This window comes from Brassica napus, chromosome C5, assembly GCF_020379485.1.
Source record: "Brassica napus cultivar Da-Ae chromosome C5, Da-Ae, whole genome shotgun sequence".
NCBI classification, from domain to species: Eukaryota; Viridiplantae; Streptophyta; class Magnoliopsida; order Brassicales; family Brassicaceae; genus Brassica; species Brassica napus.
Genome location: NC_063448.1, coordinates 13759715 through 13831063, shown reverse-complemented (window position 1 = coordinate 13831063; position 71349 = coordinate 13759715). Strand labels below are relative to the sequence as shown.

Here is a 71349-nt window from a genome sequence, read left to right as displayed (position 1 = left end):
GTTCATATATGTCCGGCCGAGTGTGGCCTTCGAACTTTTTATGGGCCTGTTTTGGCCGTTTTTATTTTTATCGGGACTGGCCGTTGGTGGCTTTGAACCCCTACCGCTATGCGGTTTATATAATGGATGTTTGTTTGAGTTACTTTTTTCGAGTGGGTTTGAAGTAAACATGAGTTGTCTTCTCATATTTAACTTCGTTGAGGCGTTCAATCTGTTAGTTTGTTCGTGAGTTTTTCGTAAAAATTATTTATTCTTACGAACTTTCGGAAACGTCAAGATATGAACGGAGAGACATGTTTTAGGATCTCGTATCGTTTAGATATCATGTCTTGAGATGTCTGAGACCAATGCGATGGGTTTAGGGCAAGACCTAGGTTTACTCTCGCTTTAAAGGTTTGTGCGTTGACTAGCCGGCTATCGATTTTCCTGTTGCGATTTCTACCTGATTCGTACCGATTTAAAGTCCGCAATAGGTTCTCGGCTTATATGACTTGTATGGCATGAATCGAGCATCTTTCCAGAGACAATTTTTAAGCCAACTGGAAGTGCTAGACCAAAATTTCGGATTTTTTTTTGTAGCGCGCTCTCGTCCTTGTGTTGGACGTTCGAAGATCAAAAGAGTGATCAAGTTGCGTTTGTTGAAGATGGCTTATGTGTTCGTCGGGGCCAATCGACGAACAGAGTGTAAGGTTTTTGTGGTCGCGTTCGGATAATTTGTTCGTATCGTCTCGACTTTTAACTTGGCGACGTCTCGCAGTTATTTCGAAGACTATACGTATATTTTCAGTGCTGAAGAGAGATTGTTTTGCGATTTTGGGCCGTACGAGGCTGCTGACAAGAGTATTAATGTTTGTAGATTTTCTAAGCGTGTTCTGAGACTTTCGCGTTAATTGAAGCGCAAGTGTCTTAAAAAGGAGCGACGCATATTGTAGTAAAAAATTTTGAAATCTTTAAAAACTCGATTACAATAACGCATCTTTTCCTATGTGGGAGTATACGAGTATACGCACCCACTCCCCCCCCCCTTTTTAGAGAGGGGGATAGCTGAACTCGTCTTTCGACGAGCTGCCTACATACCTCTTTCGAGGAACAAGCCATCTCGTAGTTCTATTTTATGTCGCGAGCGTTTTTACTCGGCGATTGTCACGGTGCTGACCTCCTTGATCGTGATGACCGTGGCCAGGTCAGCGTTCTCTTCCGGATGTTCCGATTGAGTCGTAGTGTCGGCTTCGGACTCGTGCTGAGTTTCGACACCCGAAGCGTTTGCGTCAGCAGACGATGCTAAATCATCTTTTCTTGAAATGTTTTTGGTCGAAGATTTATCTATCTTCGTGCGTTTGCGATTTGTCGTTGCAGAGGTCGTCATCTGCCTTAACTTGTGCTCCGCGGGGAAGCATAGTCGCGACTGTTTCTGACATCCCCAGATAGCTGCGACTCCGTTTCGGGTCGGGAATTTGACACCCAGGTGGTACGTTGACGGAACCGCTTGCATGGCGTTGAGCCATGGGGTTCCCATGATCATGTTGTAGATGGCAGGATGATCAACCACTGCGAATTCGATGATTTTCGTGATCTCCTTGGCCATGACTAGCAGCTGGATTGACCCGAGGGTCATCGATACTTCGCCTGAAAAACCTGTGAGCGGTTTCGGCGTTGGAGTTACTTCTCCGAGTTCGATGCTCATCCGATTGAGAGTGTCGCGGAAGATTACATTGACCGTGCTTCCCGTGTCAATGAGTACTCTTCCGACTTCTAGATCTCGTATGACGAGATCTATGACGAGCAGATCGCAGTGAGGTTGATCCATCCCGCCGGCTTCCTCCTTCGTGAAGGTGATTGAGCAATTCTGATTATCTCGGGTAGGAGACCATTTAGGCCAGTTTGCGCTTGACTCCGCCTTCCGCTGGTAAGCCTTGATGGCAGAAACCGTATCGCTGCAGAATTGCGATCCTTCAATGATCATGTTGACTCTGCGACGATTGTTATCGTTCCCCTTGTCGTCTGGCCTTCTGCCGCGTTTATCCCCAGATTGGTTTCTTTGAAGAGATCTCTCCGCGGGAGGATTTCTATCCGGCTTCCGGGGGCGATCGGTCTCGAGGATGAGATCTTTCACGTTGGTCACTTTCGGGAGCTCTCCAGCTAGTAGCTTCACGGCCAGCCTTGCTCCCAAGACTTTGCAGTTAGTCGTGGAGTGTCCTCGGGACTGGTGGAACTCGCAGAAGGTGTTTTCATCATATCCTTGATTGTGAGTCCACGTATTACCCGTGGTTCGGCCCTGGTCCGAGCCGATTGCGTAATTGTGCGCTCCTTGGAGATCTTCCCCTTCGTGATGGACATACTTGTTGTTACGAGTTCTTCGTCGTTTTTGGATCTACATCTTTCAAGGATGGTCTTGCCGACTTATGTTTTTGCGATAAGACTTTCGTTTCTTCCTCGATCATGACGTAGTCCGTTGCCTTGTGGAGGGTGTCTTGGATCGTCCGCGGTTTGTCGAGGGCTATCCATTTTCTGAATTTTGACTTGTACCAGAGCGCCTTTCTGAGAGCATCAATGGCCACCTTGTCGCTTATCCCGCTGACCCTGGACATTACCAACTTGAATCGGCTGATGAACACGCGGAGGGGTTCGTCTTCCCTCTGGGACAGACTCTAGAGATCGACATCGAAAGTTTCTCTATCTATGAACATTGAGTATTGCTTGAGAAATTCCGATGCGAGCTGTCGTAAACTTCCGATAGAGTTTCGCTTAAGGCGTGCAAACCATTCGAGGGCTGCTCCTTCAAGATTCTCGACGAATAGGCGGCAGTAGCCGGCGTCTTTTTCGCCGTCCTTCAGCCTCGCTCTTCCCATCGTGATGTGGAAAGCCTGAAGGTGCACCTTCGGATCGGTCGTACCATCATACCTCGGTACTTTGAGTTTTCCCGGATCGGATACCCTCATATCTGAGATGCGAGTGGTGAAGGGGGTCTTCCGAGCCCCTTCCAGCAGCATGTCGATCTCGGGTGCAGCGATGGTAGCGTGATGGATTTGGGATTTCACGGCTCTTACTTCTGCTGCAGTCTTGGTAATATATTCGCGAAGATCGCGGATATCCGACGTCTCATCAGCAGATTTCTGAGCCTGTCGGCGTTTACTGCGAGTGAGCTCGGTTTGCTTTTCAGCCAGTTCTTCTTGTTCGTTCCAATAGAGGATTTCCTCCTCTTCTGTCATTGGTTTGTTGAACGGAGAGCTTTCCTGAGCGAATCGGCTTCTGGTCCTCCTTGGATGTCTGTCGACGTCCTCATCAGTATCGTTGGAGACATCGCTAGGATCCAGGTCGACGTGCTCGACTCCGTTGTCCTCCGAAGCCTTCACGGGAGATTTCTCGCTAGGGTTTTGACCCGAAGGTCGTTCCTGCGCGGCTCCAGGCCTGTCGAGTGGGGTTGCGAAGTCGAGTCTTTTCCCGCAGACTTTAGTGGTTCCGCGGGGGCGGATTGTTCGAGTCCTTTCCGTTAAAGTTTCAACTTGTTTGGTCAAGGTGCACACGAGCTTATCCTGTTCTTCCGACCTTTTTTCGTAGGTGGCGAACATCTTTTTAAACTCCTCGAGCGCCGCGGCGTTGGCTAGTGCGTTGGCCGCGGACACGTCCGCTGCGGGAGTGTGGAGATCAGTGCCACTGCTTCCGTTAACAGGAGTCTGCACGTTATCCACGTCGTCAGTTGACATGTCTGGTTGAGCGTGATGTGGTTGAGAGTTAGATTGATCCGTACCCCCCCCTTCCTTTTAGCGCCAAACTGTGGGAACCGAAATTCGCACTGTCGATTTCCGTTTAAATAGGGAAACTAGGAAAGCCCTAATTTCCCAGAGGTCCCAGATATCTGCTAATACCACACGCCAAGCAATCAGAACACAAGAATAACAACGATAAAGTATAAGAAATCGAAAAGAGAGCAAACTAGATCTTATTCCGAATTCACGTTTGAGTGTTACAAAAAGGTAAGAGCCTGGGCTACGAGAGCTGTCGGCGAGATTCCTAGTTCTAAAACCCTAAGACGGCAATAACCTAGTTGAGTCGCCGCTCGAATAACAAAAATGAAAATATGCCTAATTGCTCTAAGTGCTAAATTTGCTCTGAGAAAAGTCTTCCCATGCCTCTCGCCTAGGACTCCTTATATACTGGCTCCTAGGCCGGTTTTTCCTCTTCTTCCCTTAAGCCGCCATAGCATAAAAATGGAGATATTCCATTTTATCCGCGAAAACTTGACATTTATCTTTCCTTGCGAACCAAGCGTAAACCGTCATGCGGCTTACGGGTTGTTGGTTAAGAAATCATAAGTTGGACCTCGAGTCATATCTTAGGTCCCTTTGGACCGTCTTCTGACTCGAAGCGTTTATTACGGCTTCTTTCGATAAAGAACGAACTTTCCGTGATTTTTACCGTAAAGTTTGATCGATGACTTAGAATGGCGGGAAACATGAAATGGGTTCGCTACGGTCTTCGGGAGATAGCATCGAAGGGTAGACGAGAATGCATGGACTAATGTCGTATTGACGTTTTGGCTTGGGCTCGGTCGCTATGTAGCGACCGAGCGGGACGGACGCTCGGTCGCTACGTAGCGACCGGACAGCGTGCATGTGCGGTAGTAGCGTAATGACCGAGCTTGGTTCGTCTGTGTTCCGATCGTCATTCTCGTACCTATCCGTAACCGGTCTGGGCATGTTTCCGATGGCTTATGTTTAATCTAAATAGAATTCGAACGAAGCTTTATCTCGGGAACATACGTTGTGACGTTCTCTTGACCGAGCATAATTTGTTGCGAAAAGACATACTTATATTTTGCGGGGATTTGGACGTTAACTTCGTCGCAACCGTTTTCGACCCCAACACTGTGTTTGTCAAAGGACGAGCAATCTCGGACAACGTCCTCATCACACATGAAGTACTTCACTTTCTGAAATCTTCCAATGCAGAAAAACGATGCTCCATGGCCGTTAAGACCGACATGAGCAAAGCTTACGACCGCTTAGAGTGGGAATTCATCCAGCTTGTAATGCAAAGATTAGGTTTTCACCCTAGGTGGATCTCTTTGATTATGCAGTGCGTCTCATCTGTTACATACTCTTTCCTCATCAACAGCTTGCCTAGAGGAAGAGTTAAACCGACTAGAGGAATCCGTCAAGGAGACCCTCTCTCACCATACAATTTTATAATGTGTGGGGAAGTTCTATCCGGTCTCTGTAACAGAGCACATGAGAATGGCACGATGGCTGGTATCCGCATGGCCCAAGGGAGTCCTTGGGTCAATCATCTTTTGTTCGCGGATGACACAATGTTCTTCTTGAAAGGAAATAAAGACAGTTGTTCCGCTCTAAAGACCATTCTCAGGCGATATGGAGAGGCTTCGGGCCAGGCCATCAACACTGCTAAATCGTCCATATCATTCTCTAGGAAAGCTCCGGCGAGTCTCAAAACTGCAATAAAAAACAGCCTCCAGATTGAGAAAGAGGAAGGAGTTGGAAAATATTTGGGCCTGCCGGAACACTTTGGTAGGAAAAAGAAAGATCTCTTCTTTTCAATAGTTGATCGTATCAAGCAAAAGGCAAGAGGATGGTCCAACAGATTCTTGTCTACAGCTGGGAAAATGGTGATGCTCAAGAGTGCCTTGTCAGCTATTCCAACATTTGCCATGATCTGTTTCAAGCTCCCCAAATCGCTTTCTAAACGCATCAGCTGTTACCCGGTTTTGGTGGGATAAGAAAGAAGGCTCAAGGAACATGTCTTGGGTAGCTTGGTCAAAAATGACAAAACCAAAGAAGCTGGGAGGTCTAGGATTTCGCGACTTCCAGTGCTTTAATGATGCTTTCCTCGCCAAGCTAAGTTGGAGAATCTTGCATAATCCAGAGTGCCTCCTGAGCCGTGTACTTATTGGAAAATATTGCGGTGATGCACCTTTCTTGCAAGTTACGGAACGGTCATCAGCTTCCCATGGATGGAAGGGAGTTCTAATTGGGAGAGACCTGTTGAAGAAAAAGCTGGGATGGATAGTGGGGAATGGGGAAGCCATTAACTTATGGTCTGATCCTTGGCTCAGTTCCTCTACTCCTCAACGACCTATAGGACCGGCAACAGAAAACACCCTCAACCTCAAAGTCTCTGACCTCTTAATCACAAACACTAGAGAATGGGATAGAGAGAAAATCAGGCTCATCCTCCCACATGAAGAAGAAACCATTCTAAGCATCAAGCCAAGCTTATCCGGAGCCTCAGATAAACTAGCATGGGTGGGATCACCCTCAGGCAAATACACTACAAAGTCTGGTTATTATGCTGCGATGGAGATTAGAGAGGAGGGCGTTGAGGAGGTCTTACCAGAGGCTCAAATTGACTGGAAAAAGCTATTTGGAGTCTCTCCATTGCCCCTAAGATAAAGATCTTCCTATGGAAAATCTTCAGACGAGCACTTCCGGTTGGAGAAAATCTCGTTGTCAGGCACATTACAGTGGAGCCTAACTGCAAACGGTGGAACAGCAACCTTGAATCTATATTTGGAACGCTGCACCTTTTGTCAACGCAGTTGAGATGAGTGGATTAATAGATTTGAAGGATGTGTGGCTAAGCCTATGCTCCAACACTTGTTTACCTCCTGCAGGAATTGGTCATGGCCCTTTGGCCCCATGGATTCTTTGGCAAATTTGGATCTCCAGGAACAATTTAATCTTCAATCAGAAATAGAGTTCCCCTGAGGAAACCTTGCTCCTACTCCATATAAAGTGACCATATAATACCGAGGAATACTGCACATTAGCGATGTAATTAATTATAATTTGTCAACAATAAATATTTAATTCAATCATATATATAATACTGAGGAGTTACTGCACACTAGCGATGTAATTATAAAAAATTTGTTGTCAACAATAAATATTTAATTCAATTATATAGAGTTTTCTGCGAAAATACCTTGAATGTGACTTTTTCGCAATTTAATCCGCAAAGTCAAAAACCCACAAGTCAATCCACCAAATGTTAACTATTTAACAGAAAATTAAACTCTGTCGTTTTGCTATTAACTTTTAATTAAAAGATTTGTAACCCAAAAGAATCGAACCTTACACCTGAAAATCAACTAGTTATCTACTTAACCATTTCTACCGCCTAATATATTTCTATGTTAATGATGTCAAACAATTTATGAAAACAACTTAGAGATCCTCGCAAGCTCAACCTCGTCTTCTTGGTTGTAAACACATAACTGTATGACCTAAATGAGATGCACTCGTCCAAGTGCCCACAAATGAATTCTGACTTTTATTACAGAGTTTGAACATTAATCAGCCAATTTGAACAATCAAACACAGATTCTACTCCAAATTAAAAAGAAAAACGAAATCAATTAAGAATAATAGGAAATTCAGATTAGCGAGACATATCTTTTGGTGTTCTTCGCCAATGACGAAACATAAATAAGCAAAGGAAAAGATGAACCAAAGCTTCAGTATGAATAAATCAAAATTAAAAGAAGAAGGCGAGACGGAGAGAAGTAGAAATCAATTTGCTCAAGTTTCCATGTTGGAGGAAGAAGAAACCAAATTATTTAGGGTCAATTTGTTTATATATAATCTCATTTGTTAAGATTACAATTAAATTAGGCGGCTAAATGGTTGAATTGCTTGTCAATTTGCTTCATGGTGTAAGGTTCGATCCTTTGAGGTTACGATTTTTTTACTAACGTCTTATATTGTGGGTTGACTAGCACTTCGTGGATTGACTTGTGGATTTTTTAGTTTGCAGTTTAAATTGCAAAAAAAAAAAATCACATTGAGGGTTTATTCGCAGAAAACCCAATTATATATACACAGTATATATATATACCCACTGCACATAGGCAAATTGAGTCTGAAAGGCAGGACAAGTGCAGTTTCCTGCACATGCAGTTCTCCCGCAATACATTCACCATTTACGTTTTTCTATTTGCAAAAGCAGTTTAAGCGGGAGATCTGCATGCAGTTCAATATTTTGTGAAAAAAAACGGGAGATCTGCATGCAGATCTCATCCGCTAATATTTGATGGTGTTGATCTGCTTTTTTTTTTCTTTTTCATAATAAATAATTTTGTTACAAACACTTAACTTTAAAATATATTTATCTGATTTTATAAATAATGTACAATGATCAGCTCAAACTATATAGTTTACACTAATATTGTTTGTGTTGTTTTAAAATTATAAGCATGACGTTCAATCGCCGACAAAACACAACATTTTCAAAAGAATAAGATATAAATCGTCCTAGGTAAATATCAACAAGGGTAGTAGTAAATACTTTTGTTATGTTTTAAAATAGTTAATAAATAGGCAAATGATTGAAATTTTGTAAATTTATTGAGATAAGACAATTTTAAATGGAATCTTTACCGAGAACGTGTATTTATTGAGTTGTACGATCAAATAATTTTCATGACTAATTACCGTTTCAAATATCTTACACCCACTGGTAGAAAGTTTTCCGGTGTAACCTATCGGTTCTCTCAAGAAAATCTTGATCACCTAAAAAGAAAATAAAAGAAGTATAAGTATCTAATAAAATATTTACGGGCATTTCGGCCGATCCTATAACATCTAAGATATTTGTTTAGATATATAGATGTAATTTTTATTGTTTTAATATATGATCTATAGTTTTGAACTGATTTTGTCATTCATAAGTTATAATAAATTATTTGATCGGTTTGATCTGCTTTTCTCTTGCATGATCCGTTTGATCAGCATTTGTCCCGTTTAATCTGCACTTATCCTGCTTGATCTGCATTATCTGTTTGATCTGTTTCGGTTGAACCGCTTCTACCATTCCCGCTTGATCTGCTTGAGAGTGTGTCGGTATCAGTTGATAAAAAAAAGGTGGGTCGGTATCAATACACGTTTATCAGATATTCTGGAAGAAGTTCTATATCTGTCAATCCCCATTACACATACTTTATACTTAAGTGCTATTAGAAAATCAGGAAAAGAATAACGATAATGCGTTTAACTCATAGATTTGAAGAATTTATTTAAGCCTTTTGGTCCCATATATATGTATGACAAACAGTATAAAAATAAATATTTAGAAAGATTAATACTAGCAAACTGTAATTTTTTTACAAACTGTAATTTGTTTTTAACTGAAACAAAAATCTATTGTTTTGATAGAGTGATTCTAGAAACGATATCAAATATTAAAGTTATTAATTTACAAACACTTTTCATATTATATATTTTGAAGTATATTTTTATAGAAAACAAAAAATAATTGATTTTACAGAGTATGAGAGTATATATATATTGATTAAATTTTATAGTTACAGATTTTATATTTATTTATTTTATTATTTGGTGTATAAAAATATGTACTGTGATGTATATATTATTAAGTGTAAAATGACAAAAAAACATCAAATATTTTGAAGTATTCAATTTTTTTTAAATAGATTTCACTATTCAAAAAGACAAAATGTACAATGTATGTTTGCGTGAATATAAATTATATATATATATATATATATCAATTGTTAATTTATATTTATATCATGATTATATATTAACATAATATTTTTCAAAAAAATATTATTTTATTAAATTATATCATATTTTACGGTGATCGAATTTGGAATTCATGAAATTTATTAGTTTATTTTATTTATTAATTTATAATGTTTTTAATTTATAAAGTTTCTACTTCTTATAACACTTGAATAGAGTTTCTGCTTCATCAATCAGAAATTTCACCAATAACAGAAAAAACAAAATAAAAATTATCCAAAGTCTCTCTTTTTTTCTATCTCTCTCTATAAAAGGTGATTGTCTTAGGCCTCTATCTTAAATGTTATATTTTAGCTCCCCCCCACCCCCATTTTAATATATTTTATGCTGTTATGGAATTTAAACTTTCTATGTATTATTAAAATTAGTATTTATATTTTTATCAGAATTGTTTTTGCTCATATCATTTTATTTCTAATATTGTAGTAATACATTTCTAACACCACCTTTTAGCCTATCTAAATTAACATATATTTGATTAAATAGTTACAAAATCATCATAGATAGTTTTAAATATTTGTAAGTTTTCTTAATTTTTTGTTTAGTAGACTATGTAATTTATATTCTCTTAAGAAATATTTTTTCTTCATATGAATTTATAAACATTAATATATAATTTTGTAGGGGTTTTTGTAATACATGTTTACTACTTCTTCCGTTTCATTTTAATTGTTATTTTAGATTTGACCATACAGATTAAGAAAACATTTAATTTTATATATTTACTAAATAGAAAATCATTACCAATCCACCTAATCACATTTCAACCAACAGAAAAATAAATTAGAGTATAAAATCAATAAATTTTGCATCAAAATTATAAAATGATACTTATTTTGAAACAAAATTTTTACTTTATAACGACTGCTAAAGTGAAAGGGAATGAATAAATCATCGAAACTTTTTTTTTTTTAGCTTCCGGCCTTCCAATACCTAGACACGACATTGTCTTTTTACCTTTTCTCTAAAGAACTAATTTTGTTTTTTTTTATTCACAAATAACCCCTTCATTAATTCTGTTTTTACTTTATTTTTCCTTCTTTTACTTTATCAGGAACATTTTTAGTAAGGTTAGTCACTAATCTGAATTTTCATCTATATAATCACATACTCAGTTAATTTGGGTATAGGCCCAAAAGAGCCCGTATCATCCAAGCCGGCCTCATCGAATTGTGTAACACTCGGATTACCGCCACGTGCAACGATGTTGCACATGATAAGGATGAATGGTCATCACATGCTAAAGCGTAAATAGCTTGGTTGGCTGTGCGACCGGGAGAAAAAGAGACCGGACGAATTTGAAGCCCACGTGCTTCCTGGTCCATTCTCTATCGCCGTTTTATGGCCTACCATTACCATCTTTTTTTTCTTTACCTTTTAAAACTACTAATAGATTTTGACCCACGCTTAGAAACACGATATTTATTTCTTAAAAAAAATTATAAGAAACCAAATTTTATAATTATAAAATTATGTGTTTAAAATTTGTAATTTATAATACATTTATTATTGTGTTGACATGACATATTTCTATACGATATAATCGCTCATTCTGGTGATCCGTATATAAACCATCACTATTTAAGAATCCGATAAATTTTGGGTTAAATCCAAAACCTGTTAATAACCTATCACCTGACACTGATTGACTCGTGAAAACTAAGATATATCCAATAATATATAAAAAGCATTAAACTAAATAAACTATTTAATTTATAATTTTTATTTTAAAATTTTATTACTATAAATCATTAAAAATACAAAAAACCAAAATATATTGATAGGTTTTCATTATTGATAATTTATTATAAATTTATCTTTTTAATTTTAATTGAAAGGATTGCACCAAGAAACAATAAAATTTTGTTTATTGAGATAAATCATTACTATTTTGGTCATTAGATTTATGAGACACAAATAGAGAAGATGATATGTCAGTATAATATATTTATATGAATTAGTATAATAGAGTTATGTATGTATAAAAATTTGGTATAACAAAAATATAATATAGATGGTAAAAGTGATATATGTATAGTTAGAGAGCATTAAATTGTTAGTATAGTTAGAGAAATAATAGAAAATATAAGGTAGGACCAAAAATTTAATCGGTTAATTAATGAATAGGTCCAACAATAAAAGTAGATTTTTTAGGATTCGTTCCCTTTTAATAGTATTGATTATTAATTAATCACATGTATGCATTTTTACATTTGGATGACATAACACAATTATTTCACTAATCAATAATCGATAATCCACGGTCTGATTAACTGCAGTCTTGATATTTTATATTTTCAAACGTAAAGAGATGTGTTGTAAAAAGTTTAAGAGACCCAACCGTTGTTAAGTTTTATATTAGTGGATCTTGGTTTACTTTTTAAGGTTATAAAATTTATTTTTGTTCTTTAAATTAATTTGAAAACAAAAAGTGAACTTTTAAATGTATAATGTTATATTATGATACCAACGTTGTGGTCGTTAAATGTCATTAATTTTAAAAAGGCACATTTGGGGAAGCAGATTGGTCAAATCCTTGGTGGTTTTCAAACATGATTTCGATTTTTTTCGGTTCTCTGTTAGTATAGTACATTATTTCTATCTATTTTGCTTATTTTATTTTAATTAAAAAATGTTCATTAAATTGCAGGGTATACTTAAAATTAAGAAAAATTGTTTTGTATAACATTTTTTAAATTTTTGTCAAAAAAGTAAAATTTATTAAAAAGTAAAAATACATTTACATCATTGGATTAACTAATCTAGATTTAGGGTTTAGAGTTAAGAAACGAGGATTCGAGGATATGTTTTAAAATTTTTAAAATCAAAATTTTTAAAATAAAAAGGAGGTATTTTGGTATTTTTTTATTGATAACTATTTTTATAACAAAAAATTAAAATAACTATCTGAGAGAATTTTTCTAAAATTAACCATAAATAAATATGAAATTGGTGATACACCTCCGAAAAATGAGAAAAATAAATAAATCTGAAATTGGTGACACACCTCAAAAAAAGAATGAAAATATAGTCCGACATAATAAATCTGCATTTCTTATATATGGAAAACAAAATGGGACCATGTGATTAAATAAAATGGGGAAATAAGGAAGGGAGATTAATAAGTGGCTTTGGCGGGATGTCATTGTTTCTTAATTAATCCTTATCTTTTACTTAAAACCCCAAATACTACACACACTGTTGTGTTTTGTGAGACTGTAATCAAATCATCTCCATCTGATATTTCACCAACACTTGTCAATTAATCAACCCTAAAACCTAATCTCCTCCTCCTCCTCCTCCTCTTTTCCCCTAAATCTCTAGATCCGTAATGCAGCTTAATCCCACATATCCTTATTACCATATCCCAATTTCAAATTCACACACTTTTTAATATTATTATTATTCTCAGTGGGAAAAGCTGGAGAAGAAGAGACATCGTGGTTGAAGAGATTCTCCATTGGTGGGCGTTATTGCATGCTTCCGACATAAGTACTCCCCTTCAGATCCGGACATAAGGTGACTCATCTATCTTCTCATTAATGCACAACTAACCATTCTTTTTCTTATTAGTTTCGTTTCCAAATCTGGTCATAAGAGTCATGTTCTGGTCAGTGTTCTTAGCATTTTTCTCGCAGTTGAATCGGATCTCTTTGCTCTCAGTTTTTGAGTTTCAAGTTGACTAAAGTTTGGGGCTTTGCTTTGGATCTGAGGATTTAGCTTAGCAATTGGCACTTTTAGATTTTGTTTTTGTTTCCTTTCTTGGAATTGAGGAAATACCCTCCTCAATAGTTTCAGAACGCTTGATTTTAATATATCCCTTTGTTGGAAAGATTCAATTTAGCTTCTGGTTGAACAGCTGATGTGACTTGGATCTAAGCTTGTACTAGATGATGGTCTCATTGTTCTGTTTCTAATCTCTTTGATCATTTTGTCTCTGCTATGCTTGTTCTTCGATGTAATTACAATGGCTGTAACCGGATGAACACGGAATATTAAGAAAATTGAGTTCCTTGCTTATGTGTGTTTCAGGTGAGGAGGCTGTTTTGATATTTTCTCTAGTAATGTCGAGACTTGCGAAATGGAAGCTGGAGAAAGCCAAAGTCAAAGTGGTCTTTCGCTTGCAGTTTCACGCTACTCATGTAAGTCAGAATAACACACTCAGATACATGTTGATGGTGTGCGTCATTTGGAGGATAACACAATCAGATAAATTGGTTTGTTTTATTTTTATTAAAAGGTTCCACAAGCAGGATGGGACAAGCTGTTCATATCTTTCATCCCTGCTGACTCTCTAAAAGCTACAGCAAAGACAACAAAAGCACTTGTCAGAAATGGGACTTGCAAGTGGGGTGATCCCATTTACGAAACTACAAGGCTGCTTCAGGATACAAGGACCAAGCAATTCGATGAAAAACTCTATAAGATTGTTGTGGCCATGGTACTTTCTTTTTTTTCCATTTTTTCTTGTCTGATTTTTCTGACTCGTAGTTTCGGATTTAATTTTTGATTCCCTTCTTATGAGTTCAGGGTACTTCTAGATCTAGTATACTCGGAGAAGCTATGATCAACCTTGCTGAATATGCTGATGCCTTAAAACCGTTTGCTGTAGCATTGCCCTTGCAAGGCTGTGATTCAGGAGCTATCTTACATGTATGGAACATTTAGTATCTTTTCTCTATTGATTCAGGAGCTATCTTACCTCTTAACCTTAGAGATTGATTGATCAACTTTCTGTTGTTATTTTTCAGGTCACTGTACAGCTGTTAACTTCAAAAACAGGTTTTAGAGAGTTTGAACAGCAGAGAGAACTCAGGGAAAGGGGACCGTCCACCACCCCTGACCATAGCAGTCCTGACGAATCCTCTCGTTCCAGAACTTCCCCTTCTGATGAGTCTCTTAGTCATGTTGATAAGGTCACAATATGCTGCTAAATAATATATTTATATGTCTGTAGTATTATTCTCACCAATTTATAGGATATTTTTATCACACAACTAGTTTTGGGTGTGAGGATGTTGAAACAACTTATATTGTCAATACTTTTCTGCAGACAAATATAAGAGGGAGTTTCAGAGAGAAGTTCCGAGATGATTCTTTAGTGGAAGAAGCTGTGAGGCCAAATGACCCTGATTCATCACTGGGATTCGATGTCTCTTCAAATACATCAGGAAGCCTAAATGCAGACAAACATGACATATCCAGCACAAATGAAATTGACAGCCTCAAAAGTATGGTATCTGGAGATCTGAGCGGACTTGCTCAGAGTTCTCAGACAGAGAAACACGCTCGCGAGTGGCACAATGGCTGGGGTTCAGAGTATCTTAATAAAAACAGCGATTTGGGCAATGCCATAGAAGAGAACATTAAGCTTAAAGGCTTCGTGGAGGATATGGATTCGTCCATTAATGAGATTAAGACTGAAGTGAACTCGTTGCAGTGCCATGCAGATGATATAGGTTCCAAAGCTCAAGAGTTTTCTCAAATACTTATCTCAGAGATCAGTTCTGGGGATCGGTTGGTCAGAGAAGTATCTTTGTTGAAGTCAGAATGCTCAAAATTAAAAGAAGAGATGGAGAGGTTACGCAACGTCAAAACACATGTTGGATATAACAGCAAAGACCAAGACAATGTTTCCCACAACCTACAGCTAAGATGGCTGCAGGGTCTTTCAGTTGTAGAGGATAACGTCAGAGAAATTCAAAACAAAGTTTGCTATAGCTACCATGACAGGGACTTACGCTTGTTCCTCTCAGACTTTGACTCTCTGCTCGGAGTTCTACTGGATTTTAAAAGGCAGATTAGCACAGTACCATCTGAGAAAACCACCACCTTAGCGGAGAAAAATGAGAGAGGCATATCAGGTTCTCAGTTGGACACTGAGATTTATCAACCAGAGCTTGATCCCCTTCAGTATCTGGGTATGCCTGATCTTACATCTCGTGAACCCAATTCAGCAGATTCTGCAAATGCCATGAGAGACAAAATACTCGAGCTTGTGCGAGGGCTGGACGAGTCTAAAGCTGAACGTGATAGCCTTACCAAGAAAATGGATCAGATGGAGTGCTATTACGAATCTCTGGTCCAGGAGCTCGAGGAAACTCAAAGGCAGTTGCTAGTAGAGTTACAGAATCTAAGGACTGAGCACTCCACATGCATCTATAGCATCACTGGCGCTAATGCTGAGATGGAGACGTTGCGCCAAGATGTGAATGAGCAAGCACTCAGATTTTCTGAGGAGAAGAAAACTTTGGTTTCTCTGAATGAAGAACTTGATAAACGAGCTGTGGCTGCAGAGGCAGCACTTAAAAGGGCGCGGTTAAATTATTCTATTGCTGTCAACCATTTGCAGAAGGATCTTGAATTGCTTTCCTCTCAGGTTGTATCTATGTTTGAGACCAATGAAAACCTCATCAAGCAAGCTTTTCCAGACCCTGGTGATTCAAAGCCTGTGAAACAGGACACTCGTGATGTAAAACTCACACAGTTTCAAAATGAGAAGAAGGGGATGAAGGAACGGCCCTTAAAGGGTGATATTCTTCTGGAAAATTTGCAGAGATCTCTTCAAGTGCAAGAAAGCCTATATCAAAAGGTTGAAGAAGAACTTTATGAGATGCACTCAAGGAACTTATATCTGGAAGTATTCTCAAAAATTCTACAGGAGACTTACCTTCAAGCAAGTGTCGACATTAGACTCATGAAAGGGAAAATTGATGAACTTGGATGGCAGCTTGAGCTTTCAACAGAGGCCAAGGAAATGTTGAAGCAGAGGCTGGATATTACGTTGGACGAGGTCTTCTCTCTGAATGAGGAGAAAACCACATGCATTGCCAAATGGAATGCTGTAGCTTTTCAGAATCAAAGTTTAGAGGCAAATCTGCAGAATGTTACTCGTGAAAACTTCATCCTACTGCAAAAGATTGATGAACTGGAATCTGTAGTGTTGGAGTCCAAGAATTGGAAAAACAGTTATGAAACATGCATTTGTGAGAAAAAAGAGCTCACAGAGCTTGTGGAGAAAGAAGCGCTTGAAAAAGTTAATCTTCAGAAACGGTTTGCTACTGTGCAGGCTGAGTTTGATGATCTTCAGAAGGACGTTGGCAGTCTGAAGGACAAGCTGATGAAAACATTAGGTTGCTACAGTGAAAAGCTCATTTCCTTGCCTCTGTGGGAAGGGGGAGTGGATATTGATTTGGAGTCCCCTGATTTAGCAGAGCAGCTTGAAAAATTCTTGCGTAAGATATGTGAAAAAATTCTTGTACTTACGAAAGAAAATAAAGATCTGGTGCAGGAGAAATCCAAGACAGAGTCTTATTTGAGGGCTGTAGAGTCTGACATTACTGAGCTCAAGCAGACGCATGAGAATAGTACACAATGTTTGGTTGCTAAACTTGAATGTTCCACTGCCCTCCTCGAGAAACTTCAGATGCAAACTGAGTCTATCGTGGACAGAATGAAGGTCATTACCGAAGCTGAACAAACCTATGAGAGCTGTCACACCGACTTTGTTTCTCGCCTTGATTATTTTGAGAATGAAGTGCGTCTACTCGTGGCTAAGAATGAGGCGCTTGGCCAAGAGATCTCAGAACTAAGCTCTGTAACTGTTGAACATGGAAGAACCAAGCTGCTTGTGGAAGAACTAGCTGAAGAGAAAAAAGGTCTTCTGGTTTCTCTTCTGGATAAATCTCAGGAAACCTTGGGTCTTGTGCGTGAGCTTGAGAATGTAAGGACAACGTTTGAGCAAGAGTTGAGACTTGAAAAAAGCTCAAGGCAGGAACTAGAAACAAAAATGCAAGATCTTACTTCTAAATTTCTGAGCTTTGATGAGCAAAGCTCTGAGTTAGTCCATCTGAAGCAAAAGGTTTCGGATTTGGAGTTGGAGAAGGCAAATCACACTCATCTTTTGTCAGGATATGAGACATCTCTGAGAAGCTTGAATCGTGATTCATCGTATATTTCCGATCTAGAATCTCAGTTACATGCAATGATGGAATTTTCAGTAGCAGCAGATATCCAGATCCTTTTCACAAGATCTGAGTGGGAGAGTTATGCTGAGGAGAAGCACAAGGAACATTTTGAGGTACTGACTGCACTCAATGGCTCTCGTAATGTAGAAGCTCAGTATATGGATAATAATATAAAGCTATTGACAGATCTCGACTCTGTAAAATCAGAATTGAAAATTGAGAGAAGTTTGAGAGACAAATTAGAGAGCAGAATCGAAGAACTTGCGTCTGAGTTAGATGAAAAGCACCTGCTATTGGATAACTTGGATTTGCAGAAGAAACTTTTGGAGAAGATGGTAGCTGAAATGGAATCTGAAAAGTCCTCTCAGAGTTTGGAGTATGATAGAAACGCTCATCAAGAGTCTTCTTTTATTGAAGAACTGTTTCAGTGTCTAATAGCTGGAGATGTTCACCATGTTGTTACAAAAAACCAGTGTGAGACCTACGTCAATGACCTTGCAGAACAACTTAGCTGCTGCTCTAAGAGCCATCTTGAGTTTCAAAAGAAGCAAGCTGATATGGAGTCTGCCCTCAACCATTGTCTAGTGAACGAGAAGCGGTATAGGGAAGAAAACAATCAACTACTGATTAGTCTCGAAGTCTTGAAGTCTGAGCTAGAGGCTTCCATGGCTACAAGCAGAGCTCTTACTGATAGAAATGATGAAATGTCAGTTGAGATTGAAGAGTACACAAATAGGGATGAGAATGCAGAAAGAAGTTACTCTGAGAGAAGCCTATGTGCTAATGAGGTTGAACAATTGAAATCTTTGTTGGTTGAGCATGAAGAAGAAATAGAAAAACTGATGGTGTTAAAGGCTGAGGCGGAAATAACAGTCGAGGTACTGAAAGATAATCTAGCTGAGCTGTGTGGAAAAGGTGCCAGAGAGCTTGAGAAACTGCAAAATAGGTGTAGTGATCTCACTCAGAAGCTCTCTGAGCAGATTCTGAAAACAGAAGAGTTCAAAAGCTTGTCCATCCATCTGAAAGAGCTCAAGGACAACGCTGAAGCTGAATGCACTCACGCCCGTGAAAAGACGGACTACCAAGCCCCTCTAACTCCACAGCAGGAGTCGTTGAGAATCATTTTCATCAAAGAACAGTACGAAACCAAGCTGCAGGAGCTTCAGCATCAACTGACCATGTCCAAGAAGCATAGCGAAGGAATTCTGATGAAATTACAAGACTCCATTGATGAGAATGAAGCAAGGAAGAAGGCAGAATCCAGCCATTTAAAGAGAACCAAAGAGCTGGAAGATAAAATATTGGAACTGGAGGCTGACATGCAATCTGTTATAAATGATAGACGTGAGAAGACAACAGCTTATGACATGATGAAGGCTGAGCTGGATTGTTCGTTGCTTAGCCTCGAGTGCTGCAAGGAAGAAAAACAGAGGCTTGAAGATTTTCTGCAAGAGGAGAGACTGAAAATGTCTAAAGAGCTAGAATCAATGAGAGAATTAGTACAACGTTCCAGCTCTCGTAAACATATACCGATGGAAGATGGTGTAACGGAGTTGGCTGACAAAGATATAATTGCAAGCCCCAGACCGAAATTTCAGGTAAACGTCTGTTAGGTCTCCCGTTTGGTTTAGCATTTATCAGCAAGTTATTTCATTCTTGTCATAGACCTCATGTGAAAAATAGTTTTGCTCCTAGCTTTCATGTTAACAATCTGGTGCACCTTCTTTATGAAAAGCTATGCATAACTAATTGACGTGATTAATCAAATTAGAAATGACTAGGTTACTACAATGTTTTCTGTAAATATCATTAAAGTTGGATTGAAGCGTTTTATTCTGTCCATCAGGGTGCTTATAATGTTTATATACCTTTTAACTATGTTTATTGTTCATCAGGGTGCTATTCAATCGAGGGGTGTAAAGGAAAACGGAGACCAATCACCTTCCAGAGAAGCAATGGCACTGGACAACACTGAAGAAAGCCTAGCTTTGATCAATGATAACTTTAGGGCAGAGACTTTAAGGTCTAGCTTGGATCACTTAAAAAATGAGGTAATGTTGCATTGTTGTTTAAAATGTCTTAGGGGGTGGAGTCAAAATAAATGAAGAGATAAATAGCACTAGCTTAGTATTAGGATTTGATGGCAATCTTGAATCAGAAATGTATACTAGGAAGCCATTTTTTTTATGTTAGAGCCTGCTGAATCCTTTTTGGTCTTCTTTACAGCTAGAACGGATGAAGAATGAGAATCTACTTGAATCTCAAGATGATAATGATTCAGACACCAGATTCCCGGGTTTGGAACAAGAGCTGATGCAGTTGCGTCAGGTGCGGAAGCTTACCATTTACAGTACAGATTGTAATATATTGAAGCATGTGTGTCCACAAGTCTTATGATCGTCTTTTCTACAGGCAAAAGAAGAACTTCAAAGTATATTCCCTCTATCTCACGAGAATCACAGCTGCGGGAACGCATTGGAAAGGGTTCTTGCTCTGGAAATAGAACTTGCTGAAGCATTACGTGGAAAGCAAAAACAGTCAACCATCCATTTTCAGAGGTACATGGTCCTGCAGGAACTAGAAAGAACTATACTAAACACTGAACTTACACCCCTTTTTTTTTGCCTGAAATTGCAGCTCTTTCTTGAAGCAACACACAGATGACGAAGCAATCCTCCAGAGTTTCAGAGACATAAACGATCTAATCGAGGAAATGCTGGCGACCAAAGGGCGATATGCATCTATGGAGACAGAGCTCAAGGAGATGCATGACCGTTACTCTCAGCTAAGCCTCAAGTTTGCAGAGGTTGAAGGAGAGAGACAAAAGCTGATGATGACTCTGAAGAACGTAAGAGCGTCCAAGAAAGGAACGGGATTAAACCGTTCATCTTCAGCAACTCTTGGTGAACATTAATGCACAGATGATGATACTATGTATGTATATATGTCCCCAAGGATGTTGAATAATAAGTCCAAGTTCTAACAGTGGTCTCCCAAGTTATAGATAGCTTAATATAAAATGTTCTTTAATTCAAAGATATGGTGTTCTCAAAGTGATGTCTTCTCTGTATTGTACAGAAACCCAACTTGTTCAACTCAGAGAATCAAACTGTAATTTTCAATTACTAGAAAACTCCTGTTATGTTTTGTCTTTCAAACTGTTTGTTCTGCACGTATTGTATATATATAAAAAAGCAATCATCCTTCAAGAATTGTAGTACATTTTCTTGAGCCATTTTTGATAAACAATGAAGAAAAGATGAAAAATAAATTATCAACCACACAAATGTAAACAAGTTCTGTAATGAAGATCCTTTGTTTTTTTTTTTTCCATGTCTATGCCAATAAGGGAACTTCTCAGCTGAGCATCAATCACCCAGTGCTATATATTATCATGAAGGATAAAATCTCTATATGATCCAATTTACTTGCAGCTACAAAATGGTGCATGCGCAACGATTCTTCATGGGAGGATCATTCTGCAGTTTTTCTGTGTAACAGATGAAAGTAAACATATAATGAGATGATATGTCCCAAAGGATCTCTGATGAAAGTTTGGAATCTGAATACCATATTAATAAGCGACTAGAGAATCAAATGAAACCTACTATTAGATGATGATAAAGAAAAAAAGTAAATGAAACAATTACCACTCTTTTTGTCTAAAGTAGGAGGGCGAAGAACAACATGCATAGTGATGATCATTCCTGGAAGTTCACCAACGGGAAGCCTTGATTCAGCAAGTGTCCTGTTGTTGTCCAGTATCTTCCCCGCATTGATGAGCTTCAAATCATTTACAGTCTTTGGAATGTTTTCTAAGTCTGGTCAAAACAGAGATAAATAACACTTGAAAATTGCAGTTCTAACACAACCTTAAGTAGTAGAGTATCATTCCAAACAAGGCCATGGTTACCAAACATCTAAACCATGAAAACAATAAACCAACCTTTTATCTGTTAAATTCTCAAACTTTACAAAGCTCTCAGTACCTAAACTTAGGCAAATAAAAGCGTTCGGTATACATTAAATCATTACAGGAACAAGAATCAAAGAAGATGAACTTCTTAGCAAATCAAATTTCAATGATGGAAAGGCAGAAACAAGAATCAAAGAATATGAAGTTTTTTTTTAAGAAACATATGTTACCTTTAGGCCATTGAGAGATGATCTTCTCTTTGAGAGAAGAAACAGTCATAGATTGATTGTACTTGGAGGGACCTATGTCAGTGCCATCAGCGAGTCTAAACTTGAGCTCTATCCAATCTTCACCTGCCATTTCTCTATTTCCCCCACCAAAACCCCCAAATACAAAAAAAAGATTCAAAAGTCTTCACCTTTTCTCTCTCTGGGGAATATCATCGAACACAAGACATGCTTTTTCGCCAATCCAACCAAAATACCAAAACCCAAATCAAGTTTTGTTGAAAACTTCAAAACCCAGTTGCTGAAACAGACGCGCCAAGAGGGATTGCCTGCAAAAAGAAACAGACTTTAATCCTCTTTTTGACGGTTTCTGAAGAAGAACAGATTCAATTATAATTGAAAGGTTTTCGATTAAGAAAAAAATGAAAGAGAAAGAAGATGAAGATGAAGATGAAGATGAAGATGAAGAAGAAAAGAAGAGAGACGCTTTGGGTTGCAAGGCTGTGTCTTTGAGCAGCACAGATTTTAATTTGTCAAGTGAGATTCTTCTTTATTTTGACTTTTCTACCCTTCTCTTAATCTCTCACAATTATGCTGACTTTTTCTTTTAATTATCAAGAAATTTTGTCTAATTAACCTTAGATTGTTTGATGGTGATATATATTGACGATATGAGAATATAGTTTTTTATATGTATAATGCAAATATGATTAGGTCTAAACTCTGGCCATGTTGTACTATATCAAAAATGTACTAGTGGATTTCTCAATTATTTGATTTATGTTAAGTGGGTATTGATACTCTTCTTGACATTCTTTTAAAAAAGAAAGATATTGGGCTTATTTGTGGGTTCCCTCCATGTCATCTCTCAATTATTTTATAGCATTTTGTTCCTTTAAATACTTTGGGCATATATGCCAAATTTTATATGTGATTTGTAACAAGGGGTAGTCCTGGCATTTAGGAATGGTTAGAAAATGGCAGCCACCAACAATATAAGCCTAACTACTTAACTAATTTAAAGATGGGAGTATTTAATAACCTAATGCTAACTCATAAATACGACAATGGTTCACGAAAGACCTAAAAAATTTTTTGTCACAAATATAGATTCTAAAAATAAAAATGACCAAAATAGACTTAAATTTTTAATCAAAAAAGTAAATATACACTTATACCCCTAGGGTTAATTAATCTAGACATTAGAGTTTAGAGTTAAGGGGTGGAGTTTAAGGTTTAGGGTTTAGAATTTAGGGTTTAGGGTTTAGAGCTGGAGAGTGGGATTCTGGGGATAGGATTTCAAATTAAAAAAAATTTAAAATTTTCGAAATAAAAAATGTTATTTTTGTCATTTTAGTTTTTTGGATCTATTTTTGTGACAAAAACTAAAAAGGTCCATTTGAGAGGATTGTCGGTAGTTTATTGTTATTCTTTTCTTTATGTGGAGTTTAAACATTCAAGATATCTCTTCTACATAAGCTGAGTTGTGATTCTTCTGAAAATTGTAATCATTTACGTTTAGCACTATAGACAAGGAACTCTAGTGATCTAGATATGAAATTAAGTGGTATTCTTAATGAATTTTGATGAAATGCTTCTAAACATTTGGTCCGGGAAATGTTACCCAAGTATAACTATGTTTTTCAAGTAGTGAAGCCAAATGTAATTATGTAAACCAACCTGCAAATGATAAAATTTGGTATAATCGGTTTGTTCAAATAATGCGAGAATACAAAACCGATGCAACATAATTTGATTCCGGTTAGATTCGGTTAAATTTTCAAATGTTCGCCAACCAAATACTATAAGTTATGAAGGAAAATTCGTTCGTGCATTCCACGAAACACCAATACATCTCTTGAATGAAATAAATAACAGCCTAGTGATGTTTAGATAATACTAGGGCCGGGATGTGATGTTTTTTTTCAAAATATACTTTCTTTTGCAACCATTTTTTTGGTTTGTTCACTATGACTTCGATGGTTTTTCAATTGGATCATCCTTTTGAAGTGATATCGAGATTAAGGGTGGGCATTTCGGTTTAACTACAGGTTTGGTTTGGATTTGGTTTGGTTTGGGCTATTTGGATCTAAGAAAACTTGAACCAAAATCAACCCAAATTAATATGGTTTGGTTTATGTTCAGTTTGGTTAGGTTTTAATTTCTGTTTGGTTTGTGTTCGGTTCGGTTTTAGTTTGGTTTGGTTTGTTTTTGGTTGGGTTTAATTTGGTTTTATTTGTATTTTTCAGTTCAACTGAGTTGATTTTTTTAGTTTTGTTCTAGTTCAATTAAAAAAATATGATTTATAAAAACATAAATAAATCACCATTTGATACTATATCATTATTTACTTCATATTTCTCACTCAGTCATTGTTTACCAATATGGATCATTTATTTTGGAGAATATCCCCGAAATGGAGGATCATTATTTTGCTTGGATTCTCTGGTATATATGGAAATGTAGAAACAACAAAGTTTTTAGCAATTTGGATATGGACCCGATAGATACTCTCAGATTGGCAGAAACTGAATCGTTACTTTGGGCGGAAGCACAAAACTCTCAGACTCAGGGTATTTACCGCACCCAAGTTCATGTACCTTTGACAATCCTGAGTATACCAGGTAGATGGTGTTTTACGGACGGATCTTGGAAAAATGAGGATAGATATTCAGGGGAAGGATGATATAGTACTCTGGAAGGTTACGATGGACTAATGGGAGAAAGGAATACGAGAACGAGTCAGTCGCCACTACACTCAGAGATAGAGGCTCTCATATGGGCAATGGAATGCATGAAGAATCTTAGACAGTTTTGTGTTACTTTTGAAACATATTGTGCTCAATTGGTGAAGATGGTTTCGGAACCAGAAGAGTGGCCAGCCTTTGCAAGCTATTTGGAAGACATAAATTTTTTGAAGAGAAGTTTCAACAGCTCAGAGATCATTCATATACCACGGACACATAACTCAAAGGCGGACAGTCTCGCACGCAGTGCAAGGAAACAACTGTCGTTTGTCGTTCATATGGATGCAGAGCTACCGGGGTGGTTCGCAGAGTCTACATGAGTCTGCTTTGTTGCTGACAAAAAGAAAATTATTATCTTCAAACCTAGTATAAATAACATAAAATAACCTTTCCGTTTTGATGTTAATGTATGAAATTCATATTTTTCTATTTTATTTTTAGTTGTGTTTATTCTATTCATTTAAAAGTAAAATGTATAAAATTATGGTTAACTATTTTAAATCTTAATATTATTAATATATTTAATTAATCTAATTAAAAAATACTTCGGTTTTTCGGTTTGGTTCGGTTTAAAACCAAACCGAACCATTTATATTGATAAAATCTTGAACCAAATGGGTTAGACATATACCTTGGGTTCGGTTTGGATCGGTTTGGGTTCGTTTGGGTCGGGTTTGTTTGGTTTGGTTTTTTTTCTCACTTAGTATCATTGATTCTTAGGCATCAAGTACTATCCGGCTTATGTTTGTTGATTTTTCCTGTTTTTAGTTTTATCTTTTTGGTCTAATTTTTAGTTTTATCTTACTCTTGTTCTTTCGATAATTGTTGCATTATTACTGGTTTTGTGTATGTATTGTAAATTTTGTTTAGGTCAACTTTTCATTTGGTTTGTTGAAATTTTGTGGGACAATATTACAGTATTTGGTATATATATATATATTTCGTCCATTCCTCATTTTGGTTTGATACCAAAATTAAAAAAAATTCTCTTGAATATTAATTTATGGGGATAAAAGTTCTTTCGCGTTAGATAAAGATAAAGAAAGTGCTTCCTTTTCGTCCTTAAATTTACAAAAAAAAAGTGGCTTGATGGTTGAAGCTTTTGCTTGAAGCTCTACAATGGTAATGATTTTTGTGGAAACTAAGATTTACATATGTTAAACTCTGTTGGTAGGCCAGTTTTGCTGACATATATACTCTAGTATGCCAGTTTTGCTGTCATATATACTCTTGTGGGGGATAAGGTTTTGCTAAATTTTGTTCTCAGTCTAGGAGTTCTATAGCAGGTTATAAATTTTGGAGTCATATGGTTTTATGCAAGTCACTGTTCTTATTTTATGGTGAGTTAAGGAAGTTGAACTCATGCTTCGTTTTCATTACAGTCATGTACTACATCTACACAAGCAATGCGGCAGGTCGAGAGAGCTAACTTAGATTCCTTTTGAGAATAGGCAGAAACACATTTGGCCTTGGTCCTGCATTTATACGGGTTACGTAAGTTTGTATTTGTTTAGAAGTTTACATAATCTTCTATCTTATTTGGTCTCTGTTCAATGAGATTAACACTAATTAACATTAAGCTTCTTCACAAGATTACAAACACTTTTGTTTTCTAATAAAACTTGAAACACTGAATTTCTTACCTAAAGAGAGGGTAACGACGATTCTGATAGTTGGAGTTGATTCTAAACAGTTCTGGTATATATTCAGAGACTATATACGCAGTGTCTTTCCACCAAGAAGCTTCAACCTGTCACATGAAGCCTTTTCTTAGCTCGTGTAGCCGTCTGTCCAGCTCATAAGGACACTCCTTGAAATTCGTTTCACACTAACAGTTCTATCAGAGAAGACAACATGTTCAGAGACTATAAAAGCGGTGTCTTTCCACAAAGAAGCTTCAGCCCTCTATTACACGAAGCCTTTTCCTAGCGTCTTCCAATGCAGTATGCAGCTCTTTTCAGTATCAACAAACGGATCTGAAAATTATATCCTACAGAAGTTAGAATAAAGATCTGGATAGAAAAGTTTTAAGAGTTACCTGAGATTAAATTATCTCCCGAAGAGTGAAAATAACAATTTGGATATAAGAAATTGAAATTTCTAAGAAAATTAAAGCATGACTTTGTTTCTAAAATCCGAAGACAATGAGTCTACACGACGGCTTTAGTTTTAAACTAAGAATGATCAAACACATGTAAAAAATAAACTTAATCAACAAACCGATTCAGAATTATATCTCTAATAGGCTATTCTTTCAGCACCCCCGTGGTTATGTTTTCACCTTCAATCACCTTCAATCATCCCCGTGGTTATGTTTTCATGTTTAGAGATTTGATATCTTCAATAGGTGTCATCTTCTCATCATGAGTATCTACTTTGAAAGAAAGAAGCACAATTAGACATGTCCCTTTGTAAAATATTTGCCTAAAAGAGTAATTAATTTACCCTGTCCGAGAGCCTATCAACCTCCCTCGTGCCTGATTGAATTGCAGCAATTGCCTTATCTATCTCTCGTCACACTCTCTGTCACTTGTTCCATGGCTTCCATCTCACTATTTCCGTCACTTGCTCCATCTCAACGCCGCTTGTTCATTGTTATGCGCCTTTGCTGCGTTGTTCTCCACCGCTTACCTCCGCCGAGTGCTGCGTTTCTCTCTGTCGCTTACTCTGCCGCTTTGCCACTCACGTACTCCGCGTCTCAATTCTTCATCTTTCTTGGTTCCAGATTTTGCTTGACATTCCTGTCCCAGAACCGTAACCACCTCAGCGGTGGAGGAACATCTACCCAACCTCAAATCAAAAAGAAGAATTTTCGAGTTAGCCATTTCTCAGAAAATAAGTTTACTTTGTTGGTTCAACAGATCGAGAAGATGGTTTTGAGAGGAAGAAAGCTAACCTTTTTATACCTGTAGATCACCGCCTCGCAGAGGATAACTTCACATTAAAGTATAGATCGTGGCTAATGGAGTTAAGTAGATGTTTAGTGCGATGAATATGTAAGTGATTTAATTTCAATTGATGGAAAAGGAGTTCAAAGGACGCAATCGAAACCCTACAAAAGAAATCGTCACGCCGACTACAACATCTCAAGCTTTCGGACAGCAGAGAAGAAAGAACACTATGAACCCGAGGCGTAGGTCAGTAACTCTTGGGCTTAGTTAATATGAGAGAACACAGAGCCCACACACATAACACGGCCCACTTCCATGTTGTTTCTGTTAACGCGCAGCGTTTCATTTAGAGGACACGTATCAGCATAGGAATCTTCAACTTATCTAGCTGGCATCTTACGTGGCGGAACTAAGAGGGAGCAAAACACTATTATATATAAATAGATAGATATGCATTCAGGAAAGGAAAGAAAAAAGGACTTTCTCATTCACATCAAATTAAAGTAATACGAAAATTAATCACAAAAGAGATTCGTTGAAATCAAGAACCAACTTTCATTATAAGAAAAAAGGAAGATATAAAGAGAGGGTGAAGTGTCAAATGAGAATCAGAAAATGGTTTTATGGCTTTATGAGCATATGAATATGATACGTTCTTGATTCCAACGCATTAACGATATTTTCAGTCTTTCTTTTAACCTGTTTTCTTCTTCTTCTTCTGCCTCCAACATCCATAGTGTTAGGTCCTTAGGTCCACCATTATTGGAAAAACCAAAAAGAGATTCTTAACCGAACCGGCACTTCCGGTTAAGCAAAATGATCAATAGCTGAAACAATTCTTTTTTACTTCCAGGAACTGCTATAGTGTTTACATGCACAGACGAAAGAGAAAAAGACAAAAATATCACTAAATCAAGTTTTTGTTCCCAAACTATCACTCAAGGTCAAAAGTCACAAAAATAGCACTTAATGTTTTATCAAAAGTCACAAACTTAGGGTTTAGAGTTAAAGGATGGGATTTAAGATTTAGGGTTTAGGGTTTAGGGTTTAAAGTTGAAAAATGAGGTTTTGGGGATAAGATTTCAAATTTTGAAAAATAAAAAAATTAAAATTTTCAAAGGATAAACTTAGAAATGTGCTATTTTGGTCATTTTAGTTTTTGAGTGCTATTTTTGTGATATAAACTTAGAATTATGCTATTTTGGAGATTTGCCCCATATGAAATCAATAAAACAGTGGCCATATCTATATATTGTTACACAACTTTTTATTGCTCAAGCTTACATGCCACAGCCAAAGCTAGAAGTATACAGAATCTGTATATCATAATTGAAGAATTATACTTTTATAAAAATATCTTTTGGGAATAACACATCATAAACCTTCAAACTTTGGCTCTACACAGATTTTCTCAGTGTCAATGCTTTTTCATATATCTATAACTTGGCAGCTAACAAGCTCAGCAGCACCCAAGTCCTTACTCGCAATAACTTTCCAAATAACAGTATCTGACTTGTTAACTGCATCACCCTTCTCCTTAAAAGAACCTGAACCCAAAACACACTTGGAGCTAGAGCTAGAGCCTGATACGTCAGGCACATCAGCTCTCAACACCGTAACGTTACGATTATGATCTCTAGTAATGAAATGAAGCTTCCCATGAAACCCAGCAAGCAAATAAGGAGACTCCGAATCCGTCATGTCATAAACAGGCACTTCCCCTATAACAACTTTCCAAGCATCTTCCTTCTGATCATAAACCTTAATCTTCCCATTCTCCATGGAACTAGAAGGATCAAAAGCATACAACTCCCCATCCACCACAACGCTCAGCTTCGTCCCCGCCTGCCTCGCGGGCCAGCCTTCACCCATCCCAGACGGCATCTCCCCCCAAAGCTCCGTCTCAGGATCATAAACCTCACCTCCAACGTCCACAAAGAAAGGCCACGAGTATAAGCTCTGAGGCACGCACAACCTGCCGTTGTAGCAAGTCATCCCCGTGGCGATGGGCTTCAGCAAGTCAGCCAAGAAGGCGTTGGGCAGCACTTGGGCCTTAGTGAAAGGCATGCTAGGGACTTGAGACCAAACGTCGGTGGTTGGATCGTAAACCTCGGCTGTCTGAAGAGGAGATAAGCCTCCACGTCCACGGTCAACGCCTCCAACGACGTAGAGCTTCTTATCCAACACTCCTGTTTTGGAGTAAGCACGGTTGGCCAGCATAGAGCTCACTTCGCTCCACGAGTTAACAATGGGATCGAATCTCCAGACGCAGCTCACGGTTTTGGACTTGGAGAGCCCTCCGAGAACGTAGAGACACCCGTCGACAGAGCCAATAGCGCATCCGCAGAAGGGCATCTGCTCGGAAGCGTCTCTTCTACAGAGCAAGCTTCTTACTATCTCACCGACTTTGAGGTTCCATAAGCTCCTTCTAGACTCCTCTTCGCAGACGATAACAGGCATTGGAGGCAGTCTCTGCCATCGGGTGGAGACAGGATCCAAAGCATACCATAGAAGCTTATCATCTTGGCCTTTGGTCAGCACGTAGAGCCACTCCTCGGTTATACCAAGCTCTTTCCTCAGAGCATAGACCTCGGAGGTGGATACGGCTGATCGCCACCTCCGTGAGACTAACCGAACGCTCGAGTAGCAGATTCTCGGGAGCCTAGCGAGAATCTGTATAGATAGCTCATCAGGGAGGTTAGGAATCAATCTGCAGTTGTATTCTTCTTCATCGTTTAAAGAAGATAACTTTCGTCTTTTGCGAGATGAGTTTGAGGGTTCCTCGTCTCGGCTTGTTGCTTTCCTCTTGGAACAGCTCAAGCTCATTACAGAACCCATCAGAGCAATTAATCAATAGTCTCTGCAGCAAAATCAGGACTTTTCACGATTAAAAGTAACAAACTTTACAATCAAGAACACAAACCCACAAGTCCTAATTACATACTTAGTGAGAGGATTCAGAGAGGATCAAGGAGACAAAATGAATTCACCGATAAGAACCTTTAGGATCATCGTTCGAATCTAAACTTCAGAGACTTAGTAACAAAGCTGGGAGATGAGAATCTCTTACCGAAGTCGAGAGAGAGATCGAGGAGTTAAGATAGAACCTTTAGATCTATCCGAACCACACGCATGTTTTCGGAATTGTCTTTTTTCGGATTGAAGATTGTGTTTTTAATTTTTATTTTGGGTTAGTTGAATCATTCGACGCACGGTTTTTTTAAAAAAAATTTAATTTGTTCTGGGGACTGTGTGTCATTTAATGATGACCGTTGGATTGATGAGATGATGTGTAAGTGGATCGGATTTTTAGGTAATCCGGTCTGCTTCTTCTAGAAAGTCAACTAAACTTCTTCTTCCAGAGTCAACAAAAATCAACATTAGTTTTGTTGATTATCGATCAGTGAAATTAAAAATTCTTTTGTGGTGAACGAAATAACAAGCTGTTGAAGAAATGGTAGACTCTTGAATATTCTCTCTTCTTTGGTTTTTAAATTTGCATATGATATGGTTTCTTTATTTATTTGCGTTAGAATATCTTCAAAAGACACTCTATAACTTCAAATACAAAGTTTTTGGCTCTCCAAAAAGGAACTTCAAAACTTCAAATTTGAAGTTTCATATTTTTCTTTTTTGCATTTTGGTCTCTACAATTACAAATCACATTTATAATTTTTAAATATTTTTTAGTTTATCGTATTAATTCTTAAAATTTTATATCTTATTAAAATTTTAATTTTTTTATAAATCTAAGTTTTACACATAAAATTAAATAAATAAAATAAAAATAAAACTTTAAAATAAGATTATAAAAATTTACATGAAGACATAACTATTACAAAAATTTAAATATTACAACTACACTAATAGTCAGGTAAATTTGATCGGAACCTCCAAATCTCAAAATATTGTAAACAAATTTTGTGTAACCGAAGATGGTTGTTGTTGTTTTGATGTATTTTCCGTACAATTCTTTCTTATTCAGATCGGATTCACGAGTATTAATATCATCGATAGAAGTTAAGTCTTTTAGCAATTTTTTTTTCTCTTTTACTTTCTTGTTCAGATCTAATGTATTTACAAGTCTAAGATCACTCGATCTCAACAATTTTTAGTTTGTAATCTACAAATTAAAAATAAAGAGAAATATTTTTTACTTCGAAATGCATTAGTTGATCATATATATATTACAAAAATAATTTTATTGAATAATATGATATTTTGCTTGAAGTTTAATATTAATTATGTTGTTTCTATTTAAAATTTCTACTTCAATATAACATTTTATTAATTAATATTGTTGTAATATTTTTATATATGTGCTTAGTTATCTACAAAAATTTTATGAATTTAAATTATTTATGACAAATATAAGGATCATGATATAAAATACAAATAGTTTTCAAGTTAAGTTTGAAGTTTTTCTTTAGGAGAAAAACACTTTGAAACTTCAAATATAGAGTTTTGGAAACTTCATAATAGAGTGTATTTTTTGACATCTCTTAGAAACAAAATTTATGAACTGCGTTGGTGTTTGGTTTGCTATCAAACCTCCTCTTCCCGCCAAACTCGCTTTAACTGATTAGTCTACTGGAATTTTTATTTGATTTCAACTATCATTCATGTGTATGTATGTAACTTGTAGTATAACTTAGAAAAGTTCTTTTGTTGTTTTTACGACATTGTTCTTCTTTTTGTAACTTCATTTCCTTGTAGCGTTATCCATTTGATGTAGTAAATAATTAATCATAAGCAATGGATAGTGTGTCTTCTTTTGAGCGAGCTGTGACTCTACTGGTAAAGCACTGGCTAGTCATGAGATTTTTCGCTTTCTGGCATTTTTTTTTTTTGTTTTGCTTGGGACATCCGATTAAACGTGTTCTGGCACTGCTTGTTCGGGACTAAGTAGAGCCATACTTCCTGCACTCACAAGGAACACAAATCTCTGTAGCAAAGTTGAGGAGGGATCGATAAAAGATCAAAAAGCTTTGAATATTCTTCTGTTTTCAACTAATATGAGAACATTGTCTGATCTGTTCATAGAACAGAAGGAAAAAAAAAATTGTTTCATTCACTAGGACAAAAATCATTGAGTCAAACTCCTAGTTGGTGTCAAGATAATAGCTAAGAATAGTCATTAACTCCTCTCAAACACTAAAAGAATGACATATAATATGAGACATACAATGCATTATAGATTATTCTATTCCATATTAGAAAAATCAAAATATTTAATAGCATTGTGACATATCTATATAGAACTTCAGTCATGAACATATATATGCAATAGAGCAGTGGATAGTCAAGTAAAATCTAATCCACAAAATAGTTTGATAAATGGCTGCATCATTATAATAAGGATATTGATGCCAGAAGAATCAATTACAGTAAGACATCACGGTCCAAAAGATCCAAAAGCTTGAATATTTATCTTTCTGAAAATACCAAAGAGTATCAATCCTTCACGACAATTAATAACATTGTTTCAATGATGCACGTGAGAACAAACATGAAACCAGTGTCTTGTTAAATCATACAACGTAACAAAAAACGCTTAAGGTTTAATTAAATAAAAGGACAAAAACTGGAAGGAACAAAGAAGGCACTCTTGTGTGTTCAAAAGGAAACTTTGAAAGGGCCACATTTTGCATGGATGATGAATCTTACAGTTAAGTCTTAGTCTTCGCTATGATTTTAGGAACACTTAGTACAATGTACTCAGTACCACATGAAATTATTCAAATCCACACCTTACACTCTCCCATCATCTACACAAGCGCAAGTCTAGTTTTTCACCACTTACTTGCAGTCTGTTATGTTTTTCATCTTTCTAATGTTCTTTTGTGGGTAAGGTAAAAGTGTAAGGTAGAATAATGACAATGATGACAAATAGCTGGTGAGAGAGAGTAGTCGTAGTAGAATGATAAGGGGCCGACCTTGATTTAGATATAGAGATAGGTCCACACAAAACCGTAGAACTAATGATGATATTTTCTCAATTTACTTTTATGTTTAAGAGCTAGTAAACTCTCCTAAAAGGAAACTTTGACTACTAATTTAAACATAAAATCGCACCAAAGTCCAATATTGTGTACCTCTAAAACCCTTACCTATTACTAATGAATCAATACCTCCTAAGTTAAAAAAAAATAAAAACCTCCTTCTCTCTTATAAACCCTAAACCATAAGAGATAACACAATTATTGACTGATAGAGAAGTTTATTTATCTTTCTTTGTTTGGTTAGTAACTGAGATACCAATTACTAATCATATGAACGAGAGCGACTGGGTTGGGCCAACCTATGGTCTACCGGTTGTTATGACAATAGCAACACCGAAAAGCTAAATTGGTATGGAAGAACTGCTGCTTAGTTGGAACTCCTTCTCTAGCGCCCTCGTAGCCAATGGGTGCTTTTCTGGTACTGAATGAGCTCAAGTAGTTGAGTAGCTATAGTTAATGGTACCAGCACATATGCCGCTAATAGCTATTTTACTATCTTTTCTTGCTAAAATGTACTTATCGATTTGTGTCATCAATTGGATTCTCTATGAACAATGAAGATCCTTTTCTAACAATGTTACACTTCCTTTGACAAATCTGGCCTCTCTCGATTTTGTCCACGTCTGTTGATGTAATATAATATTGATTGAGTCTTAAGTGAGTACAACAGCTACTACTACAAAAATAGAAGCAGAGATGCTTTTGGAAAAGTAGTAAATTTTTATATAAAATAATTATTACCAACCTTAAGCATCACACTTCAATCTACCACTTGATGTCTTTATGAAATTACAGCTGTCTTTTCTTGATATGACTTGTTCTGCCACTTCCTTCTCGCTCTTCTGATAATCACCCTTCTCTGTCTCTCCACAATATGATTGATCTATTTAGATCAATAATATCTACTCGATACAAAAATACTTGGAAGTCTAGCCCAGTTCATGCATTTTGTTGGTCACCATTCTTACTCAGTGCCTCTGTTCGAAATCTTTCTTGTCTTAGAGTAAAAGTTACGGTCTTGATCTATTACTTTCAAAACAAGTTTAGGGTACCGTTCTTTGTATATATAATTATTATACATAAACACTTGAACAATTTTCATGTACATGGATAAAGCACTCTCAAATCATCACTTCTAATCGTTTTTATATGAAGTAGGACCACATAAAAGAAAACGAGTTTGATATGTGTACGAATATATCATAACCACATACCTAGATACATATCTGTCTCCAGAAGTATACAAAACTGGCATTTATCATTTGATGAATTTTTTAGGTGTATGTATATATTTGGCTACATCAAAACAGTTATGATTGGCTTTCATACTTTTAATTCAACATTTTTCTAATTTTCTTTATGATTACATAAAGCATTGATTGTTTCACAAGTAATTTTACATTGATATCTTTTTAACAAATATTTGTTTGAGAGTTTTTTTACCAATATTTAATTACTGAAATTAAAACGGTTTTGCTAACCAAACTGGTGAAACATTTTTTGCTTATGATGAACAAAGATTACTAGTGTTGTGTGACAGCATATCTACCTTTGTTGTTTTATGTTTACAATTAACAGAAACATATTGCTTATGATGATTTATAATTTTTGGGCTCTTCTGTAAACTATGTAACACAAACACGATCAGTTTAAATAATAAATCATAACACTTCCGTAACTTGTTCTTCTACCGAAAACGATATTGTCTTATCACGAACTTATTTTGTGGAAACAAGGATTTTGTAGAAAATAGCATATCTCAAGATCTCAAGTGGGGGCTGGTTGACCCTCTTAAAAGAATCAAATTATTCCACATCTAGCTTTCCACCGTCCGATTAGAAATCACTGAATCAAAGATTAATCAGTACTTATCAGTTGCTTGCCACCTTAATTAATTAACAATCATAAGTTCTCCTCCTGGGTAGACAGGTAAAAAGTATCACTAGTCGTAGTCAGCTAACATTCAATTGATACTATAATAACGATTAGAGAAATGCTAAAAAAAAACGAAAAGTGTTTTCAAATTTTTTAAATTATGGGGATGATTGGTTGGGGCTGTAGATGCTCTGGACAGCCAAAATTTAGTCTACAGCTATATATGTCAACCAATCGAGCTTTGCTTTCCTTAAAAAATTCACAGAAAAAAAATCTCTGCAAAATCAAAATATGGCTGTAGAGAGCTTTATTTTCATAGCAAAAAATTAGTGCTTTAGAAATTTACAGCAAGGAAAGCTACAGCAAATAAATCTACAGATTAAATTCTACAGCAAAAAATATAAAGTTACAGCACTTACCAATCACCCCCTATGTTTTTATGTCTACGACTCGGATTTCCAATATGCTTTCATCTTGATTTTAAATATTTCAAGCACAATACATAAACATAATCACTTCTATTCAAGTATCAGTGATTTACAGAGAAGTAATTCACGATATCGTATGAACAAAACCAAAGCACTAAAAAATCATGCAGTATTTGTATGATCACTAGACAAATTTTCCAAATTTACCAAAACTAACGCATCAACTATATAACTCTAAAAAGAAAATTCAAATCGAGTAAATGGATGTAACAATCCTCTAAGTTAACCGGGCTTCGTGGTCTGGTGGTATAAGAACCTCGGATGAGGTGCCCGCCATCACGAGTTCGAGCCCCGGCCACAGCGGATTTAACATCCCTTCCGTTGGGGCGCTGGACCCCCTACGAAAAATAATTGGAAATGTGACTGCCCAGATACCAGAGTTACCAAAAAACAATCCTCTAAGTTTAGGTGGTTGAAAGCGTTACAAACGTAAGTTCTTTATGAGAATATCTTACTACAATTGTAATCAGTCTCGGATAGTTTCCACTTCAGTTTCTTATTGCAATATATCTTACATATAAATTAAATCTTTCATAGCCAAAATTAACTAAAATACCGAAACTGACACATCGGCGATTGCAAAAAGTGAGATCAACATGCCAAATAAGCGGATGTAACATTTTCCTAGCCGTGGACGATTAGAAACATTACAAATTCAATACAAATTCAATGATTCTCTACCGGAATGTTTTACAAGTCTTACGTAATGTAAATTTCTATGCAAATTTTGGTGACATTTAAATAAAAATCTTATCAAATCCTTCCGTAAGAGTATGAAAAGGGTAGACAGTTAAGAAAACTATCTAAAGGGAAAGATTAATACTCCTTCCTCCACTGCCACCACTCATTTATCTAAAGGAGTAAAACTGAAAGAAGGGAAAGTCTCTTTATAAAACCGAGGTTTTGAGTTGTCCGACGCTTCCCATAGATTTCATGGTCCCCTTCCTCCACTGCCACCACTCATTTCTCTCGCACCATCCTTTGTATTATATATACTAATCATACATTTTTAATCATATCATTATATTTTAAATAAACTAATTACTAAGCATGTTTAGTCTTGATGCGGATGGGGTTCATCCAGTGAAGCTCCTCTCGATGAGGTTTTTTCTCTTGGAAATTTGTCTCACCGGTTTGTAAAGCGCCATCTTTAAGACTTGATCATTGCCTTATTGGTTCTCTAGCAACAACTGTTATTAGACTACTACTTAGGTAAAGAGCCAATTTTTAAGCCATATTTCCTGAAAGTTAGATTTTAAACAAAGAAACGCATACTCCCAGCTTACTTTTTTCACATTCAAAGATGTATACTCTTAGCTTACAAGATGTATAAATTTATGTATTCTCCCTTTTGCATTTATTATATAGACAATTTGCACACCAACTCATTTATTAGATAAACATTCCTTTTGATATATCCGCCGTTAAATGGGTCCGAAATGCCACTTTCAAAATTTATGATTTATTCTGTAAATCAATTACGATTTCATTAAAATAGTTCCCAACGAATCTATCGTCGTACTACTACATAATCAATCTCGATCAACTAAGTCACTAGTGCGGCATCTTTTTTTTATTAATTTTTACAATACAATCTAAGGTATTGACTATTTTAATATACCAAGCAAGGTTTACTCGGTTAATATTAATATATCTAATTGTTGTGCTAGAACATAGTCTTATGCTGAAGAAGCTATTTTGTTAAAGAAAAAAAAACAATAAATGGTTGAGATGAGTTTTTCTAGACTGATGATGGCTTGCAAACATCACAGAGACCTATGTGCTAAAAAGAATTTTGAGTATGTGCATGAAACTAAAAGGATACATACAAAGAATCTCATCATTCCTATTTATTCTTTTTTGGCAAATGTTGAAAACTGTACAAAAAGGAGTTATAAACGAAAAATAAAATGAATTGGGTGAATAAAAAAATACTATTAAGTATAAATCGTTTTTCTTATTTCTACATTCTTGGAGAAAAACCCACAAAATCAGTAGCTCGAGGGAGGAAAAGAGGGAGGAAGCACCATCAAAGGTGAACACCAAACCCATTGTAAAAAATATAAAATTAATTGAAACCCCACTCAAAACCCTAAACATTCAATGGCTCCTTACTTTTATTAATCTTTAGCAAAGAAAGGGACCAAATATACGTTAGTGATTAGTATGTTTTAATGTTCATATCTTAACATTTAGACCAAAAATGTTTTTTGATCAAAAAAAAAAAAAAAAAAAAAAAGACCAAAAATGTTTTAATGTTCATTGTTGGAATCTCAGTATATAGACTTCACCATGAAATTTCAATGTCAAATGTAAAATACCTTTTGAAAAGACCTCAAGAATTTTACCACCAAAATAGACAGAAACAATCTTCTTATGGCTCCCTTATCTTTATTTTCTTGAGTCAGTTAGCTTAATATATAAGTACTTCCAATGCATAAACTCGACAGATGCCAAACAAGCAGCCTTGTAGTCGATGTAATTTGTAATATAGTATGCCATAATATTATTTAAAATCATCCAAGAATTGGTTAAATATCACAATCGGGTATATAAATCAAAAACGTTTGATACAAAAATGCCATACTTTTAAAGTTGCCTGACATCAAGAGTTTTGTAACTAAACCTAAATACTAAATGTTGACGATGGTATTTATTAGAAACTAAAAATGAAAACTCTGAAGTCTTATAATCATATATACATCCAAATACTAGGTATTTGGGCTCAATATTTTTTGTTTCTAATCTTTCTCCATTATTTTCCTGTATGTTTATATCCAACCATTATAAATGTTATTCAGAGAAAGAATCAATTTCTCCAAAGACCCGAAAAAAGAGAACTGATGGGCAGCTTCTACGCAGAGGAACAAACATATTACAATTTTCAATATATTTCTCAAGTGTAGGAAATAATAGACCCACAAAATTAGATAGATCTCATGAAAACAAATGTTGTCCAGTATGTCTTACTTTCTTGTTTTCTTCAAAAACATTTCTTCTCCCATTTTCAATTTATTTCTCGAGTATAAGAAACAATAGACCCACAAAATTAGATTAATCTCATGAAAGAAACGTTGTCCAATATGTCTTGTTTTCTTCAAAAACATTTATTCTCCATACCCTTTTTCCTTTCATTTTCAATTCTCAAAACTTTTTTTCTTCTTCATGTATATTTCCCATTTAAGAAAAAAATGGCAGAGAAAAAAAAAATCAGACAAAATTACCAATCATCTTTCCTCCTCAGTAGGAAACATTCATCATTGTACCCAACAATCACTTTCATCCTTTAGAATCAAAAACTTCAGCTTCCTCTTATTTCACTCTTCTTTCTTTTACACATTTACATTTTTTGACCAAAAAAAAAAAAAACACATTTACATTTACATTTACATTTACATTTACATTTACACTCGTCATACATATATACATACGACACGTATACATACATACATACATATATACATACGACACGTATACATACATACATTCACCTTCCACTCTCTATATAACCTTTTGATTCTCCCCTTTCCCTTTTCCCTCTCCTCCAATTTCCTCACCTCTCTCTCTCTTAACATCTTTTCAATTAGATCATCGACCGACCAAAGAAGAAACAAGTTAAAAAATCAGATCTTTTAACATGGATCCGTCCTCTGCAAACTCAGTGAACGGATACTACTCGTTTCTAAACAGATCAATGGATGATCTCGAGAGGGTTTACCTCTCAAACAACTTCATGTCCGTACAGTTTTTGCAGAGAGCTCTCTGTCTCCTCCGCACCTCTCACTCGCATCTCACTCTCCTCGTTCAGAAACTTAACCTCCCTGTCGGAGACAAATGGCTCGATGAGTATATGGACGAAAGCTCCAAGCTTTGGGAAGCTTGTCTCGTCATCAAGTCCGCCGTTTCCTCCATAGAAAACTTCTCCTCCGCCGGAATTTCAATCGCCTCCACCCTCGACGGCCACTATCACCACCGTCGTCTCTCCCCTCAGGTGTCTCGCCAGGTGGGTACTCGTAAAAACTGAATCTTTATTGTCTTTTTGGGACCAAAATTCTGTTTTGTCAATTACTCTGTTTTTGTGGTTGTTTTAATGGTGGTTCAGGTGATAAGAGCGATCACAGGGTGCAGGAGAGAGGCGATTGGGATAGAGGCAGAGAACAGAGCTTTGATGGAGAATCGAGTTCAGAGGTTTCCGTTTTGGTCGGAGCAGTCGGCGGCGACGGTGATGGAGTCGTCGACGAAGTTACAGAACGGGTTCAGTGGTTTCCGCGGCGTACTCTACGCGACGAGGAACATGAGCTCGCTTCTACTCATGGTGTTGATGAACGGTCTCGTCTACTGTGTTCCCAGCGACGCAACCCTTTCGCAGACGCAAACGCAGACGCAGAATCAGGTCAGCGGCTTCGCCGGAGCGATGGGGAGGTTGCAGCAGAGAGTTGCGGCTGAGGTGGGGAGAACGGGGATGAGGAAGGGGATACTGATGCATGAGTATAGGAGGAGCAAGGCGGCGTTGGAAGAGCTTAAGGCGGAGCTTGAGCGGAGAGGAGGAGGAGGAGGGGAAAGCGAGGAGGAGGAGGGAGAGAGGGAGTTTAGAGAGAGAGTGGAGAATCTGAAAGGGTATTTTGGTAATTTGAGGAATGGGACAGAGAGTATAGTGTCGCAAATCGATGATTTCTTTGATGAAATTGTTGAAGGAAGAAAAAAGCTTTTGGATTTCTGCAGCCATAGATGAGAATATCAAACGCTGACATTTTTCACTTTCATAAAGATGAAAAAAAAAAAGAAAAAATTTGGGTAGACTCTAGGCTTAGACGAATCATTCGGTAGGAGTTGTTGTAACTTTTTTTTTTTTTTTGTTATGAAAAGAAAATGTTAATTCGTCAATCTGCTCTACTTTAGTATTTTGATGTTTATTTTTATAATTCTAGAAATGGAGTTTATTCTCTGAATCATATCTAAAGTAAATGTCTCCTTTTCAGTTTTGGTTCCAGCCCGTTGAAGATGTTTGTTGTTCAATCATATTTCAACACATTAAAAAAACACAAATGTTACCTCTTTTTCAGAAACATATACTCAAATATGGAGCTCAAGTATGTGTTTTGAACCCTTTGAATGGATATCAAAATTCAAAAGCCTTCAAGTTTATATACCGGTTCATAAGAAGATAACCGAATGGTGAGGGTGATCTGATGTTTTTATCACATAACCGAATGGTGAGGGTGATCTGATGTTTTTATCACACAATGTCAAGACATTTTAAGCTGTAATATTATTAGACTTCTCATAGATTTATGGAATTCATATGGTGTGATAGATAACTATTTAAAATTATTGTATATTTCATTCATGAAACTCCATTAGAATCATTTCAAATGACTCGATATTCATAAAGTATATGGAATTTTAACGTACACAATGTAAAAATATTTTTAACATGGTTTACAAATACATATAAGATCTTATAATACCATATAAGTATTAAACAGACAATTTAGAATCGTTAATGAGTAAATACCATATTGCGGTTAGATTTAATTATATGGCTGGATTACAACAGTCTTGTCTCAAAAGTGATAGTTTAGTGAGTTATTTTTGATCATCCACCTTCACTAAGAGACGAGACCATATATCATTGGACTATCACAACTTAATAAAAAAAAATGGGTTGAAAAAGAGGTAGTCAAAAGGGAGTGCTTGTTGTCTCTTTGAGATAGTTGGTGCAGAAAGGTGAGCAAAGCCAATGATCAAAACTAGAATTTGATTTGATTTGATTCACATAGAGAGGAAGTAGAGAGAGATTAATTTGAATGGTGATTTTGTGGTGTTAATCAATAATAATGATGAAAATGGATCCTTTCTAAAGCAGATTTGTCTTTTGATTCTTTGGCACTCTCATCTAAGTTTATATGCTTTGGGCACACCTTTGGTGGCTTTTGTGTCAATTAATTATGATGAATACCAATTTCACACCCTAAATCCTGCCCCACCCACTGTTTTAAGACACTCCATCTTTACTTCTTTAAGTTTCTAATACTTATTTTAATATTTGCTCTACACACAATTCACTCATCTTTGCTTTCTCCTTTTTCTACACAACAGAACATCTTTGACAAAATATTCATTTTTGTATCTATGAGTAAATCTCGTCCCTTGAGAATCACTTGGTATATGTGTATCAATCAAGTACCAAAAGTGTCAATTCACTTGGTATTCCTCGGGTGTCCAGGATTAACAAAAAACAGTTGAACCCACTAGAAATATCATTGCAAACACCAATAATGTCAAACCTATTTTATTGAAATATCAAAAACGAGCCCAAAAACAATTCATTTTATATATGGCTACAAAATTGTTCAACCATCTCTATATGCCATAATAATAATCATCATCCCAAAACCTAACTTCACTAAGTGCATACAACAATAGAATTGACATTAGGCTTGTGCATTTTAACCTGGATCCGAAGACCCGAACCGAAACCGACCCAAAAATATTCGATCCGGAACCAAAAATTTACCTTTTGGGCAGTGTTTTTAAATTCGAACCGGACCGGCGGTCCGACCGGGTTCAACCGCGAACCAGACATCATTTCGGGTTGGGTTGATGCCAAAACCCAACTACAATTGAACCGGTAAAAAAACCATATTGAACCGTTAAAAACCCAGGAACCGGTGACCCAACGAACCGGTAAAACCCTGGTTCGTTTAAAAACCAAAATTTTGTTTAAAAAATAATTAGTTTTTCCTTTTTAAATAGGGTTTGTCAACAAACTGCAACTCACAAGGTATTGCCGTCTTTGACGTCTTATACTTTTGAGTCTTTGGCGTCTTATACTTTTGAGTCTTTGGCGTCTCTGCAAGACATCTTGCGACTCACAAAGTCACAAGGTATTTTCTACATCTCAAGAGGTATTGTTTTTGTGGGTGAGACTAATAATTAAAAACTTACGTTTGTGTCTTTGATGTCTCTTCAAAACTTTTGCAGTGTACTTAGCATGGAAGAGAATGATCAAGAAATTCCACTGTCATCAAATTCAAACACAGAACATCAACAACCATCACAACGTTCCACTCGTCAAAAACAAGATTTAGCATGAACATATGTCACTCATACTTTATATTCAAAGGGGAAAACCATTCTTACTTGTGACTTTTGTGGTAAGGTTAATCATGGAGGTGGAATCAATAGAATGAAACAACATTTGGCGGGAGTGAAAAGAAGCACAAACGGATGCACAAAGGTTCCTCCAGAAGTTCAACACGCAATGAGAAAATCACTGAAAGAAAATGAAGAGAAAGCAAAACAGAAGCGAGGAGTGAATATGCAACTTCACGATGTTGATGATGGTGAAGGTTCTACTCAAGTTTGTGTGCCTCCAAGTCAGAAAAGAAAGGCCAGTACGGATGTAAACTCATACTTTAAAAGGGGTCTAGAAGATCAGACACAACCAACTATAAAATCATGCTTGCAAAGTAAGGAAAAGGTTCATGATGCTGATATGGCTATATCATTATTTTTCTATGATGTATGTATGCCTATGAATGCAGTTAATTCTAGGTTCTATCAGCCTATGATCAGCAAAACTGCAAGCATGGGTCATGGTTATGTAGGGCCTTCTTATCATGCTTTAAGGGTTGGTTTACTACGTGATGCAAAGCTGCACGTTTCTTTGATTATCGACTCTTTTAGGAGTACATGGGCTGATAGTGGTTGAACTTTGATGGGTGATGGATGGAAAGATACTAGGCAAAGGCCATTGATTACAAAACAGGTTAGTTAGTTGTGAAGTTTATAACAAATATTAGTGTGTTATTATTCATTTGGTAATATGCTATTGTTTCTTTACGTAGGTATGAGACAAAAAGATCATATGATCCCTTTAATTATCAGTCAATTGATAAAACTGAGTTTTGGATTGTGGAAGAAAAAGGAGAAGGAGAACTCGATTTTTCTGAATTAGAAGATAAACTTCTTGAAGAATATCCTAAAGATGGCGAAGAACTCAATCATGGTATGATTTTGAATTTTATTTCAAAATATAGTCTTTTTAACTAATGTGTATATGTTTTTTAAGGTGATGAAGAATAGAGTGATAAAGACTTAGAGAGCAAACTTTAAATGTTTTTTTCTTATAAATTTTAGATTTGGATTATTCAATTGTTTTATTATTTTTATTACATTTCAGTTTGTTATTTTTGAAGATTTTCTAAATATTATGGTTATTGAAACATTTAATTTGAGATGATTTATCTTTGTAAAAATATACATAGAAAACATCATTAGATTCAGCTTAATCTAATCGAACCGGATCGAACCCGGTCGAATCCGGTCGAACCATAATGATCCGTGACCCAAAATATTTTCGGTTTGCTCGCCGGTCCGGTTCTAAAAACACTGCTTTTGGTCTAAATTTTTTTTACCCGAAAAAAACCGACCCGAATAGACCCGACCCGATAAGAACCGATTTGTACCCGACTTAAAACATGTATATCTAAAACTATGATGTTTTTGTGTTCTATTTTATATATATATATTATTTTATGATTTAGTAGAAATATCTTTTGTTAACAACATTTATTATTATTTTTTAACATTTTTAAAGTAATATAAAGCTTTAAAATGTAAAATTTAGAGTTTTAAAATGTTTTATTTTAATTATTAATAGTTTCATTTAAGTTGTTTTGTAAAATTTTAGATATATATGACAAATATTCAACTAAAGTTGATGGAATTGAGTATATCATGTCCTTTTCAGATCCTAAATACCCGAACCCGATATGAACCCGAAAAATTACGGGTATTTTATGGGTATTTTAATTATAGATCCGAACCGACCCAGACCCGAGAAGCACCGACCCGAACCCGAACCGAAAATTTCTAAATACCTATTGGGTCTAAATATTTAGGACTCGAAAAGACTCGGATCCGAAAAGAACCGGCGTGAACCCGATCCGAACGCTCAGGCCTATGACATGATGTTTGTAAATCCGTTTTAGTCAAGAAAGCTTTCCGTTTTCAGTCTAGAGAACTTATTTACTAAAAATATAAAAAGCAAATTTTCATCTGTACGCTTTTACTAGCTGTAAGAGCATCATCAAAATTATTGGCAACAATTAAGAAGAGATGCGTCTTTGGCCTTCAAAATTTATTTATTTTGAAAAATAATTTGGTTGAAAAACCATTAATATAAGTAGACAATATGGAAGATAGAAATATATATTATATTTGATCAAAAAAAAAAAAGAAATATATATTATATTAATATAATATTATAGATGAGGACATAAGTCACTATCCAAAACCAAAAACATGCAGAATCTATATGCTTTTAGAGACTCTCACCAGAATTCCATGCTTTGCCTCCCAAGTAGGACACCAACTTTCTCAGCTGATTTACCAAATAAACATTACAATTTACCAAATGCAATGATAACAACAAAACATATTCATAACAAAACTCTGTATTATTCCTTTTGTCACAGTTTCTTTTCTCTTTCTTCCTCAGAATGTAATGATTTTCCCTTAGTAAAAAGCAATGATTGAGGTCAGAAGCAAGTTTTCTTCTGCTTACAGACATTATTTGTGTTCCCCAACGCATAAACATCCTGAAATTACAGCTAATTTTCCAGAATTTGTTTGTTTTCTTCCATTTTCTATTATTATTACCATATGAAAAGATCATAAAGGGATATACTAAACACACCTCCAATGACTATGTACACAAGCCTTGAAGAATTACAACCATAGCAAGACAGGGAAGTTTGTTTTTTTCCCCCCACAAATGTTGATCTAAGTTTAGATGTAAATAGCTGACATTGTAAAATAGAGAAATGGGTGCGTGGATTTAGATTACCATGGCAACAAAAATGAGGGAGGTTTGTGCTATCACATTCTTTGCAGGCTGACTCACATGTCAGACGCAGGCATTGCAAACTGAGAAGCAAAAGCCTCGACTTGGTTCCTAAGATCTGCAATGTCCTTACAGTGATAGATGCTTTTGAGTGACTTCCCCTGCTCCCTTTGTGCAGCACTTGCTATCAGAGCAGCTCTATACAGAAACTCAGCCATTGTCTCAAAATCTGATTCTAGACAGCCCCTTGAAGTCATAGCCGGACTACCTAAACACAGATTACATGAAGCCCATGTAAAAAATCAGACAGGAAGAAAAGACACAATCCATAATATTGAAGTTTCCTCAATCATATGATTTGCTTTACCTATTCTCACTCCTCCAGGGGAAATAACACCGTTTTCACTGAAAATGGCGACTTTGTTGACCGTGATATGGCACATCTCGCATACTTTCTCATACACTTTGCCTGAAAATCACAAGCTTAAGGATTTGAGTCGCCTTTGGACACATAACTAGACGTACTTAAGTCACATAGAGCAGCTTATTCCAGTGTTGATAATAAGAGGAATTAATCAGATACCTGTCAATCCCAAAGGAGTCAGATCCCAGAGCATCAAATGATTATCAGTGCCATTTGTTACCAACTTGCAGTTTTTGCTTATCAAAGCAGATGCTAAAGCCTTGGCATTTTTCTTGACCTGGCGCATGTAAGCCTTGTACTCTGGTGAAGCGGCCTGCTTCAGGGCAATGGCTAGAGCGGCTATATGGTTATTGTGAGGACCTCCTTGCAGCGATGGGAAGACAGAAAAGTTTATTTTCTCCTCAAAATCATATTGGAAATTGCTCTCGCAGTGATTAAGATTTATGCTTTGCTTCTTGCCCTTGAAGCCTCTCCTGTAAAATATGATACCTCCCCTAGGTCCCCGGAGAGACTTGTGTGTCGTTGAGGTAACTATATCGCAATAATCAAATGGATTTGGACTTTCCTACAACATTTACAGAAACCAAAACATTCATGATAATGATCGATGTTCAAGAAATAGCCAAGCCGTAACTAGACCCTTTATAGGGGACTAGCGACTAGTAGGATTATTCAGGTCCTAGGGAATTATTGATTTATTTATGTATAAATTTTACATTTATATAACATATTTTAGGTTTTGAATTTAACTATAAAATTATTTTGATAATGAATTATAAAATATCAGATATAAAAAACAAAAGAAATTAGACAAATTTATGGATTTGTACTAACTAACATTATTGCTTAATTTAGACCAATTTATTTCAATTTAAACAAATTCAGAATGAATCATATAAATCGGATTTTAAGAGCATAATTTATCTGCTTATTTCCCTAGACCGATTTTTAGAACATTGGTAATGATACACTTAAGCCTCAAGTTTAATGACTGATGCCAAAGATTGAGAAAGAACATATATATACCTTGGCAGCCACAAGACCGCTAATCTGTGCCATGTCAAACATGAGAACAGCTCCACATTTGTCAGCAACATACCTAAACCTAGGAAAGTCCCAGTCTCTAGGATACGAGCTCCCTCCACAGATAAGTATCTTAGGACGATAGTCAAGCGCCTTCTCCTCAAGCTTGTCGTAATCAATGTACCCTGTACGAGGATCCACCTTATAGGGAAAGCTCTCAAAGAATATAGACGCACCAGAGACTTTCTTCCCACCCGGCGTGTAGTATCCATGACTCATATGACCACCCGAAGGAGAATCCAACCCCATGATCCGTTCACCAGGCAACAAAAGACCAGAGAAGACAGCGAAGTTCGCGGACGTGCAAGAGTAAGGCTGCACGTTAACCCCCCAATGCTCATGGTGAAGACCGAAAGCTTGCAGTGCACGTTCTTGGCAAAGAATCTCGATATGATCGATGTACTGGTTCCCTGTGTAGTATCTAGCTCCAGGCATGCCTTCTGAGTACTTGTTAGTCAAATGGCTTCCCAAAGCTTCCATCACCGCTCTACACACGAAATTCTCGGAGGCTATGAGCTCGATTCCTCTGAACTGTCTCTGTTTCTCCTTCTCCATGAACTCGTGAATCTCGGGATCTGCTTCCGAGAGAGACTGGTCGCCCCACGCTTTGACGGCGGCTCGTCTAGTTTCTGGATCAGCTGCGAATCGCTTGCTACTGCTGCTACCTCTACAGCGTTTTAGCTTCAACGGCTGTCCCAATAGGATGAACTCCCCCCTCTGATCATCATCAAAGTCTTCGTCTTTATCGACGATGGCTCGGCTACTCGATCCGGTGCCTTCGAATCTCTGCTCGAGAAGCTGGAGAGGGACGGGGGGCGTCGGGCTGGAGTCGATTTGAAGCGTGATCGAGTCATCGGCGATCGGGATTCGCGGAGGAGGAAGCGGCAAGGCGTGGGAGCTGCTGAATCCCAAGGAGAGATCCGATTGAGCAGCACGGTCCATGATCGAAACCGACAAGAAAGAAAGGTTGTTCCTTTGGATCGAATCAACAGAGACAGGAGCTGTGGCGGAGGCAAAGGAAGCTTCTTTTAAGGGTTATATACTGAAGAGGTTGTTGAAGTTTCCATACAAATTTGGGAGAAACCCTTTAAATATCAAAACCCAAGAGAAATCGAATTCGGATCTCTTCGGATGGACGGAAGCTTTAAGCTTATGGATGGGGAGGAAGAAGTTAATTTGGGGGAAAAAAATGAATAATGAAAATGGTTAATTGGAAGGGCTACCGGCTGAATAGGCGGCGCCCTCTTGTTCGAAACGAGGGCTAATGAGTAAAACCGGTAGTAGCCGGTGATTTCTTTCTGTTTCTGTAGCTAAACCAATCAAATCCTTGTAGGTTGGGCATTAGGGTACCCATTCGAATACGGTTTCGAATTTAATCGAGTTTTCGATTTTCGAAATTAAAGATTTCATTTCCATTTCCGTATTTATAAATTTTGGTTTGGATTCAGTTCGTATCTTTGCGGGTTCGGATAAGCCATTTAAATTATTTTTTAAAATTCAAAAATCTATATATACTTTAAATTTCTCAAAATCTAAAACTCAAATTCATATATACATATTTGAATAATGTATGTCAAAATACTAAACTTAACATAAACATTAGTTTGGTTTAAATATTTGGATAGAAAATCAATATATATATATATATATATATTTCAAGTATTTTAGATGTTTCGAGTATTGTTTAGCTATTTTATACGTTTACTTTTGACTATTTGTATACATTTCAAGTATTTTGGACAACTTCAAATATCTTATATATTTTGGATATGTTCTTGTGGTAAGCTGCCTTGGATATGATAAATTCCTAAAAAAAGGCAAAGTTCATGGGCACGTCGGAACTGCGCGAGTTCACCGGGGTGGAGCACGATCCGCCAAAGCTTAATTCGATTTGAAATGAAAGTAAAGTCTTTATTTTCTTGAGTCCTGAACTATTGCGGATACTAAGTAGCAGTCAAAAATTTGTATCCAGGCGGCAGCGGGCGCGGGAGGAAAAAACCTAAGAGCGTTTTTTTGTTGATCTATTCCTCTTTACGTGCCACTTATCTTAACACAACTCGGGCTTTATGGATATTAAATCTAAAATAATCAATATATTTAAGTATATAAATTTGATTCGGATACTCGAAATTTTTCGGTTCGAATCAGATTTGGTTTCGATTCTCTAGATATCAAAGTTTTGAACCCATTCGGATGGATTCAATATTACTTTTTTAGATCGGATTTGGATTTTTGCCCAAACCCTAGCTATAATAATGTTAATTTGTTAAGTTATTTGTATCAAAACTGTTACGAGTAGTTTAGTCATATTAATAAAGCTAGTCATAATTCCGCATTATTTCTACACATTGATTTTTTTTATTAACTAGTGGTATCTCGAACATGGAGAAGGATTCAGACTAATTTTCTTGGGGATGTGCAGTCCACGAATAAAAATATGAGTTATAAGCAATGGACCCATATTCATGTGACTACATAATGGAATGTACTGGAGTGCCTTCGGATGACTACATAATGGAACGTATTGGAATCCATTAAAATCCAAATTACTTAGCAATCCAAAGGCCGACTACCACTAAACCATCATCACATGGTTTACATATTTGATTTTCACTACCGGATGTAAACAACTTCAAAGCTACTCATATAAATATGATATATTCAATTTAACAAATAATTCTGAAAGTTTGATATAATATCGTGTTTATATAAAAAAAAAATTGATATTTCATTTTTTTGTCAACAAATTTGATATTACATTTAAACACAAGAAGTTGACAAAAAAGTTAAAATTTTAAACACAAAAATATTTTATTTTTTGAAAGATTTTTTTTAATTGGGTAAATTTGTGTATAAGTCATTGGAATAAACACAATTACATAAATAACCACAATCATAAGATGTGAAAAATATGCAAATAAAAGATATTTTCTTTTTTCACCTAGAGTGGACGTATGAAAGATAAGTTACTGAGCTCTATTTTGTTTTGTAATACTCTTTCCGTTTCAATATAGATGATGTTTTGGAAAATATTTTTTATTTCATAATATAAGATATTTGCACAAATCTAGATAAATTTAAATTTATCAAAAACTGCATAGCTAGTCAATTATGTTTTTATTATTTCTATTTGTAACTAGATAAATTAGTTTTAAATTATATTTTAGTAATACTTTGATAAAAAAATATTTTTTATTAACATACGTGCATGGAAACAAAAACATCATGTAATATGAAACAAATAGAATACTATTCTGTTTCTTGTGTATAAATAGAACATTTTATATAACTATAGAGTACAATAAATCAAAAAAGAGATTTGTAAAGTTACATTTATATTATATTTACTAAATAGAATGGAAGATAACAAAATAGAATCTCATTTGAAAATGAATCTAAATTCTATTATATAAATGTATAATATAATATAGATTTTAAACTCTGTTTATGTAATATATGTCTGAATTAAGTTTTCAAAACATATATTATGTATAAAAAATCTATATACTTTTCATGTAAACTATGAAATTACATAACCATATTTTTTTAAGTTAAAGTTGATTAAGAGGAAAAAAAATATTTTGTAGTAAATAGAAAAACATCAAAGTAGGTGTATATGTATATAATAGGAGGTAAAATGATAATTAATACACATTATAGATAGTACATTATAGTATATAGATTAATATGGCTATTTGATAAATTATAGTTTTTTTGTTATAAGGTCAAATTTCCTATTCAACAAATCATTTAAAGTTATCGACTTATTTCACTTTGGCTTCAGTTGGTGACCACAGTTTATGAACAAAATATTGGTGAAATTTTTATTTTTCAATTTTTATACCAATCATGTTAAATTTTATACGGTTCCACTCTATTCCTCTTATTTCCTCTAGGATGAAAAAAATTATGAAAAATAATTCCTTCTCCAATTTGGATGGGAAATGAATTGAACATAAATTCCTATATTTATGTTTTTTTTTTCATTTCCTCACTGAATTTTTGTTCATTATTTTATTTATTTTCTGTTCAATTAAATGGTCACTAGTTGAAGCCGTCTACTCGTGGTCAAAATTTCCTTCTCTTAACATCTTGTTGATATTTTATAACTGGAAGTAAATAACCTGACATCTTATATACTTTGACCAAAAAAAAAACAAATAGTCAAACATGTAATAAAAAGGATTGTTACTTAAAATTTACTGACCTTTCCGTTAATAATACACGACTTGAAGTTTTGTTCAGGTCTTCTCTCGTTCGTATCCCATTCTCTTGTTTCTTCACACCAATGAAGCACAAAGCCTCGAAGAGACTATCATTGACATGGGTTTCACTTCTCTGCATTTCCTGCTTTTTCCTCGGAGTAACCTTCACGTCCAGGTTTCTTGGTTTTTATTGAGATTTTTTGAGTTTTCTCTCCATTAATCTTTACCATTATAAAAAAAAAAATTGAATAATGAAAATGGTTAATTGGAAGGGCTACCGGCTGAATAGGCGGCGCCCTCTTGTTCGAAACGAGGGTTAATGAGTAAAACTCATGTTCGAAACTACGCTAGGCGCTAGTCGGACGGTGAGTCCGGGCATAGCGAGTTACCGAAAAATCGGGGATTAAGCGTGATATACGCGGGGATTAGTTTTTTATTATTTTTAATTATAAAAACATGTATATATATAAATATATGTGAATTATGCATGTAAGAACATCGTAGTCCAGTGGTTCGGTTGGAATTGTTAGGTGCGAGAGGAGATGGGTTCGAATTATATGCAGTGTGTGTTTTCTTTTCCATTTAAATTAGCGCTATTTAGGACAAAAGTTTTAAAAGATCACTTAAATTGTCCCACATCGGTAATATAGGAGTAGGAGAAGTCTTCAAGTCACTTATAAATACATGTTAAGGTCTTAGATTTTAATTTGTTAAGTGGGCTTCTAACATGGCCCAAACTTTAAAAAGAAAGTCCCAACTTTTGTTTGATAATAATCGGATTTCAAAACCGATTAATCGGATTTTAACCGATTAATTGACCGATTAGTCGGGTTTTGACCGATTAAATGGTAGTCCGATTTACTGCACCGGTTTGGTCATAGTCGGGGCGGTGGGGTTGCGCGGAGCGCCTAGTCGGCCGATTAATCGGCTAGGCGCCCGCGTTTTTGAACAAGGAGTAAAACCGGTAGTAGCCGGTGATTTCTTTTTGTTTATGTGGCTAAACCAATCAAATCCTTGTAAGTCGGGCATTAGGGTACCCAATACGGTTTCGAATCTAATCGAATCGAGTTTTCGATTTTCAGAATTAAAGATTTCATTTCCATTTCGGTAATTATAAATTTTGGTTTGGATTTAGTTCGTATCTTTGCGGGTTCGGATAAGCCATTTAAATTATTTTTAAAAATTCAAGATTTATATATACTTTAAATTTTTCAAAATCTAAAAATTGTTGTAAACTTAAGGATTTAGAACTGCAAGTTTCTGTATATTATTAATGAATAAGTGTTCCCTTTATATATGGGTTACAAGAGAGATAAATGGAAATACAATAATATGAAAGATTACAAATCATAGACATAAACGAATTAGGAAATAGGCAAGTTGTAGCCGCCTCTCTCTCTCTAGGGTTGGGCCATCTCTCTCTCTAAGTGTATGGGCCGGTTATGGACATCCAACAATTGATTTATAACACTCCCCATTGGATGCCATAACCATACAAGGATTGTAATACGCTTAATGTTGCCTCATTAAAACTTTATCAGGAAAACTCAGTGGAACAAAACCATGATGAAGGAAAAAGAGTACAACACGTACTACTCGCCCTGATGTGAACCTCAGTGGAGGTCCTTCAGCCTACTCATCCCAATATTATGCGTGAGCTTCCTGAACGTGCAGGTAGGAAGTGCCTTGGTGAATAGGTCAGCTGAATTGTCACTGGATCGTACTTGGACGACCTGGACCTCACCGGCTTTCTGAAGCTCGTGAGTAAAGAAGAACTTACGCAATATGTGCTTCGTTCTATCACCTTTTATGTAACCGTCATTGAGCTGAGCAATGCACACAGCATTGTCCTCATACATCACGATTGGCTTTTTGCACTCGGCCATCCCGCAATCAGCTCGGACGTGTTGGGTCATCGACCTCAACCAAACACACTCGCGGATGGCCTCATGTATGGCCAAGATTTCCGAGTGATTAGATGAAGTGGCCGCGATGGTTTGTTTCATGGAACGCCATGATATGGCCGTACCTCCATGTGTAAAGACTTATCCTGTCTGTGATCGAACTTGATGTGGATCTGATAAATAACCAGCATCAGCAAAGATAACTAAACCATCGTTGTTATGGTTAGTATAATATTGACCCAAGTCTTTAGTTCCTTGCAGGTAACGAAGAACATGTTTGATCCCATTCCAATGCCTCTGGGTCGGACAGGAGCTAAACCTACAGAGTAGGTTCACAGAAAAGCTTATATCAGGCTGTGTGTGAGTTGCCGAGTACATTAAAGCTCCTATGGCACTGAGATATGGCATTTCGGGACCTAGGTCATCTTCATCGTCCATCTTGGGACGGAATGGGTCAGTGTCCAGGCCGAGAGACCTCACGACCATGGGACTGGTCAGAGAATGGCAATCGGCCATATTGAATCTCTTGAGTACCTTTTCAGTGTATGCCATCTGATGCACAAGGATCCCATCATTTATGTACTCAAGTTGTAATCCCAAATAGAATTTTGTTTTCCCGAGATCTTTCATCTCGAATTCTTTCTTAAGGTATTCAACCGTTTGGGAAATTGTATCCAGAGGTTCCTAGGATATTCAGATCATATATTTCGATGATTATCAATATTGTTCTCGAGAACTTGTTGTACATTCAGCTCAATACCCTCTAGTACTTTCATTATCCAGTTGACCATATAAATATGCAGTCACTACATCAGTTTGCTGCAAGTCTAATTTTCTCTCTTATATAGCTAGACTTATGAGAAATCTTAAAAGTAGTTGCATCCACCACGTGGGAGTATATCTCCTCATAATCTATTACTGGTCTTTGTGAGAATCCTTGTGCAACATTAGCTTTATATCTCACGATTTCTATTCCTCACGAGACCCATTTATATCCACTGGTTTTAACATCATATGGCGTCTTAATCATATGGCCAAATACGTATTTCTTCTTTAAACTATTTAACCCCACGTTTCCATTCAATCTGTTCTACGAGTGCGCACTCTTATATTGACGTGGGTTCATGATCCTCGCTTATATTCATAAATTCAAGTGCTACCTTGTATCATCTTATGTCGACATTCGTTATTGTGTTCCATTATGTTCCAGACATGATATAATCAATTGAGATTCATTATTATCAGGAACTTTAATACTTTGCAGCTTGGCGTCCCAAGCTACATTGTTTGGTACCTGTACCTTAGAGCCGGCCGGCTTTATCTCTATGTCTGGGATGGTTTCCTTGACCTTGGATTTGTTTTATCATTCTATGAACATTTCTCTTTTGTTTCCGAGGATTTTTATCTTTGGAACTTATTGGTCTATCTTGTATAGACTCTGTAGCAACTTGACTGTGTCTCTCTTGGACATCAATTTAGTTGGTGCTTTACAAGTTGGTTTATATATGACTTAATCATTCTTTTTCGGGTCAGCAAATGTGTCTGGCATTTGATTAGCAAGCTTTGTAAATGTATAATCTTTGGACGTCTATTTCACATTCTTTAGTCCGAGGATCTTGCCAAGACATTGATGGTCGATGCCATTCTGTTTCTCTTACCAGCTTATTTTTTTTTTTCCCCCCTAATGTTGGATAGTCGGATCCATTAAAATGTGCAATCCATGTTCTTGGCCACTAAATAGATCACCCATATTTGGCTCAAGGTACTTCATTATTTGTGGGAGATTCATATCCAACATATATCCCCATCCTCATCCTCTTCTAAGGATTCATCTTAGACAACACATATATTTGTGGTGGCTTATCCAAATATCTCAAGATGTTATATGTCTGGCTCATGACCCGTAATAAATTTGAGATGGGAATATCTATGTTCACTTAATGGTCTGATGCTTATTAGTTAAGATGCATGTAAATTTGTGTGTCCCCAAGCCTTGGACTGAGAGTTTGGACCTATGGGTAATGGCCAATACAGATTTATAAAAGGATTCAGCCAAGCTATATATAGTATGGACATGTGCGGATTTGTCCTCACTGCCCCCTCATGGACATACTATAATCTTTAAGTGCTTTGGGACATCATGGCCTAATGAGTTTCCCTTGTGTTCATGCTACACACGTGAGATTCTATGGGATAACTCTTTGTGCCCTTTCCAATATCAATTTCGCATCATGTTTTGGACCAGGATGGCCAATCCGGTCATACCATAAAGTGTATAATTTCGTGGGTAAACCATTCTGGTTACCATGACTATTGCCTCTATCATACTGATCTTGGCATAGTCTAGATCAATAGAGAATGCATTTATAGTTTTTTTTTTTTTTTTTTAGGACTCATTATGGCCTTGGGCGATTTTATACATATATCTGAAGGAACTCTTTGTTTCCTTCGCCCATTGTTTCAATATGGAAACCATTCATTCTTATATCTCTATATAATCTCAATGGGTTTTTTTGGGTGAATATAAAGCATCTAAATGCTTGCCCTTATACATATCTGGCCATAGCCCTTAATGTGTACCATACCCGCAAATCATATTGGCGTTTTCAATAATCATTCATTCCTTTTATTAAGTTTTAATAAAACAAGTTCATAGAAATGAAAAACATAGAAATGAAAAACATCAAAACAAAGAACATAGAATTTAGATTACAAATGTCGAAATCAATCTTCAGTTTTTTTTTTTAAGACAATCTGAAGTTTCATAATCCATAAGATCGTCCTTCTCATGATTGAAGTCGTTTTCATCATCTTGGTAAGTCATATGGGCTTCAGGATTCTTCCCTTTCAAGCTCTCTTGATAGAGGTCAACTAGATGCTTCTTAGCCCAATGATTGCTCATCCCACATCCATGACACACGTATTTCTCTGATTTAGTCGAGTGTTGGGGTTTGAAAGAAGATCCACGGCCACGACCATGGCCTCGTCCAAATGAGCCACGGTCCCGTCCATGGTCTCGACCATTTCCTCACCCGCGGCCAAAGGATCTTCGACCGCGGCCACGTCCGTTCGATTTGTCTCGACCACGGCCATGCTGGCCATTTCTTTGGACGTGGTTGGACTCTTTATTGTCCTCTGTAGCGTGTACATCAGGTAGTGGAGCTGATCCAAGTGGTCTCATCTGACTGTTTCTCATTTAGTAATTCATTGTTCTGCTCAGCGAGCAAGAGACAAGAAATAAGATTAGCATAAGTTTTAAACCTTTCTCTAGGTACTGTTGTTGTAAAAGCACATTGCTTGCATGGAAAGTGGAAAGGTTTCTCAAACATATCATTTTCCGTAATACTTTCACCACACAGTTTCATTTTAGAAACAATCTTAAATAGTGCAGAGTTATATTCGTCCACATACTTATAGTCTTGGATCCTCAGATTCGTCCAATCAAACCAAGCTTTTGGTAAGATCACCGTTCTATGGTGATCATATCTCGATTTCAATTCAGTCCAAAGATCTAGTGGATTATCAATGGTTAAATATTGATCTTTGAGACTCTCAGCTAGATGATGACGAATGACCAAGATGGCTATGTAACGATCCTTTTCATTGGCATTATTGTTCTCGGTGATACATTCACCGAGACCCTTGGATTTCAAGATGATCTTAGCATCGAGCGCCCACTGAAGGTAATTGTCTCCAGATAGATTTAGGGCAGCGAAATCAAGGTTGTTGATTTTTGACATCTGAAGTTATAGATTAATATTTTTAAATCTTTTAGGAAATTTTTTTAATGTTTAAACGATTAGGGTTTTATGTTCAAACAATCAAACAAGCCTTCACAGCCAAGATCTATGCCTCACGGCCAATGAGCAAGCCGCACGGCCATGGATGCAAACTAGTTCGTTTTTATGCATTTAGTTTGTCGTGTAATTACAATCCTAACATGGTTTGTTTCTATCAGTTCATGATGCAATCAAAACAAGCAAACCTATCGGCCAAGCAAAGATCAAGCCACACAGCTATTTGATTCAATTCAACACCATTCCTAGAATAAGTTCTAAGTATAATTGCAATCAATCAATGTGATTAAGTTATGGTATGAATGCAACAAGGCCAAACGGCCACGAGTATGATCAAGTCTAGAACAGTTTAACTTAATATGTAGTTTCAGATTTCGATTTTAAAATAATCTAAACTAGGTCATTCAGGTTTTAGTTTAAACAAGCCAAACAATCAGATTCGAGTTTGAACAATCCTAACAATAGTTCTAGGTGATCAAATCAACCAATCGATGTTCAATTTCAAACAATCAAAATCGATTTTCAGAATTAGGGTTTTAGTGTTTCGATTTTATTAACAAGCAATTTCAATTTCAGGATGATCAAATTCAATCTCAATCAATCAATCAATCAGTTATAATTAATCAATAGCTTTCGAATTAGGGTTTAGGGATTTCGAAAATTTGATCTTATATCAAAGGGATTTGATTTGAGATTCAAAACCTTTAAGGTTCTGATTTTAATTGATCAATGGATCAATCTTGATTTTTAGGGTTTGGGGATCGAACTTATAGAGCTTCGATTTACTCGCTTAGGGATTGATCTATTATCCTATGGCTTTCATCTTAGAGATTATATTTTAGGGTTTCATTCTTTACAATCAACCAAATTCGATTCATTATGTTCTTAGAATTCGAAATACCTTTAGTTTAGCTGTTTGTAGAAATCGGACCACCAAGAGAGAGCCTCGAGCTGGACAGCGAGCTGGAACGGACGTGAGCTGGAACGGAGTCGCGAACGGATTAGGGTTCGTCGGTATTGTCGGGTTCGGATTAGGGTTCCAAAGCAAATCGGCGCGCACTGTATCTGTGCGTGAGGGCGCTTTCGTGGTCAGATCGACAAACGGTTTGCACTGACTGATTCGTCTCGGCCAGGGCTTCGATTTGATATCTTGATCGTTTTCTGGGTCCTCACAGTTTGGGAGAACGGCCTCTTCGAAGTTCCGAGGCAGATTCCTTTTCATTTAGGGTTTTAGGGTTTTAGCGATTTGGTTTTAGGCTCAGTGTGTTAGAGGCTATCGTGCTGATAACGTGTTGTAAACTTAAGGATTTAGAACTGTAAGTTTCTGTATATTATTAATGAATAAGTGTTCCCTTTATATAGGGATTACAAGAGAGATAAATGGAAATACAATAATAGGAAAAATTACAAATCATAAACATAAACGAATTAGGAAATAGGCAAGTTGTAGCCGCCTCTCTCTATAGGGTTGGACCGTCTCTCTCTCTAAGTGTATGGGCCGGTTATGGACCGGACCGGTTATGGACATCCACCAATTGATTTATAAGAAAAATCAAGTTCATATATACATATTTGAATAATGTATGTCAAAATACTAAACTTAACCTAAACATTAGTTTTGTTTAAATATTTGGATAGAAAATCAATATATATATTTCAAGTATTTTAGATGTTTCGAGTATTGTTTAGCTATTTTATACGTTTACTTTTGACTATTTGTATACATTTCAAGTATTTTGGACAACTTCAAATATCTTATATATTTTGGATATGTTCTTGTGGTAAGCTGCCTTGGATATGATAAATTCCTAAAAAAAGGCAAAGTTCATGGGCACGTCGGAACTGCGCGAGTTCACCGGGGTGGAGCACGATCCGCCAAAGCTTAATTCGATTTGAAATGAAAGTAAAGTCTTTATTTTCTTGAGTCCTGAACTATTGCGGATACTAAGTAGCAGTCAAAAATTTGTATCCAGGCGGCAGCGGGCGCGGGAGGAAAAAACCTAAGAGCGTTTTTTTGTTGATCTATTCCTCTTTACGTGCCACTTATCTTAACACAACTCGGGCTTTATGGATATTAAATCTAAAATAATCAATATATTTAAGTATATAAATTTGATTCGGATACTCGAAATTTTTCGGTTCGAATCAGATTTGGTTTCGATTCTCTAGATATCAAAGTTTTGAACCCATTCGGATGGATTCAATATTACTTTTTTAGATCGGATTTGGATTTTTGCCCAAACCCTAGCTATAATAATGTTAATTTGTTAAGTTATTTGTATCAAAACTGTTACGAGTAGTTTAGTCATATTAATAAAGCTACTCATAATTCCGCATTATTTCTACACATTGATTTTTTTTATTAACTAGTGGTATCTCGAACATGGAGAAGGATTCAGACTAATTTTCTTGGGGATGTGCAGTCCACGAATAAAAATATGAGTTATAAGCAATGGACCCATATTCATGTGACTACATAATGGAATGTACTGGAGTGCCTTCGGATGACTACATAATGGAACGTATTGGAATCCATTAAAATCCAAATTACTTAGCAATCCAAAGGCCGACTACCACTAAACCATCATCACATGGTTTACATATTTGATTTTCACTACCGGATGTAAACAACTTCAAAGCTACTCATATAAATATGATATATTCAATTTAACAAATAATTCTGAAAGTTTGATATAATATCGTGTTTTATATAAAAAAAAAATTGATATTTCATTTTTTTGTCAACAAATTTGATATTACATTTAAACACAAGAAGTTGACAAAAAAGTTAAAATTTTAAACACAAAAATATTTTATTTTTTGAAAGATTTTTTTTAATTGGGTAAATTTGTGTATAAGTCATTGGAATAAACACAATTACATAAATAACCACAATCATAAGATGTGAAAAATATGCAAATAAAAGATATTTTCTTTTTTCACCTAGAGTGAACGTATGAAAGATAAGTTACTGAGCTCTATTTTGTTTTGTAATACTCTTTCCGTTTCAATATAGATGATGTTTTGGAAAATATTTTTTATTTCATAATATAAGATATTTGCACAAATCTAGATAAATTTAAATTTATCAAAAACTGCATAGCTAGTCAATTATGTTTTTATTATTTCTATTTGTAACTAGATAAATTAGTTTTAAATTATATTTTAGTAATACTTTGATAAAAAAATATTTTTTATTAACATACGTGCATGGAAACAAAAACATCATGTAATATGAAACAAATAGAATACTATTCTGTTTCTTGTGTATAAATAGAACATTTTATATAACTATAGAGTACAATAAATCAAAAAAGAGATTTGTAAAGTTACATTTATATTATATTTACTAAATAGAATAGAAGATAACAAAATAGAATCTCATTTGAAAATGAATCTAAATTCTATTATATAAATGTATAATATAATATAGATTTTAAACTCTGTTTATGTAATATATGTCTGAATTAAGTTTTCAAAACATATATTATGTATAAAAAATCTATATACTTTTCATGTAAACTATGAAATTACATAACCATATTTTTTTAAGTTAAAGTTGATTAAGAGGAAAAAAAATATTTTGTAGTAAATAGAAAAACATCAAAGTAGGTGTATATGTATATAATAGGAGGTAAAATGATAATTAATACACATTATAGATAGTACATTATAGTATATAGATTAATATGGCTATTTGATAAATTATAGTTTTTTTGTTATAAGGTCAAATTTCCTATTCAACAAATCATTTAAAGTTATCGACTTATTTCACTTTGGCTTCAGTTGGTGACCACAGTTTATGAACAAAATATTGGTGAAATTTTTATTTTTCAATTTTTATACCAATCATGTTAAATTTTATACGGTTCCACTCTATTCCTCTTATTTCCTCTAGGATGAAAAAAATTATGAAAAATAATTCCTTCTCCAATTTGGATGGGAAATGAATTGAACATAAATTCCTATATTTATGTTTTTTTTTTCATTTCCTCACTGAATTTTTGTTCATTATTTTATTTATTTTCTGTTCAATTAAATGGTCACTAGTTGAAGCCGTCTACTCGTGGTCAAAATTTCCTTCTCTTAACATCTTGTTGATATTTTATAACTGGAAGTAAATAACCTGACATCTTATATACTTTGACCAAAAAAAAAACAAATAGTCAAACATGTAATAAAAAGGATTGTTACTTAAAATTTACTGACCTTTCCGTTAATAATACACGACTTGAAGTTTTGTTCAGGTCTTCTCTCGTTCGTATCCCATTCTCTTGTTTCTTCACACCAATGAAGCACAAAGCCTCGAAGAGACTATCATTGACATGGGTTTCACTTCTCTGCATTTCCTGCTTTTTCCTCGGAGTAACCTTCACGTCCAGGTTTCTTGGTTTTTATTGAGATTTTTTGAGTTTTCTCTCCATTAATCTTTACCATTATAAAAAAAAAAATTGAATAATGAAAATGGTTAATTGGAAGGGCTACCGGCTGAATAGGCGGCGCCCTCTTGTTCGAAACGAGGGTTAATGAGTAAAACTCATGTTCGAAACTACGCTAGGCGCTAGTCGGACGGTGAGTCCGGGCATAGCGAGTTACCGAAAAATCGGGGATTAAGCGTGATATACGCGGGGATTAGTTTTTTATTATTTTTAATTATAAAAACATGTATATATATAAATATATGTGAATTATGCATGTAAGAACATCGTAGTCCAGTGGTTCGGTTGGAATTGTTAGGTGCGAGAGGAGATGGGTTCGAATTATATGCAGTGTGTGTTTTCTTTTCCATTTAAATTAGCGCTATTTAGGACAAAAGTTTTAAAAGATCACTTAAATTGTCTCACATCGGTAATATAGGAGTAGGAGAAGTCTTCAAGTCACTTATAAATACATGTTAAGGTCTTAGATTTTAATTTGTTAAGTGGGCTTCTAACATGGCCCAAACTTTAAAAAGAAAGTCCCAACTTTTGTTTGATAATAATCGGATTTCAAAACCGATTAATCGGATTTTAACCGATTAATTGACCGATTAGTCGGGTTTTGACCGATTAAATGGTAGTCCGATTTACTGCACCGGTTTGGTCATAGTCGGGGCGGTGGGGTTGCGCGGAGCGCCTAGTCGGCCGATTAATCGGCTAGGCGCCCGCGTTTTTGAACAAGGAGTAAAACCGGTAGTAGCCGGTGATTTCTTTTTGTTTCTGTGGCTAAACCAATCAAATCCTTGTAAGTCGGGCATTAGGGTACCCAATACGGTTTCGAATCTAATCGAATCGAGTTTTCGATTTTCAGAATTAAAGATTTCATTTCCATTTCGGTAATTATAAATTTTGGTTTGGATTTAGTTCGTATCTTTGCGGGTTCGGATAAGCCATTTAAATTATTTTTAAAAATTCAAGATTTATATATACTTTAAATTTTTCAAAATCTAAAAATTGTTGTAAACTTAAGGATTTAGAACTGCAAGTTTCTGTATATTATTAATGAATAAGTGTTCCCTTTATATATGGGTTACAAGAGAGATAAATGGAAATACAATAATATGAAAGATTACAAATCATAGACATAAACGAATTAGGAAATAGACAAGTTGTAGCCGCCTCTCTCTCTCTAGGGTTGGGCCATCTCTCTCTCTAAGTGTATGGGCCGGTTATGGACATCCAACAATTGATTTATAACACTCCCCATTGGATGCCATAACCATACAAGGATTGTAATACGCTTAATGTTGCCTCATTAAAACTTTATCAGGAAAACTCAGTGGAACAAAACCATGATGAAGGAAAAAGAGTACAACACGTACTACTCCCCCTGATGTGAACCTCAGTGGAGGTCCTTCAGCCTACTCATCCCAATATTATGCGTGAGCTTCCTGAACGTGCAGGTAGGAAGTGCCTTGGTGAATAGGTCAGCTGAATTGTCACTGGATCGTACTTGGACGACCTGGACCTCACCGGCTTTCTGAAGCTCGTGAGTAAAGAAGAACTTACGCAATATGTGCTTCGTTCTATCACCTTTTATGTAACCGTCATTGAGCTGAGCAATGCACACAGCATTGTCCTCATACATCACGATTGGCTTTTTGCACTCGGCCATCCCGCAATCAGCTCGGACGTGTTGGGTCATCGACCTCAACCAAACACACTCGCGGATGGCCTCATGTATGGCCAAGATTTCCGAGTGATTAGATGAAGTGGCCGCGATGGTTTGTTTCATGGAACGCCATGATATGGCCGTACCTCCATGTGTAAAGACTTATCCTGTCTGTGATCGAACTTGATGTGGATCTGATAAATAACCAGCATCAGCAAAGACAACTAAACCATCGTTGTTATGGTTAGTATAATATTGACCCAAGTCTTTAGTTCCTTGCAGGTAACGAAGAACATGTTTGATCCCATTCCAATGCCTCTGGGTCGGACAGGAGCTAAACCTACAGAGTAGGTTCACAGAAAAGCTTATATCAGGCTGTGTGTGAGTTGTCGAGTACATTAAAGCTCCTATGGCACTGAGATATGGCATTTCGGGACCTAGGTCATCTTCATCGTCCATCTTGGGACGGAATGGGTCAGTGTCCAGGCCGAGAGACCTCACGACCATGGGACTGGTCAGAGAATGGCAATCGGCCATATTGAATCTCTTGAGTACCTTTTCAGTGTATGCCATCTGATGCACAAGGATCCCATCATTTATGTACTCAAGTTGTAATCCCAAATAGAATTTTGTTTTCCCGAGATCTTTCATCTCGAATTCTTTCTTAAGGTATTCAACCGTTTGGGAAATTGTATCCAGAGGTTCCTAGGATATTCAGATCATATATTTCGATGATTATCAATATTGTTCTCGAGAACTTGTTGTACATTCAGCTCAATACCCTCTAGTACTTTCATTATCCAGTTGACCATATAAATATGCAGTCACTACATCAGTTTGCTGCAAGTCTAATTTTCTCTCTTATATAGCTAGACTTATGAGAAATCTTAAAAGTAGTTGCATCCACCACGTGGGAGTATATCTCCTCATAATCTATTACTGGTCTTTGTGAGAATCCTTGTGCAACATTAGCTTTATATCTCACGATTTCTATTCCTCACGAGACCCATTTATATCCACTGGTTTTAACATCATATGGCGTCTTAATCATATGGCCAAATACGTATTTCTTCTTTAAACTATTTAACCCCACGTTTCCATTCAATCTGTTCTACGAGTGCGCACTCTTATATTGACGTGGGTTCATGATCCTCGCTTATATTCATAAATTCAAGTGCTACCTTGTATCATCTTATGTCGACATTCGTTATTGTGTTCCATTATGTTCCAGACATGATATAATCAATTGAGATTCATTATTATCAGGAACTTTAATACTTTGCAGCTTGGCGTCCCAAGCTACATTGTTTGGTACCTGTACCTTAGAGCCGGCCGGCTTTATCTCTATGTCTGGGATGGTTTCCTTGACCTTGGATTTGTTTTATCATTCTATGAACATTTCTCTTTTGTTTCCGAGGATTTTTATCTTTGGAACTTATTGGTCTATCTTGTATAGACTCTGTAGCAACTTGACTGTGTCTCTCTTGGACATCAATTTAGTTGGTGCTTTACAAGTTGGTTTATATATGACTTAATCATTCTTTTTCGGGTCAGCAAATGTGTCTGGCATTTGATTAGCAAGCTTTGTAAATGTATAATCTTTGGACGTCTATTTCACATTCTTTAGTCCGAGGATCTTGCCAAGACATTGATGGTCGATGCCATTCTGTTTCTCTTACCAGCTTTTTTTTTTTTCCCCCCTAATGTTGGATAGTCGGATCCATTAAAATGTGCAATCCATGTTCTTGGCCACTAAATAGATCACCCATATTTGGCTCAAGGTACTTCATTATTTGTGGGAGATTCATATCCAACATATATCCCCATCCTCATCCTCTTCTAAGGATTCATCTTAGACAACACATATATTTGTGGTGGCTTATCCAAATATCTCAAGATGTTATATGTCTGGCTCATGACCCGTAATAAATTTGAGATGGGAATATCTATGTTCACTTAATGGTCTGATGCTTATTAGTTAAGATGCATGTAAATTTGTGTGTCCCCAAGCCTTGGACTGAGAGTTTGGACCTATGGGTAATGGCCAATACAGATTTATAAAAGGATTCAGCCAAGCTATATATAGTATGGACATGTGCGGATTTGTCCTCACTGCCCCCTCATGGACATACTATAATCTTTAAGTGCTTTGGGACATCATGGCCTAATGAGTTTCCCTTGTGTTCATGCTACACACGTGAGATTCTATGGGATAACTCTTTGTGCCCTTTCCAATATCAATTTCGCATCATGTTTTGGACCAGGATGGCCAATCCGGTCATACCATAAAGTGTATAATTTCGTGGGTAAACCATTCTGGTTACCATGACTATTGCCTCTATCATACTGATCTTGGCATAGTCTAGATCAATAGAGAATGCATTTATAGTTTTTTTTTTTTTTTTTAGGACTCATTATGGCCTTGGGCGATTTTATACATATATCTGAAGGAACTCTTTGTTTCCTTCGCCCATTGTTTCAATATGGAAACCATTCATTCTTATATCTCTATATAATCTCAATGGGTTTTTTTGGGTGAATATAAAGCATCTAAATGCTTGCCCTTATACATATCTGGCCATAGCCCTTAATGTGTACCATACCCGCAAATCATATTGGCGTTTTCAATAATCATTCATTCCTTTTATTAAGTTTTAATAAAACAAGTTCATAGAAATGAAAAACATAGAAATGAAAAACATCAAAACAAAGAACATAGAATTTAGATTACAAATGTCGAAATCAATCTTCAGTTTTTTTTTTTAAGACAATCTGAAGTTTCATAATCCATAAGATCGTCCTTCTCATGATTGAAGTCGTTTTCATCATCTTGGTAAGTCATATGGGCTTCAGGATTCTTCCCTTTCAAGCTCTCTTGATAGAGGTCAACTAGATGCTTCTTAGCCCAATGATTGCTCATCCCACATCCATGACACACGTATTTCTCTGATTTAGTCGAGTGTTGGGGTTTGAAAGAAGATCCACGGCCACGACCATGGCCTCGTCCAAATGAGCCACGGTCCCGTCCATGGTCTCGACCATTTCCTCACCCGCGGCCAAAGGATCTTCGACCGCGGCCACGTCCGTTCGATTTGTCTCGACCACGGCCATGCTGGCCGTTTCTTTGGACGTGGTTGGACTCTTTATTGTCCTCTGTAGCGTGTACATCAGGTAGTGGAGCTGATCCAAGTGGTCTCATCTGACTGTTTCTCATTTAGTAATTCATTGTTCTGCTCAGCGAGCAAGAGACAAGAAATAAGATTAGCATAAGTTTTAAACCTTTCTCTAGGTACTGTTGTTGTAAAAGCACATTGCTTGCATGGAAAGTGGAAAGGTTTCTCAAACATATCATTTTCCGTAATACTTTCACCACACAGTTTCATTTTAGAAACAATCTTAAATAGTGCAGAGTTATATTCGTCCACATACTTATAGTCTTGGATCCTCAGATTCGTCCAATCAAACCAAGCTTTTGGTAAGATCACCGTTCTATGGTGATCATATCTCGATTTCAATTCAGTCCAAAGATCTAGTGGATTATCAATGGTTAAATATTGATCTTTGAGACTCTCAGCTAGATGATGACGAATGACCAAGATGGCTATGTAACGATCCTTTTCATTGGCATTATTGTTCTCGGTGATACATTCACCGAGACCCTTGGATTTCAAGATGATCTTAGCATCGAGCGCCCACTGAAGGTAATTGTCTCCAGATAGATTTAGGGCAGCGAAATCAAGGTTGTTGATTTTTGACATCTGAAGTTATAGATTAATATTTTTAAATCTTTTAGGAAATTTTTTTAATGTTTAAACGATTAGGGTTTTATGTTCAAACAATCAAACAAGCCTTCACAGCCAAGATCTATGCCTCACGGCCAATGAGCAAGCCGCACGGCCATGGATGCAAACTAGTTCGTTTTTATGCATTTAGTTTGTCGTGTAATTACAATCCTAACATGGTTTGTTTCTATCAGTTCATGATGCAATCAAAACAAGCAAACCTATCGGCCAAGCAAAGATCAAGCCACACAGCTATTTGATTCAATTCAACACCATTCCTAGAATAAGTTCTAAGTATAATTGCAATCAATCAATGTGATTAAGTTATGGTATGAATGCAACAAGGCCAAACGGCCACGAGTATGATCAAGTCTAGAACAGTTTAACTTAATATGTAGTTTCAGATTTCGATTTTAAAATAATCTAAACTAGGTCATTCAGGTTTTAGTTTAAACAAGCCAAACAATCAGATTCGAGTTTGAACAATCCTAACAATAGTTCTAGGTGATCAAATCAACCAATCGATGTTCAATTTCAAACAATCAAAATCGATTTTCAGAATTAGGGTTTTAGTGTTTCGATTTTATTAACAAGCAATTTCAATTTCAGGATGATCAAATTCAATCTCAATCAATCAATCAATCAGTTATAATTAATCAATAGCTTTCGAATTAGGGTTTAGGGATTTCGAAAATTTGATCTTATATCAAAGGGATTTGATTTGAGATTCAAAACCTTTAAGGTTCTGATTTTAATTGATCAATGGATCAATCTCGATTTTTAGGGTTTGGGGATCGAACTTATAGAGCTTCGATTTACTCGCTTAGGGATTGATCTATTATCCTATGGCTTTCATCTTAGAGATTATATTTTAGGGTTTCATTCTTTACAATCAACCAAATTCGATTCATTATGTTCTTAAAATTCGAAATACCTTTAGTTTAGCTGTTTGTAGAAATCGGACCACCAAGAGAGAGCCTCGAGCTGGACAGCGAGCTGGAACGGACGTGAGCTGGAACGGAGTCGCGAACGGATTAGGGTTCGTCGGTATTGTCGGGTTCGGATTAGGGTTCCAAAGCAAATCGGCGCGCACTGTATCTGTGCGTGAGGGCGCTTTCGTGGTCAGATCGACAAACGGTTTGCACTGACTGATTCGTCTCGGCCAGGGCTTCGATTTGATATCTTGATCGTTTTCTGGGTCCTCACAGTTTGGGAGAACGGCCTCTTCGAAGTTCCGAGGCAGATTCCTTTTCATTTAGGGTTTTAGGGTTTTAGCGATTTGGTTTTAGGCTCAGTGTGTTAGAGGCTATCGTGCTGATAACGTGTTGTAAACTTAAGGATTTAGAACTGTAAGTTTCTGTATATTATTAATGAATAAGTGTTCCCTTTATATAGGGATTACAAGAGAGATAAATGGAAATACAATAATAGGAAAAATTACAAATCATAAACATAAACGAATTAGGAAATAGGCAAGTTGTAGCCGCCTCTCTCTATAGGGTTGGACCGTCTCTCTCTCTAAGTGTATGGGCCGGTTATGGACCGGACCGGTTATGGACATCCACCAATTGATTTATAAGAAAAATCAAGTTCATATATACATATTTGAATAATGTATGTCAAAATACTAAACTTAACCTAAACATTAGTTTTGTTTAAATATTTGGATAGAAAATCAATATATATATTTCAAGTATTTTAAATGTTTCGAGTATTGTTTAGCTATTTTATACGTTTACTTTTGACTATTTGTATACATTTCAAGTATTTTGGACAACTTCAAATATCTTATATATTTTGGATATGTTCTTGTGGTAAGCTGCCTTGGATATGATAAATTCCTAAAAAGGGCAAAGTCCATGGGCACGTCGGAACCGCGCGAGTTCACCGGAGTGGAGCACGGTCCGCCAAAGCTTAATTTGATTTGAACTAAAAGTAAAGTCTTTAGTTTCTTGAGTTCTGAACTATTGCGGATACTAAGTAGCAGTCAAAAATTTGTATCCAGGCGGCGGCGGGCGCGGGAGGAAAAAACCTAAGAGCGTTTTTTTGTTGATCTATTCCTCTTCACGTGCCACTTATCTTAACACAACTTGGGCTTTATGGATATTAAATCTGAAATAATCAATATATTTAAGTATATAAATTTGATTCAGATACTTGAAATTTTTCGGTTCGAATCAGATTTGATTTTGATTCTCTAGATATCAAAGTTTTGAACCCATTCGGATGGATTCGATATTACTTTTTTCGATCGGATTTGGATTTTTGCCCAAACCCTAGCTATAATAATGTTAATTTGTTAAGTTATTTGTATCAAAACTGTTACGAGTAGTTTAGTCATATTAATAAAGCTAGTCATAATTCCGCATTATTTCTACACATTGATTTTTTTTATTAACTAGTGGTATCCCGAACATGCAGAAGGATTCAGACTAATTTTCTTGGGGATGTGCAGTCCACGAATAGAAATATGAGTTATAAGCAATGGAGTGTTTTCGGATGACTACATAATGGAATGTACTGGAGTGCCTTCGGATGACTACATAATGGAACGGATTGGAGTTTATTAAAATCCAAATTACTTAGCAGTCCAAAGGCCAGACTACCACTAAACCATCATCACATGGTTTACATATTTGATTTTCACTACCGGATGTAAACAACTTCAAAGCTACTCATATAAATATGATATATTCAATTTAACAAATAATTCTGAAAGTTTGATATAATATCGTGTTTATAAAAAAAAAAATAGATATTTCATTTTTTTGTCAACAAATTTGATATTACATTTAAACACAAGAAGTTGACAAAAAAGTTAAAATTTTAAACACAAAAATATTTTATTTTTTGAAAGATTTTTTTTAACTGGGTAAATTTGTGTATAAGTCATTGGAATAAACACAATTACATAAATAACCATAATCATAAGATGTGACAAATATGCAGATAAAATATATTTTCTTTTTTCACCTCAAGTGGACGTATGAAAGATAAGTTACTGAGCTCTATTTTGTTATGTAATACTCTTTCCGTTTCAATATAGATGATGTTTTGGAAAATATTTTTTATTTCATAATATAAGATATTTGCACAAATCTAGATAATTTAAATTTATCAAAAACTGCGTAGCTAGTCAATTATGTTTTTATTATTTCTATTTGTAACTAGATAAATTAGTTTTAAATTATATTTTAGTAATATTTTGATAAAAAAAATATTTTTTTTTAACATACGTGCATGGAAACAAAAACACCATGTAATATGAAACAAATAGAATACTATTCTGTTTCTTGTGTATAAATAGAACATTTTATATAACTATAGAGTACAATAAATCAAAAAAAGAGATTTGTATAGTTATATTTATATTATATTTACTAAATGAATAGAAGATAAAAAAATAGAATCTCATTTGAAAATGAATCTAAATTCTATTATATAAATGTATAATATAATATAGATTTTAAACTCCGTTTATGTAATATATGTCTGATTTAAGTTTTCAAAACATATATTATGTATAAAAATTCTATATACTTTTCATGTAAACTATGAAATTACATAACCGTATTTTTTAAAGTTAAAGTTGATTAAGAGGAAAAAAAAATATTTTGTAGTAACTAGGAAAACATCAAAGTAGGTGTATATGTATATAATAGGAGGCAAAATGATAATTAATACACATTATAGATAGTACATTATAGTATATAGATTAATATGGCTATTTGATAAATTATAGTTTTTTTTGTAATAGGGTCAAATTTCCTATTCAACAAATCATTTAAAATTATCGACTTATTTCACTTTGGCTTCAATTGGTGACCACAGTTTATGAACAAAATATCGGTGAAATTTTTATTCTTCAATTTTTATACCAATCATGTTAAATTTTTTGATTAGATATATAAACTCTATTCCTCTTATTTCCTCTAGGATGAAAAAAATTATGAAAAAGAATTCCTTCTCCAATTTGGATGAGAAATGAATTGAACATAAATTCCTATATTTATGTTTTTTCTCATTTCCTCACTGAATTTTTGTTCATTATTTTATTTATTTTCTGTTCAATTAAATGGTCACTAGTTGAAGCCGTCTACTCGTGGTCAAAATTTCCTTCTCTTAACATCTTGTTGATATTTTATAACTGGAAGTAAATCACCTGACATCTTATATACTTTGACCAAAAAAAAAAACAAATAGTCAAACATGTAATAAAAAGGATTGTTACTTAAAATTTACTGACCTTTCCGTTAATAATACACGACTTGAAGTTTTGTTCAGGTCTTCTCTCGTTCGTATCCCATTCTCTTGTTTCTTCACACCAATGAAGCACAAAGCCTCGAAGAGACTATCATTGACATGGGTTTCACTTCTCTGCATTTCCTGCTTTTTCCTCGGAGTAACCTTCACGTCCAGGTTTCTTGGTTTTTATTGAGATTTTTTGAGTTTTCTCTCCATTAATCTTTACCATTATAAAATCACGTCTTCTTGCATTTAGATATTCAATTGTTATTCAGTTTTTATTTTGTTTGTATTTTCAG

General features: G+C 35.9%; 5 protein-coding genes and 2 long non-coding RNA genes across 12 annotated transcripts in view; 3 read left to right on the top strand and 4 right to left on the bottom strand.

Annotated features, from left to right (window-relative positions):
• The first annotated feature begins 12739 nt into the window (after positions 1–12739).
• On the top strand, positions 12740–20682 carry LOC106400460 (myosin-11). 3 transcript variants are annotated; one of them, XM_013840818.3, is made up of 11 exons: positions 12740–12885; positions 12970–13076; positions 13590–13699; positions 13798–13998; positions 14088–14210; positions 14309–14473; positions 14611–19122; positions 19420–19575; positions 19751–19852; positions 19937–20082; positions 20162–20682. In XM_013840818.3, the coding sequence occupies exons 3-11, from the start codon at positions 13622–13624 to the stop codon at positions 20436–20438; spliced, it is 5760 nt and encodes a 1919-aa protein (XP_013696272.1). In that variant the 5' UTR covers positions 12740–12885; positions 12970–13076; positions 13590–13621; the 3' UTR covers positions 20439–20682. The 3 variants fall into 3 exon arrangements, with proteins under 3 accessions (XP_013696272.1, XP_013696271.1, XP_022558965.1); XM_013840817.3 differs by having other exon boundaries at positions 12760–13076; XM_022703244.2 differs by lacking the exons at positions 12740–12885; positions 12970–13076 and adding an exon at positions 13103–13167.
• Positions 20683–20685: 3 nt separating this feature from the next.
• Positions 20686–22297, bottom strand: LOC106400461 (membrane-anchored ubiquitin-fold protein 6). 2 transcript variants are annotated; one of them, XM_013840820.3, is made up of 4 exons: positions 22153–22297; positions 21671–21996; positions 21175–21345; positions 20686–21014 (listed from the first exon to the last, which is right to left on the bottom strand). In XM_013840820.3, exons 2-4 carry the CDS (start codon positions 21798–21800, stop codon positions 20959–20961), a joined length of 357 nt encoding a protein of 118 aa, XP_013696274.1. In that variant the 5' UTR covers positions 21801–21996; positions 22153–22297; the 3' UTR covers positions 20686–20958. The 2 variants fall into 2 exon arrangements, with proteins under 2 accessions (XP_013696274.1, XP_048612777.1); XM_048756820.1 differs by having other exon boundaries at positions 21671–22197.
• Positions 22298–25931: 3634 nt separating this feature from the next.
• On the bottom strand, positions 25932–27296 carry LOC111202280. Its single transcript, XR_007323451.1, has 3 exons — positions 26860–27296; positions 26696–26785; positions 25932–26390 (listed from the first exon to the last, which is right to left on the bottom strand). It is a non-coding gene; the product is annotated as an uncharacterized LOC111202280 (long non-coding RNA).
• Positions 27297–28524: 1228 nt separating this feature from the next.
• On the bottom strand, positions 28525–30572 carry LOC106401444 (F-box/kelch-repeat protein At1g22040). Of its 3 annotated transcripts, none has more exons than XM_013841960.3 (2): positions 30376–30572; positions 28525–30165 (listed from the first exon to the last, which is right to left on the bottom strand). In XM_013841960.3, exon 2 carries the CDS (start codon positions 30141–30143, stop codon positions 28734–28736), a length of 1410 nt encoding a protein of 469 aa, XP_013697414.2. In that variant the 5' UTR covers positions 30144–30165; positions 30376–30572; the 3' UTR covers positions 28525–28733. The 3 variants fall into 3 exon arrangements, with proteins under 3 accessions (XP_013697414.2, XP_013697415.2, XP_048612776.1); XM_013841961.3 differs by having other exon boundaries at positions 30250–30507; XM_048756819.1 differs by having other exon boundaries at positions 30246–30493.
• An 8618-nt stretch (positions 30573–39190) lies between these two features.
• LOC106399368 lies at positions 39191–40554 on the top strand. Its single transcript, XM_013839851.3, has 2 exons — positions 39191–39673; positions 39773–40554. The coding sequence occupies exons 1-2, from the start codon at positions 39308–39310 to the stop codon at positions 40400–40402; spliced, it is 996 nt and encodes a 331-aa protein (XP_013695305.1). The 5' UTR covers positions 39191–39307; the 3' UTR covers positions 40403–40554.
• A 4737-nt stretch (positions 40555–45291) lies between these two features.
• Positions 45292–48234, bottom strand: LOC106401460 (serine hydroxymethyltransferase 6). Its single transcript, XM_013841980.3, has 4 exons — positions 46971–48234; positions 46104–46509; positions 45888–45989; positions 45292–45788 (listed from the first exon to the last, which is right to left on the bottom strand). Exons 1-4 carry the CDS (start codon positions 47967–47969, stop codon positions 45577–45579), a joined length of 1719 nt encoding a protein of 572 aa, XP_013697434.2. The 5' UTR covers positions 47970–48234; the 3' UTR covers positions 45292–45576.
• Positions 48235–68622: 20388 nt separating this feature from the next.
• LOC125586920 overlaps positions 68623–71349 on the top strand; it is a 6102-nt gene continuing 3375 nt past the window's right edge. The window contains exon 1 of the long non-coding RNA XR_007323450.1: positions 68623–71349. This exon is cut by the window's right edge and continues 2722 nt beyond it. This is a non-coding gene — a long non-coding RNA (uncharacterized LOC125586920).

Bases quoted from the DNA above. Each gene is read 5' to 3' on its own strand.
- LOC106400460 (XM_013840818.3), top strand. From the start codon at position 13,622: ATGTCGAGACTTGCGAAATGGAAGCTGGAGAAAGCCAAAGTCAAAGTG. The intron at 13,700-13,797 runs GTAAGTCAGAAT...TTTTATTAAAAG, and splicing joins TGCAGTTTCACGCTACTCAT to GTTCCACAAGCAGGATGGGA. The intron at 14,211-14,308 runs GTATGGAACATT...GTTATTTTTCAG, and splicing joins ATTCAGGAGCTATCTTACAT to GTCACTGTACAGCTGTTAAC.
- LOC106400461 (XM_013840820.3), bottom strand. From the start codon at position 21,800: ATGGCAGGTGAAGATTGGATAGAGCTCAAGTTTAGACTCGCTGATGGC. The intron at 21,346-21,670 runs GTAACATATGTT...TGTTTTGACCAG, and splicing joins CATCTCTCAATGGCCTAAAG to ACTTAGAAAACATTCCAAAG. The intron at 21,015-21,174 runs GTAATTGTTTCA...TCTGTTACACAG, and splicing joins TACTTTAGACAAAAAGAGTG to AAAAACTGCAGAATGATCCT.
- LOC106401444 (XM_013841960.3), bottom strand. From the start codon at position 30,143: ATGGGTTCTGTAATGAGCTTGAGCTGTTCCAAGAGGAAAGCAACAAGC.
- LOC106399368 (XM_013839851.3), top strand. From the start codon at position 39,308: ATGGATCCGTCCTCTGCAAACTCAGTGAACGGATACTACTCGTTTCTA. The intron at 39,674-39,772 runs GTGGGTACTCGT...ATGGTGGTTCAG, and splicing joins CCCCTCAGGTGTCTCGCCAG to GTGATAAGAGCGATCACAGG.
- LOC106401460 (XM_013841980.3), bottom strand. From the start codon at position 47,969: ATGGACCGTGCTGCTCAATCGGATCTCTCCTTGGGATTCAGCAGCTCC. The intron at 46,510-46,970 runs GTATATATATGT...TAAATGTTGTAG, and splicing joins GCGGTCTTGTGGCTGCCAAG to GAAAGTCCAAATCCATTTGA. The intron at 45,990-46,103 runs GTATCTGATTAA...TGTGATTTTCAG, and splicing joins GACTCCTTTGGGATTGACAG to GCAAAGTGTATGAGAAAGTA.